The sequence below is a fragment of the Thamnophis elegans genome, chromosome 13 (genome assembly GCF_009769535.1).
Source record: "Thamnophis elegans isolate rThaEle1 chromosome 13, rThaEle1.pri, whole genome shotgun sequence".
Classification (NCBI taxonomy): domain Eukaryota; kingdom Metazoa; phylum Chordata; class Lepidosauria; order Squamata; family Colubridae; genus Thamnophis; species Thamnophis elegans.
In genome coordinates, this window is record NC_045553.1 from 48,087,256 (window position 1) to 48,148,280 (window position 61,025).

General features: G+C 45.6%; 6 protein-coding genes across 7 annotated transcripts in view; 4 read left to right on the top strand and 2 right to left on the bottom strand.

The window, feature by feature from the left end:
• Nucleotides 1-2,715, bottom strand: part of LOC116516664 (interleukin-18-like) — a 5,575-nt gene extending 2,860 nt beyond the window's left edge. Inside the window, exons 1-4 of the mRNA XM_032229302.1 lie at nt 2,657-2,715; nt 2,154-2,226; nt 1,768-1,773; nt 398-547 (exon numbers count right to left, since the gene is read on the bottom strand). Coding sequence (XP_032085193.1) covers nt 398-547; nt 1,768-1,773; nt 2,154-2,217 — 220 coding nt within the window. The 5' untranslated portion in view covers nt 2,218-2,226; nt 2,657-2,715. The remainder of the gene's footprint in view (nt 1-397; nt 548-1,767; nt 1,774-2,153; nt 2,227-2,656) is intronic.
• Nucleotides 2,716-11,091: 8,376 nt separating this feature from the next.
• TEX12 (testis expressed 12) lies at nt 11,092-14,434 on the top strand. The gene is made up of 4 exons (XM_032228987.1): nt 11,092-11,230; nt 11,393-11,501; nt 11,583-11,634; nt 12,238-14,434. Exons 1-4 carry the CDS (start codon nt 11,171-11,173, stop codon nt 12,275-12,277), a joined length of 261 nt encoding a protein of 86 aa, XP_032084878.1. The 5' UTR covers nt 11,092-11,170; the 3' UTR covers nt 12,278-14,434.
• A 1,611-nt stretch (nt 14,435-16,045) lies between these two features.
• LOC116516483 (beta,beta-carotene 9',10'-oxygenase-like) lies at nt 16,046-39,947 on the top strand. Of its 2 annotated transcripts, none has more exons than XM_032228985.1 (12): nt 16,046-16,320; nt 33,460-33,664; nt 34,112-34,323; nt 34,734-34,849; nt 35,275-35,377; nt 35,924-36,055; nt 36,785-36,942; nt 37,326-37,493; nt 37,717-37,854; nt 39,029-39,211; nt 39,330-39,443; nt 39,677-39,947. In XM_032228985.1, the coding sequence occupies exons 1-12, from the start codon at nt 16,239-16,241 to the stop codon at nt 39,803-39,805; spliced, it is 1,740 nt and encodes a 579-aa protein (XP_032084876.1). In that variant the 5' UTR covers nt 16,046-16,238; the 3' UTR covers nt 39,806-39,947. The 2 variants fall into 2 exon arrangements, with proteins under 2 accessions (XP_032084876.1, XP_032084875.1); XM_032228984.1 differs by lacking the exon at nt 16,046-16,320 and adding an exon at nt 30,564-30,790 and having other exon boundaries at nt 33,463-33,664.
• On the top strand, nt 20,884-26,935 carry LOC116516484 (beta,beta-carotene 9',10'-oxygenase-like). Its single transcript, XM_032228986.1, is given in 13 exon segments — nt 20,884-20,980; nt 21,419-21,631; nt 22,027-22,142; nt 22,550-22,652; nt 23,198-23,329; nt 24,059-24,076; nt 24,079-24,147; nt 24,150-24,217; nt 24,588-24,755; nt 24,982-25,119; nt 26,152-26,334; nt 26,452-26,565; nt 26,800-26,935. Coding segments are annotated over 12 exon segments (1,434 nt in total). The 5' UTR covers nt 20,884-20,980; nt 21,419-21,435; the 3' UTR covers nt 26,929-26,935.
• Nucleotides 39,948-40,384: 437 nt separating the features above from the next.
• PTS (6-pyruvoyltetrahydropterin synthase) lies at nt 40,385-49,980 on the top strand. The gene is made up of 7 exons (XM_032228781.1): nt 40,385-40,398; nt 43,014-43,229; nt 44,424-44,503; nt 46,940-46,962; nt 47,430-47,486; nt 48,561-48,631; nt 49,550-49,980. The coding sequence occupies exons 1-7, from the start codon at nt 40,385-40,387 to the stop codon at nt 49,689-49,691; spliced, it is 603 nt and encodes a 200-aa protein (XP_032084672.1). The 3' UTR covers nt 49,692-49,980.
• Nucleotides 49,981-53,484: 3,504 nt separating this feature from the next.
• Nucleotides 53,485-60,285, bottom strand: LOC116516352 (6-pyruvoyl tetrahydrobiopterin synthase-like). Its single transcript, XM_032228782.1, has 6 exons — nt 60,250-60,285; nt 59,759-59,864; nt 59,469-59,491; nt 57,450-57,506; nt 55,217-55,287; nt 53,485-54,474 (listed from the first exon to the last, which is right to left on the bottom strand). Exons 1-6 carry the CDS (start codon nt 60,283-60,285, stop codon nt 54,351-54,353), a joined length of 417 nt encoding a protein of 138 aa, XP_032084673.1. The 3' UTR covers nt 53,485-54,350.
• Nucleotides 60,286-61,025: the final 740 nt, after the last annotated feature.

Sequence of the window (61,025 nt, forward strand, 5' to 3'; positions counted from 1 at the left end):
TTTTTTTTAAAACCCATTTGACTAGAAGGAGAGGGCTTGTTAAGACTTGCCATAAATGATCTGCAAATTACTGGAAGAAGGCAACTCATAAGATTTTTTGGCTCATTTAAATATTTTTCTGACCTTTGAGAACTGCCTTGTCAATATGAGGAAACGGGAACCCTGCCTGTTCTGATAATAAACTCTTATGACACATAACAAACAACTTTCTAATGTAATTAATTATCTGCATCGCTTTTACAAAGCTATTTTCAGTCCTGATTGCAGTGAGTGATCTGCAACCTGCTTCTCCTCAAGTTCTTATCCTGGTGCATGAAATAGGAGGGGAAAAAATGAAAACGGAGCGAGACCCTTTTAATCTGTTCAGACATTCAAAGGTGCAAAACAACTACTGTACCGTTCTGAATTTCCTGGTCTGTTCTGCGTTCAAATACTGCAGGGTAGTCTTCTTCAGGTGACCGTACTATGAGGACATGGTGATTAGGACTTCGGAAGATTTGGGCGGATTCACATTTTCCTGACTTATTCCAGCTATCTGTTTCTAAAACTTAGAAGAAGATGATAAATATGATGTCACAACAGGGAGTACATTATCTCTTCTGGAATGTATTTGCGTACTAATTTTCAAAATATAAAAAATTATACCGTATATATAACAATATCACTTAGACTTAGATACCGCTTCACAGTGCTTTACAGCCATCTCTAAACGTTTTAGAGTTAGCATCTTGCCCCCAATATGTAATGTATATTACAACACACACACACACACACACACCACACACACACACACAGAGAAAGAAAGAGAGAGAGAGCATAATTCATTTATATTCGAAAGAACTATATTTTAAACAGGCAAAAATGCAGAGGAGGAGGAAACCAAATATCCTTTCTGTCTTCGCCCATAATTTGGTGACCTAATATTTTCTTTCATTTCAGTGAGTCTGTAATTTTTTTATAGTGAAGCATTTTTTTTTATAGAGAAATGTCTTTGCAGTTCATGAACTTAACTTAAAAGATGTCCATTCAGTAAAACCATAATAGAAGCAAGCACGTAAAGTAAAAATATTGTTTGGATGTTTGTTGTTTGTTTGTTTATTATATTTATATGCGCCCTTTTCCCCCGAAGGGGACTCAGGGCGGCTCACAACTCAAACCAGGGAAGGGGGATACAGACAAAAGATTAAAAAACGACACATAACAATGCATAATTTAAAACACACAACAGTCATACCATTCGAGAGGGGGGGGGCAACAGCTCTTTAGCCCCAGGCCTGTCGGAACAGCCAGGTTTTAAGGGCTTTGCGGAAGGCCTGGAGGGTGGTGAGGGTTCGAATCTCCACGGGGAGTTCGTTCCAGAGGGTCGGGGCAGCCACAGAGAAGGCTCTCCTCCGGGTAGTCGCCAGTCGGCATTGGCCGGCGGATGGAATTCGGAGGAGGCCTAATCTGTGGGATCTAATCGGTCTAGTGGATGTACAGACTGGCATAGAGTCGGCTTGTCCTTCGTCCGTTTCTAATCATTTATCTTGATTTTTAAGCACCCTGATGCTCAGGTGGATTAGTGAAATGTGATTTAAGAGTTGCGGACTTCAACCCTGCCTGGGGAATTCTGGGAATGGAAGTCCGCAAGTCTTAAAAGTAGCCAAGTTTGCAGATGCCCCTGCTATAAACGCTCCCTTATGAAAGCAATTAGAAAGAAAAGTGGCCCATTTAAAAAAAAAACCCAAAGCCAGCATTTCAGGTTCAGAGATGTGCTTGCACTGCTACCTTGTTCTTCGTTTCATCAGCAGGAAAGAGGGAGGCAAAGAGGGAGAAAGAAAATATGAAATCATTATCTAAATTTAGGCAGAGGGTCATCCTGCCCTCCCATTCTCTGCCCAGACTAAAATGGGATCCCCAGCTGTAGGATTCCTTCTTTCTTTCCTTCCTTCCTCAGTGCCAGCTGCTCAGGCTCTAGAAAAACCCTCCCCTGGAGTTGTGATTGCAGAAGGTGGTGCCCACAGAGCTTCCTCATTCCAGGGCAGCAACAAGCTCAGCGGGGGTGGGTGGGTGGGTGGGGGGGTTATTCGCCACTTCCCCCCTGGCAGGATGGAAGGGCTCTCGCAGGGCAGCCTGGTCGAGCCTCCCCCAGCGAAAAGCCTCCCAAGACTTACCTTCGAAATAGAGATTGCCTTGGTCCAAACCCACCGGCAGCATCTGGATCATCTCGCTGCACATCTCTGCCCTCTGGGGAGGAAGGAGGAGATTTTAATCACTTTGAGTTACTTAATTTGAATTTAATGGGATTCCTTGGCGCAGGAGGGGGGGGGCAGAAGGGCAAGCTTCCCTGCTCAGCCGCGGGGCCAGTTTTGCCACCTCCAGGCTTGGCATCCCGCCTTCCTCCCAGCTTCGGCCGCCTGCCCAGAGGATGCTGGAAAACCGGTTCCCCGGGCAGGGTTGGCAGGGAGCGCCGCTGCCTCCTTCCAGCGGGTCCGACGATGCTTCCCGGGCTCCCCGCGCCCACCCGCCGGAGACCCTCGCCGGGCTGCCTGGGAGGAGCGCCCGGGCTGCTAGGGGGTCGAGAGTGGCCGAGGGCGCCCCGCTGCCTGCCCGGGGATGGGTGGGCGCCGCAGACCCCCGCCCCGCGGCCCCTCCGCCCGCCAGCCCAGGAACCCACCTGCCTGCGCGGCGCCCGGAGCTCGGAGTGGGGCCGGCGAGCAGGGAGGCAGCGGGAAGCACGGGCGCCCCGCCTCTGCCCGGCCCCGAAGGGCGACCCGCCCCAGAGGAGGAGGCGGCGGCGGCGGCCCGCGCCGGACTCTCCCTCCGCCTGGGATGCTCGGCAGGTGCGCAACTTGGGCACTGGCGCCTCCTCGGGGCACACGGGGCTCTGCCGGTGCTCCCTGGGCCGAAGGTCGGGTGGCAAGTCGGGGCAGCGCCCAGAGTCGCTTCTGCGCTCCGGGAAACACTCAGCCCAAAAGAAGCGGGAGCCCCCGGGGGAGGGGATGAGGGGGTCCTTGCTTTTAAGGGGAAAAATAGGCAGCCCCATCGGAAGCAGCGAGAGGGAGACGGGCAGGGAGGGAGAGCGGAGGAGGGGGAGAGAGAAAGGGAGGGAGGGGGAGGCAGAGAGAGAGGGAGGGAGACAGACAGAGGGATGGAGGGGGAGAGGAGAGAGAGAGAGAAATTAGGAGGAGGAGGGAAAGGAAAAGCGAAGCGCACAGCGCAGCCCCTGCGCCAAAAGAACAAAGCAGCTGAGCTGGACCCCCCCTCTGCCCCTTCTCTTGTAGAACCGTGCACCCATTCCCCGAGGTGTGTGTGTGTGTGGGAGGGGGGACACAGCAGAGGGACCCTGGAAACCCAGCCGGAGGGAACCACCCAGGAATGCCTTGCAGGGAACTTCGTGCACAGAAGGGGCTTCCTCCTGCTTGGGCTAGTTCCTCCACCTGGGAGGGGGTTGTGGAACCAAGGGAGGTGCGACCACCAACCCAGGATGGCAGGAGGCGCTGCTGGGCTCCTTCCTTGCAGGGAGGAGGGGGGGGGAAGGGAAGCAGGTTGGGCTGGTACTGGGGCCGTCGAGAGGCTTGATTCTATAGCCCGGGATGGGTGGGGATGTCCAACCTTGGCATCTTTAAGACTTGTGTACCTCGGCTCCCAGAATTTCCCCTGCTTATGTGGACGGTCTTTTTTTTCTTTAAGACAGTATTTGGTTTTCTATTTGTTGGAAGGCTTGGGTATCTCTGAATGCATGGGTGGATTAGAACTGAGCCTGCTTAAAGCCTCCTGCGTACTACGCTTTCTAAATCAGAAAATGTGCAAGTAAATAAAGAATCTCAAAAGAAGTTTGAAATGGCAGAGATCCCCTCCCTGCAAGGGAGAAACATTGTTCCTGCCTTCAAAGGCTTCTGCCTATTCCATTCCTGCAAGCCCCATCTTCTCCAGAAGTTATCTCCAGGGGTGCAAGAATCCCAGCCTATCATCTCTTGAACCCCTGGTTCTGGATTTTATAGTCTATTTTATAGCCTACTAAATCCTTTTCTCCCCTGACTCTCTGGTTGAGTAATATCAGCAGAATCCTACTTTGCTGTTTTTCTTGAAAGAATTGTGACATTTGAACCTATTTTGACTTCTGTATTTTGCTATTTCCCATTCTTCTGACACATTTCTTTCCGGCAGGGTTGTTTTCCTGAACTCTGGGTGATATGGTCACCATCTCTGTCACCAGTGTCTTTGTGAAATAATTTGGAAATCTGTCCTGGGTCTTTCCTTGCCCCCCTCCCCCCCTAAGCATCTAAAAGCCAGTTGAGCTCCTTCCCTTTTCCTTGTGGCAAGGAGATGAATAAGTATGGGTCCCAGGGGCTGGTAACAGCTGCTCACAGCTTTGGCGAAATGGGAGTAGGAGCTCTTGGTAGTGGCTAAGAATAGGTCTTCTTTTGGATGGGGAACTGGGGAGGAAGGAAGAGGTGGGGAAGCAGGGAAGAAACACCTTGGTGCAACTGGATGCCTGCTTGGATGGGTCTCCACCTCCCTTCTTGTTATACAATACAGAAGTGTTGTATCTTATGATTCTTGATGAATGTATTCTGCTCTATTTTTCTTCATGTACACTGAGAGCATTTGCACCAAAGACAAATTCCTTGTGTGTCCAATCACACTTGGCCAATAAAGAACCCAATTATTATTCTATTCAGACCTTGGATCATCATTAGAATTTCAGGCCCGATTTGTAGCATTTTCAGAAAGGCAATGATAAATTTTAGCATAGCATCCATGCCTTCTTTGGAACTTTAGAAAACTGAACTTTTTTCCGTTCAGCCAAAGCCATTTTCTTTTGGTGTCCCAAAAAAAAAACCCCAGCCTTTTCATAAATTAGACCTTAGGGTGGAATTCTGATGTCCTTCCGTTAAGATTGCAAGCATTAAAGGAACAGAGCCAGCTAGGGAAAGGAAGAGATGCCGTTTAGGTTTAGGTTTTGTTTTATTTATATGCCGCCCTATTCCCAGCGGAACTCAAGGGGGGAAAGGGAAACACAAAAACTACAAATACAAGCATTTAAAAATAACCAACAGCCACACAAATCGAGAGGGGAGGGGAACTCATCAACCCCAGGCCTGCCGACACAGCCAGGTTTTAACGGCTTTTCGGAAGGCCTGGAGAGAGGTGAGGGTCCGAATCTCTGCGGGGAGTTTGTTCCAAAGGGCCGGAGCTGCCACAGAGAAGGCCCTCCCCCGGGTAGTGGCCAGATGGCATTGGCTGGTAGACGGAACCCGGAGGAGGCCAACTCTGTGTGATCTAACAGCTCTTTGGGAGGTAATTGGCAGCAGGCAGTCTCTCAAGTACCCAGGTCCAATACCATGAAGGGCTTTATAAGTGACGACTAGCGCCTTGAAGCGTATCCGGAGACCAATCGGTAACCAGTGCAGCTCGCGGAGGATAGGTGTTACGTGGGTGAACCGAGGCGCACCCACGATCGCTCGCGCGGCTGCATTCTGGACGAGCTGAAGTCTCCAAATGCTCTTCAAGGGCTGCCCCATGTAGAGCGCATTGCATGTATTTAAAGGGTGTCTGTTCTTTCTCACACAAAGCACGTCAAGGGCTTCGATGTTTGGTGTGTTGCTTTCTCAAAACCATCACAAAAAGGACCCAATCTTAAACTTTCCAACCCTGGGATTTTAAAAGACTCATTTGGTGTAAGAGCTGTGGCACCAAACACTTAATTGGGTAAACCTGACCAAGATCAGCCTCCATAATTGCACCTGCCCGAGGATTCCCCAGGACCAAGAGCTGCCTGGTGCATGAATTGGTGCTTCCTCACATGAGGGACCTCTCCTGCTTCTAAGACTCCTTAATTCAAAGCAGTGTTTCTCAGCCTTGGGCACTCTAAAGAGGGGTGTGAGGGCCACAGAGGAGGGACTTTGTAATACTGGCTAATTAACTTGGGTTTTCTTGTATTTTAAATTTGCTTTTCCAATTGCACTGCTAATGATTTCCCAGAAACCTTAACCTTCAAGAAAAAAAGTCTCTCTTTCAGGAACCAAGACTGGCAGGAGTGTTTCTGTGGCCTAGAGGTGGAGCTTGGCCTCAATCAGGATGGTTGTGGGTTTGATCCTAGGTAGAGGCAGATGTAGGGTCTCCTGCTTCTGCAGGGGGTTCGACTAGAGGACCTCCAAGGTCCCTTTCAACTCTCTTAAACTGAGAGCATTCAGTACGTTTTCGTTTTTAACTGCTCTCAAGCCTCCGGAAGCAAAGAAAATAGTCAAGCCAGCACTGAGAATGTATTACCCAAAGCCATTTAGGTGGTGTTCCTTTGCAAATGCTTCTTTTGTTGTTAGTCAGAACACAACGCTCTTTTCTATGACTTAACTGTAATTCTTGCCCCTGCAACTGAGCAGATGACTATTGCTAAACCAGTCCAAGTTTTGTTTGACGTTCTTTGTTGTGCTAACTATAAAGTAAGTGTCAACCATTTCTTGGGGTTTTCCCCCCTTTCAAAGGGAGAACCGCAGTTTGTCAGCATATTCTAATATTTTGCTTTTAAATGCTCCTATTGGAAATGATAAAACCGAGGTGGAACCTCGGCTGAGTAAGTCCATGAGTTTCTCTAGCAAACGAGAGTAAATTCATGAGTTGAACTGACTCTCGTCGCCGGAGAATTGAAAGAAATCAACACTCACCAAATTCCTTTTGAATGAATTTCGTCTGGATGCATGGCTGTTCTCCCTCCTTCAGTGCCCCTATAACGAATATTCTTCCTTTTGCATCACTGGCTGCAGTTTCCTAAACCCCAGATAAAAAACCAGAGTGTCAAAATAAATTATTTTGAAGCTTTTGCAATCATAGGGACTTGCAGTCCAAGAAACTCACCAGTTTTGACGGCCTAATCCTACGCTTGAGAACAGCTAAAAACAAAAGTCTTATCTGCAATGTGTTGAATTCGGCCGTGGTTCCTGAAAGAGCGGCTTTTTCTTTGAAGGTTTAGGGGAAATTAGAGTTAGAATGAATGAGCTGGAAGGGACCTTGGAGGTCTTCTAGTCCAGCCCCCTGCTCAAGCAGGATCCTATACTATCTCAGACTAACTGGGCATCCAGTCTCTTCTTAAAAAGCCTCCAGTAATGAAGCCCCTACAACTTCTGGTGGCAAGGAGTTCCACTGGTTAATGGTCCTCACTGTTAGGAAGTTTCTCCTTAATTCCAGGCTGCTCCTCTCTTTGATTAGTTTCCAACCATTGTTTCTTGTCCAGCCCTCTGGTGCTTTGGAGAATAATTTGACACCCCTCTCTCTTTAATTTAATTATCAAAATTTATATGCCCCCCAATCCCGAAGGACTATGGGGCAGCCCCTCAAATACTGGAGTGTTGCTATCCTGTAGCCCCTAATTCTTCTTTTCTTTAGAGAGCCGGACCCCAAACCTGCAGCCGTTCTTCGTGTGTGTGTTTTTTTTAAATTAGCAATACAATTGAAAAAAGCAAATTTAAAACCCATGTTAATTAGCCAATGCCACCGTATTAGGGTTCCCTCCTTCCGAGGTGGGTAAAATGAGGACCCTAATAATTGTTTTGGAGGGGTAATAGGCTGACTCTGTAAACCGCTTAAGAGAGGGCACTGTATAAAAGCACTGCAAAGCGATATATAAGTCAAAAGTGCTATTTCTATGATGAAAAAACCACGTTTTGAGTATTACAAAGTCGGGTGGACTTCAATTCCCAGAATTCTCCAGCCAGCTATGCTAGGCTGTGGAATTCTGGGAGTTGAAGTCCACCCTTCTTAAAAGTGCCCAAGATTTTCGTTAACTTAAAATGGAGGTCTTCAAACTTGCCCACTTTAAGACTTGTGGACTTCAACTCCCAGAATTCTCCAGCCAAGTCCACAAGTCTTAAAAGTAGGCAAGTTTGGGGACCTCTGAGGTAATGGATGGATTTGAACGGCGCGTGAGAGTTTCCCGCCAAAACGCCCCCTCCTCCTCCTCCTCCTCACAGCGCGAGATGCTTTAACCGTCGCCCGGTGTGTGTGGGGCCCGGGGCGCATGCGCACTGGTGCGGTCCACGGGCCTCAGAGGGGCGTCAGCGGCCTCGGCTTGAACCGCGTGAGGCGCGACACGAGGGCGCGCCCGAGAGAGAAGCGGGTCTCCCGTCGACCCTCTTCTACCCGAAACGCGTACTGTCGCGTTCACGCGGCCGAATTTACCCCTCAGGGGGATTCCCGCAGGTCTAAAGACCGCCCCCCCCCTCAACCCTTCTTGGCCCGGACTGAGCTCAGCAGATGCTACTTGGACCCCGGGGGGGGGGCAATTTAGGGGAAGGCCCGGATCGGGAAGCCCCGAAAGTGGGAGGACTGGGGATTCCCATCATCCACAGCGGGGAGATTATGAAGCTAGGATTTATTTTGGGTTGGTGGGTGGGGGGGACCCCCCCCCCCCGTTTAGCCAGGGCTGGCTTGGGAATTATATATGTACAGACCTTACATATATTTTATTATAATAGTGATTTTTTTTTTTTTTTAGTGATTTATTAATATTTGTAGGCCACCCTTTTCCCTGAGGGGACTCAGGGCGGCTCACATAAAATCGGGGAGGGGGAATACAGACGGTAAGATAGAGACATATAATAAAATAATCAACAACATACATTCATCATTCGGGAGGGGCAACTATCCTTGTCCCCAGGCCTGACGGGCTAGCCAGTTCTTAAGGGCTATGCGGAAGGCCTGGACGGTGGTGAGGGTACGAATCTCCACGGGGAGCTCGTTCCAAAGGGTCGGGGCGGCTACTGAGAAGGCCCTCCTCCTTGTAGTTGCCAGCCGACACTGGCTGGCCGATGGAATGCGGAGGAGGCCTAATCTATGTGATCTTATTGGTCGCAGGGATGTAATTGGCAGAAGGCGGTCTCTCAAGTATCCAGATCCACTGCCATGTAGGGCTTTATGGGTGACTAATAGCACCTTGAAGCGCATCCGGAGATCAACAGGTAGCCAGCGCAGCTCGCGGAGGATAGGTGTTATGCGGGTGAACCGAGGTGCACCCACAATCACTCGCGCGGCTGCATTCTGTACTAGCTGAAGTCGCCGGATGCTCTTCAAGGGCAGCCCCATGTAGAGCACGTTGCAGTATTCCAGCCTAGAGGTCACAAGGGCCCGGGTGACTGTTGTGAGAGCCTCCCGATTCAGGTAGGGTCGCAACTGGCGCACCAGGCGAACCTGGGCGAATGCCCCCCTGGTCACAGCCATTAAATGGTGGTCAAACGATAGCTGTGGATCCAGGAGGACTCCTAAGTTGATACATATATAATACATATATTTTATTATAATACATATTTATTATAATACATATATTTTATTATAATACATATATTTATTATAATACATATATTTATTATAATACATATATTTTATTATAATACATATATTTTATTATAATACATATATTTTAATATTATGAGTTATGAAAGTTTATTTATATGCCGCCCTTTTCCCTGTGGGGACTCAGGGCGGCTTACAACTCAAGGGGGGGGGGGGGAAACAGACATTTAACACGTAAGAACAATACATAATTAAAAAACACAACATACCATTCGGGTGGGTTACAGTTTTTAGCCCCAGGCCTGACGGGATAGCCAGATTTTAAGGGCTGTGCGGAAGGTCTGGGGGGTAAAATATAAAATACATATATTTATTTTAATTTTATTAAAATTCAAAAATTATTTGAATTTTTATTTTTTTTTATTTATTTAAAGGTTTCTGACTCCCATAGTGACAGTCTGGGCAGCCAACAGCTAGGAATCAAAAGTATATTTTAAAAAGACGTAACAGGCTCGTTCAGAGGACTTCCTAAAATAAGGGTCTGGTGAACTACATGAAAGGACTGAGCCCTCCTAGGGAAGGTGGGGTTGCTCTGGGTTTATTTGTTTAAATTAAATTTATATGCCTCACATCTCACTATCTAGAGGATTGGTTCCCAACCCTTTTTTTTGGCCATGCCCCACCCAAGCATCTCTAAAATCCTGATGCCCATCTTGTGCCAAGTAATTCTTACTTTACTCAAAAAGTAAAAGGAGAAGACATCAAAGTATAGCCAGCTGAACAAATGGGTTTAAAGATAGTTCTATCCTTGGGCTGTCAGACTTTTAAATACAACCACAATCACTCCATGCACACACTAGTTTTTCTTTCTTTCTTCTTTCTTTCCTTCCTTCCTTCCTTCTTCCTTCCTTCCTTCCTTCCCCTTCTGAACTGTGAGCCGCCCTGAGTCCCCCAGGGAAAAGGGCGGCATACAAATAAAGTGAAACTAAACTTCCTTCCTTCCTTCCTTCCTTCCTTCCTTCCTTCCTTCTTTCTTTCTTTCTTTCTTCTTTCTTTCTTTCTTTCTTTCTTTTGTTTCTGCTATAATTTTGCACCAGTGGGGTTAAAACCAATTTCGTTGTATTTAAGTACAATGACAATAAACTTATATACTTACTTATAAACAATATACTTACTTAAGTGAACTCTACTCACAAGGAAGCCTAAAAGGCCATTAACTTGCTTTAAACAAGGTTCAAATTGCCCCCATTAAAAATCAACCTCCCCCCATCCCCCATGGATCCCATGTTGGGAACCACTGATCTAGAGGCCCACCCTCTGCCATGCACTTGGCTGCCAGTCTTACACAATCTTGCCTTGTGGTTGCTTCTGCAAACCACCATTCCTGGCATTACATTAGGTCTGGGTGGAAGCCCTGCTCTGCATTTCTTGAAGGTGGGTGGGTGGGAGATGCTGCCTAGCTTCCCTTTGCTAGAGGATGGTAAACCTGCAAAGTGGGTCTGTGGTGTGACCCTAAACCTGATGAGAATAAATCACCTCTGGTGGAATTTGACAACAATGCCATTAATGCTGCATTATCTAGAGAACACAGATTCCTGACCACAAATTAGGATTTCTCATTTAGGTTGCATAAAGTAGTGGCAAAATCAAGTTTTAACAGGCTGTCCTTAGATGCAAGATATTGTGTCATTTTTTCTGAGGTGTGTGTTTATGTGTGTTCGACTGCATCAGGAGAGCCTGGTAATCTTAGGATACGCTTCACACTTGGTTTTGTGTACACACACACACACACACACACACACACACACACAAAAACTAAGTGTGAAGCGTCTCCTAAGATTGTTATCAGATATTCCAGAGATTTCCCACAAATAATGGCCTTGTATTTTTCAATTAGGTAACAATGGCAACTACCCTGGAAAAGTCAGATGAATACAAAAATAAGCGTAAAAAGGAAGCAAAGGTGAGGAATTCAAAATAGCATTATCATTGTTTAATTGCAGTAATTTCCTTTTCACTTGTGTTCTGGTATTTACAATCCTGTAAGTCAGGGATACAAAGGTATGGCATGGGGGAAATCCATGGATGTTATCTTTTTTTAACTGTCCCTTTTTTACTTTTATAGAATGAAACTTCCGGAACTGCACAATTGAGTTTTTTTGAAAAAAATGATCCAACTCCTGAAAGCTCCCAGAAATTTCATAAAAGTGATGTTTTGGAAACCATTTTAAAGGGTATTGTTTTGGAAAGAATATACACCATTCTTGCTTACATTTACACCCAAATTTTAATTAAATAAATATTTGTATTAACAGATACAGGCAAAGAAATCAACACTCTATTATCGAAGTATGCACAAATTTTGAGGCAAGTGAATTATTTTACTTTTGACATTTTAAACTTTATTTCTGAACACATATTCAGCTGTTGATGTAACTGATATTTCCAAAATTGTGTTTTAGTCCTTTTTATTTACTAAACAAAAATAAACCAACTGTTTGTACATTGTAGCAAAATGCTTTCAGCTGGAAAAACAGATTTAAAATATATAGCGAGATCCAAAGTTATTTAGTGTCTGTCTTCTGAAGCAACTTGTACTCTTAACTGTGTACATTGCATTGGTAAAAATTGGTTAAGTTGTTTTGCTGCCTTGTCTCTGTCAGCAGTGTGTGTTTGGGGGAATACTGTCTTGTTAACTCTCAGTGTATCTTTCATATCGGGCAATTTGGTAGACCGTGTAGGGAGCTCCAGGAGGTGTAGGGAGCTCCAGATAACAGAGATATGCCATTAGTTCAGTATCTTCTAACTAAAGAACTATATTTATAAGTGAGGAAATATTCTCCCGCAATATCTATTTAATGACTTACCTTCATTGTTTTAAAATGCTTAACAATTGAAAACATTGATACAAATTTTAGTTTTCTATGTAGCAGCTTAAATCACAGGTGTTTTTTCTTTTTATGAATAAAGTGAGAGAGCAGCAATGGATGCTTCATATGTAGAGGATTGAAGGAATCCTGAAAGAAGCTTGCTCTATAGAACATCACTTGAAGTTGAAAAGAGAGAATCTAAGGCACAGTTTTGCAGCAATTGCAGGCCCTCTACAAAATGAAGAGGGTGTATCTGGCAAATGATTTAAGGCATGCATTTACTTGTTCTATTGTATTGGGGGGGGGGGGGTGCTTTTAACTTCAATGACATTATACTTCCTTTTTTATTGATTTGGAAAGTAGTTCACAATTTCAAAACAGCATAACTTAAAAGGAGCCTCAGTAGTTATAATTCAATTATAAATAAGATGCTGGTTTAGAACAGTTATGTAGGACGTTTTCTATGGAAAGGCCTATTAACCTTTCTTTGAATGACAGAATGGAGAAAAATCTGGTGGGCTTCATCTAAAGTATGTCATTTCCAGTGACGAAAATAATGACTTATTGACTTATTTTGACAGATACTACATTACACTCATTGGAATTTCATTTCCATAGGAAAAAGTTATGTCGCTGAGTCACAGTGAAATCTTGGCATATAACCCTTTAATTTTGGCTGGGTTGTATACGTTATATTTTGATAAATATATATAAGACTAAAAACTTGTTTTCACTAAATAGTTTTAGAAAATGATGTTTTTCTTTCCTTTATTTTATTTTGTCCCTTTGGAAAAAGAATTCTATTTTATAATGTTGGTGACTTAAAATGAAAATAAAATAGAAAGGAAGAACATTGTAATAATGTTCTTATTTTGCTTGTGCATTATAGACCTTGTCCCAAAATAAAATCATGCTTTGATGTTAATCTTATGGGATAATTACTATATACATATGTATAGGTATTATGATTAAACTGTTCATTATATTTCCACATCCAACATGGTTCCCTTATTTTTCATTGCTTTTGAACATCTAACTGCTACTTTTCTTTCCATAATCTGTTTCATGTGTTAGTGGGTTAGGGCTGAACATTATTTAAGCCTCAACCTGCAATATCTGATCAGAATAATTTAATAATTCCTCCCATCCTATTGTTAAAGGAAAGTATCCCTAATAGATCAGAAACAGCTTTCAATTTGTCTGGTCAGTTTCATGACCAAGCTTAAATCAGTTTCACATTGAATACTTTTGTTGTCGTGTCTGGTGCATTGGTCAGAAAATGAATATTTTAATTACTGTCCTATTTGTGAATGGTCACTAATCACATTAGTGGCTGAGAGATGACTGTAGTTCACACTTGAAATATCAGGTGAGAAATTCCCTCAGTTTCTTTTGAACAATAATCCAAGTCTCGGCTTTTGTGCACCCAGACATGGATCAAAACAAACAGAAGGTTTAATTAAACACGTCTTGCAAAGTATTGTTTAGATTTGCCTCATCTTTATCCAAACACACACTGTTCATACTTTTGCTTGTAGGGAAATGGTTAAGTTTGAAGAAGTTGGGCTATTTTTAGGATTGTACCAGAATAATTGAAGGCATCATTTCTTTGGACCTGCAGCAAAATAGGAATAATACAAAATCATGGAATATAATTGATGTGTTCCCAGGACATAGATCTTCACCCTAGAGCCTGTGCATAAAGACGACTATGGCTGAAACAGATTTAATTACTAGTATTTAGCAGCTGCAGCAGACAAAGCTGCTGAAGACAGAGCCCGTAGCATGTGATGCTTTTAACTTAGTAAAATGTATGTTGCCTTGAACTTCTGAAGAAAAGGCAGATCTAGCAGCACAACTTTTGCCCTTAGTTTATTAGCGTCTCTGCTGTGGCAATACTGAGGTTTGGCTGTAATAAACATGGAGAGGAACAGTGAATATTTAGGAAACGTTTAGGCAGAATAAAAAGAAATGAAGAATTGTGGGCAAGTAGTTACTTCCTGTGGAGTCTTAGTTTTTCTAAATTGATAGAAAAGTTGTAGGCAAAAGAGAGATGGAAACTGCAACCTTGTAGACCTCAAAGCAACATCTTCCTCCTCCAGGCATTGTTTTTTTACACGCTTGGCTTGCCTGGAGGAATGTGTTACCCACTTCAGAAGCAAACGACTGTAAGAAGGGTTTTGATTTCCCTGGCAGGAAAGACAGAAGTTTACGATAGTAGACAAAAATACACAGCAGGTGGCTGGCATTTTTCAGGAACTCTCGCCCACCAACTGAACTGGTTTCCCTGTGGTTTTGTTCAAAAAGAACATCAAAGTGCCATCTAGGTGACCCTGGACACACCCAGCCTGAATGGTTAATAATTTCCTGTGATATATTCATTCAATAGATCAATGATGAACTATGAAACAAACAGAGACGATGTCTTAATTATGTGAGGTCTTGCAATTTAGGTCTAGTTTATCAGAAGGAATTTTAGAAAAATGGAGTTAAAGTCTGTAATACATACAATTAGAAGTTCTCCGGTATCTGTCTGCCCGTGTTGGAATCAGGTATAAATCAATCGTTGAGCTGAGGGTGGACGTATACCTTCGTTCTGCAAAAAGGCAGAAAAAAAATCTCTGGCACGGAGAATTCACTGAGTTATAGGGCGGCTCACACCTTCCACACTCCAGATTTATTTTCTGGGGGAGGTTGAATGGAGCACTTCCCAAACTCAGCTTCTCACCTCTCACCTTCTATGCCTGAAGGAGAGGTAATCAAACTGTCAAACAGCTGATGGATGCTGTTAGACAGCTTAACGCAGCCATGGGTCCGGAGCTGCTAAAACGAACAGCTCCCACAGACAACGCCAATCAGAAGCCCAAGAAGTCCCTTTTTTCAATGCTGTTGTAATTCCGAACAGTCACTAAATGAACTGTTGTAAGTGGAGGACAACCTGTACTGCCATCCAGAAATGACAGAGGAGGCAACACTTGGCAGGCATTGGGAATTATCACCCACAGTTTGGAGAACGTATCCCTTTTAGGGGTTCAGAGCTGCTCCCTAGGGTGACCCAACAGTTTCCTCACCTTTCTTTCTAAGAGTCAGTTGCATCAGACCGTAGAGGAAGGAGGGGGCAGAACTATTAATGAGGGTTCATCAGGGGTTTGGCTGAAACAGAGAGAGCTCTGAAGTAGTCATAAAACAGGGCTCTTGTTGGGCCAGGACAGGTTGTAGCCCTGTGTACTGACTTAACCTATTTCAATGTGTGAGAGCTTTAGCTATTATTATTATTATCATTATTATTTTTAATGGGAGAAGGGATATTTTATCATGGTAGTGATCCAAAAAGCAGTATTGAACAATGCTGGTTTAATTTTTAATTTGATTGTCAGCCTTGGCAGAGACTTACCATTTGAACTCCTTGTGTATATTTGGATCTCCAAACCAAATATTTCTAAAAATTGTTGCATTTTCTTCTAAAGGCTGAAAGCTTACTCTGTTTTTATGATATTGGCACTTTGTGTGGCAATAGTGGGCAGACAGAATTCCACTCCCAAAAATTTCGGCTTGCCTGGAGGAATGGTTGCCCACTTCAGAAGCAAACAACTGTAAGAAGGGTTTTGATTTCCCTGGGAGGAAAGACAGAAGTTTACGATAGTAGACAAAAATACACAGCAGGTGGCTGGCGTTTTTCAAGAACTCTGCCCACCAACTGAACTGGTTTCCCTGTGGTTTTGTTTAAAAAGGGCATCAAAGTGCCATCTAGGTGACCCTGGACACACCCAGCCTGCATGGTTAATAATTGCCTGTATATTCATTCAATAGATCAATGATGAACTATGAAGCAAACAGAGACGATGTCTTAATCATGTGAGGTCTTGCAATTTAGGTCTGGTACTGTATAATTCTGTTTCTCCTCCCCCGAAAAGTGATTTGTCCAAACTTGGCACGAGAGGTCCTCCTGTTTCTGCCAATTTAATGCCTATCCTTGTTCAGTCCTGAAACGGGGAGGCAGCCTGTTATTGTGAAACCTTGTGCTAAGCCAACAAATACTCCATCGCTGCCCTGCGCCTCTATTTGCCGCTTGCTATTTTCTCCCAGCTCAGCATCGTGAAAATGCTTTTCTCCTCGGTTCTTTCACACCGCTTCCTGCTTCAGAAGGCGATTCTCGCTCCTGTCTCTTTGCTGCAATATATCCCAGTAAGATCATTTTTTTCTTCCCATTTCCTGCTATGGCAGTTTTGAAAAAAAAAAAAAAAAAAGCTTCGAGCCATGTAAGTCACAGAGATCCACAGAGATCTCATTGGGGTTGGCACCAGTTAGGGGGCAGATCCTGATGATTTCAAGCAATAGACGGATTGTGTTTGAATTGTGATGATTCATGCAATCTTTTAGGAACAACGTGCAAATAATCAACATGCCTTCCATTTGACTGGGTTTTTTATTTTCATTTTCCAATTGATCTGACAGTCTTGGAATTATTTTTTTCAGGATCAGCCAAGAAAAAAGGGTGTAAAACCAGGAATGTTGTCTCCACAGCCAGATTGTTATGCAAGAATGAGTAGATTTTGTACAGAGGAAATTGGTCCAAAGTATAAAGCGCTCTGATGAATATTTTATCTGCTTTCCCAGTAGACAAATATGAGCCTATTGGCACTCTGTCCGGATGGAGCCAAGAGTGTCTATAAATTTCTAATTGGAATTGGCCCAGGAAAGTTTGAGAAGGCTCCTAGGTTGTCCCAATATTGAAGGTCCTCAGCAGAGGTGGCATTCAGCAGGTTCTGACCAGTTCTGGAGAACCACTAGCGGAAATTTTGAGTAGTTCGGAGAACTGGTAAATACCATCTCTGCTGGCCCTGCCCGCATCTATTCTCTGCCTCGCGAGTCCCAGCTGATCGGGAGGGAATGGGGATTTTGCAGTATCCTTCCCCATCCATACCCACAGAACCTATAGTAAAAAAATTAGAATCCCACTACTGGTCCCCAGTTATGAAAGTCAGCCAGTAGACTTCAGTTAGAAGATGCACAGAAACTCCATGTGGACAAGATCTTTAGCAGGCAGTCCTCGACTTATGCCCACAATTGACCCCAAAATTCCTGTTGCTAAGCAAGGTTGCTAAGTGAGTTTTGCCCTGTTTTATTACCTTCCTTGCCACAGTTGTTGAGTGAATCATCACAGTTGTTAAGTTAGTAACGTGATTATTAAGTGAATCTGGCTTCCCTTTGACTTGGCTTGTCAGGTCACCAAGGGGATCGCAGGACTCCAGGATACGGCAAACCGTCATAAATAGGAGTCATTTGCCAAGCGCTTGAATTTTGATCACCTGATCCTTGGGATGCTGCATAAGGTGACAAATCCAAGAAGTCCCTTTTTTCTTTTATTGAATTTTTTTTAAAAAAAAAGCTTTACAAATATCTACCTCCCCTCTCCCGCCCTCCCCACCCAAACCCAACCCCCCCCCAACCTTCCCCTCCCCCGACTTCCAGACCAAATTCAGGGTATAATCTTTACAAGTTGTTCTAAAAATAAACTAAAAGAAAGTTAGTATCCTTTTCATTTGAGCTTTAAATCCTCTTTTGGTTAGGCTAACTCTAAACAGATTAGATCGGTCTTCGCTTTTCAGTCATAAACTATCTGGAATTTCTTAGTCCCATATTATTTGATTAATCATCCATCTTCTCCACTCCAGTTTATATTTCTCATTGACTGGTCCTTAAGATATGCTGATATTTTTAAGCCATCTCTGCTAAGTTTGTTACTTTTAATGTCCATTCTTGAATAGTAGGCAAATCTTCCTTCTTCCGTATAGCGCCACCAACAGTCTTGCTGCCGTTATTAAGTACAAAATCAAGTTAGTCTCTATAACAGTATATAGATCTATCTATTTCAAGCTATTTAACTCTCATCAGCTAGCCATACCCTACTGGGATTCAACCTGGACTGTATACATATTAGGCAGTAGTATTAGCCACTAAGCCACAGGCTTCCCTGAAGCTTTTTAAGAGCCATCTGGAAATCCTGTAGTTTGGCTTTCGGCCTGGCTCCTCCCACTGCTTCAGAGCTAAAACCTGTGAGTTCTTGAACCGTTGCATGTTTTGTTGCCAAAAGCTTGTTGCTTTTTTAACTCTTGTTCATATGCCTAGTGACCACACGGGTTTGCCTTGCTCCTTTGCTCTTTCTAGTTCTGAGAGAGGAGTTGGTCCAGCCTTAATGATCCTTGGATATCTTGCTGTCTGTTCTGTCCTTCTTGTTCTCTTCTCTGGTCCTGGAGGGGGGGGGATGTCCAGCTTCAGTAATTATTATGAAAAATCTTGAGCCTTCCATACTGAGTTAAGATGATATCTTTGTCCATGGTAATTAACTGCTAACCCAGCTGGAGCTTCCCATCTGAACTGTAACTGACGGCTTTGAGCTCATCCACTAAAAAGGCATAGTCTTTCCTTGATCTCAACATTTTTGGGTGGTATTTCCTTCAAAACAGTCACCTCCTGACCCCCAATTTGCAACTTAGTTTATAAGACTCTTGCAATATCAAATTCCCTTGTATCTCTCGTGGCAAAAATACACCACAATGTCCCTTGGAAGTTGTTTTTGTCTGGCAAGCAGGAATTAACACGATATATCTTGTCAATTTGCCAGTCGAAATTCCCTCTTGGCCGTCCCAGCAATTGATCAAAAGCTTCTGAGAAGCTCTCCTTCAAATTTTCTTGGTTTTTCTCTTAAGGCCCCTTATCCTTAAGCAAATTCCATCTGTCTGTACTGCAACATTATAAAGTCATTTTCTGCATCATCAACCTTGCGTTGGACCACATCCATTTTCGTTACCAGGTTATATTGGAATCACTAAGATCTTCCAATTTGTCCTCGATTCCTGATACATAGCCAGATAAGCATTTTAAAAGCCTCCTAAAATATCGTCTCTAATATTCTTGATTACGAATCTGGACCGAACTCATAACTTCTTCTGAGAATCCTTAAAAGCAACCGAGATCTTTTCCTGGATTTAATTTTCATCCGCAGCTGCATGATTTTTTAAAGCCTCACTTAATTATTTTTGCAGTATTTCTCGAGTCAAAGGTTTCCCAGCAGGAGTAGGAGGGGGTGGAGAGGGGAGGAATGACTGTAATTTAGATGCTGGAGTCAGGGTGAACTACCAGCGCTTTTTGAGGCGTTCGATTTTTGCTTAGAGGCCATTTCTCATTCAATCTTACCTTGCACCCAGTTACTAATCTAGGCAAGCCGCTTTTTTCCAGAAATTACCAGTTAGTTTACTAATAAATCACTACTGATTTAACGATCTTTAGATTGGTCTTTGAACTCTATCATAGTTGAGCTCCTTGAAATCTGTAACATCACAGCTCAACACGCCTACAAAGCTGTTCGGCGCCATCTTGTCTTGTCTTCTGCCAGATAGTTTATCAGAAGGAATTTTTTAGAAAAAGGGAGTTAAAGTCTGTAATACATACAATTAGAAGTCTCCGGTATCTGTCTGCCCGTGTTGGAATCAGGTATAATCGTTGAGCTGAGGGTGGACGTATACCTTCGTTCTGCAAAAAGGCAGAAAAAATCCCTGGCGCAGAGAATTCACTGAGTTATAGGGCGGCTCACACCTTCCACATCCCAGATTTATGTTCTGGGGGAGGTTGAATGGAGCACTTCCCAAACTCAGTTTTCTCACCTCCTCACCTTCTAATGCCTGAAGGAGAGGTAATCAAACTGTCAAACAGCTGATGGATGCTGTTTAGACAGCTTAACGCAGCCACGGGGCCGGAGCTGCTAAAAACGAACAGCTCCCACAGACAACGCCAATCAGAAGCCCAAGAAGTCCCTTTTTTCAATGCTGTTGTAATTCCGAACAGTCACTAAATGAACTGTTGTCTGTGTAGAAATGAAAAAGAGCTGGGCTATTGGATCGGATCAAATTAACTTTTCAAAAGTCATTGCTAATTTCTTCTCTCTTTTGCCTCCTGTTTCTCTTTGCACCTTTCAGTTCCCTCCTAGACATAATAAATGAATTCTGGTTGAGTTGGTGACACTCATTCTGAAAGGCAGAGACCAGCCTTGGACATCTGTCTTTCTTCTCTGGTGAACCCCCTATTTAAAAAAGAGAATGACCACGAACCCCTTCTTGGACCCACAAGGACAGGAAGGGATTTCTTGTGGCGGGTGGGTTGCAATAGGGCGGTAGACAGAAGCCCTCATGGGGAGATGATGGAACATAATGTACCACTTCCAGTACATGCATGTGTGTTTTCTAATCCATTACCCGGGTACTCAATGCATAATCTCAAATCAGCATTGCAAAGACATGCACTGCCCTGTTTCCTTTCAGCTTTCCTCTTATACTGTGGCATGCTTCAATTAATACGTAAGAAGTGTAATTTTCTGATTTTGAAGCATCATTGCTTTCCCCCCCAATTGTGATAGAGTTGAGCCCAGCCCCATATCTGTTCATCAGGCATGTTCAACCTGCAAAATGAGAATTTTGAAAATATTTCAGGAAAAATCTCAAAAACCTTGATAAGAAGCATCCTTCTTTCCTCAGGCCAATTCTAAACGTGAAGTTGACCTCTGTGCATAATATGAAGCGGAACTTTAGGATTGCAACCAGGATGGTACCCCTTCCTCTCTATTAATTGTTTGGCTTGTCTTTGCAGGGATAAAAAAATTTGGTATCCAAGCCGAAAGCGTCGATTACTTATAGCCAGAAGAAGGGCTTAGAATGCATCTCGCCATTATTCTCCACCGTACAAGAACACCTCAAGCAATCCCAGTAAAACTCCAAGGGAGATTCCCAAATGGTTGAAAGGAAAGCTGCTGAGGAATGGGCCAGGAAAATTCGAATTGGACCAGATAAGTACGCCTATTTCAATTGCTGTCTGCTCCGCTAAGTATTAAAAAGCCAGTAGATAATTTTATTCTGGTCTGCAGCCTTGATCACCTTTCTCCATTCATGTTCTTCAGTAATTCTACCAATCAATTGTGTCTTGGGAAGAAAGAATCCTTGAGTACATATTTTCTTGAATAATGACAACAAAGGATGTGGAGAAAACTGATCTAGTAATAAATTTGGGGGCAGGATGGTCCTTTAAAGACTTTTTTTTTAACAATTCAAAAATAATACCTTTGCAAGAATTACAGTCTTTCAAATGGGAGCCACACTTTGTGTGCACTTGTATACTGAAAGGGACATTTTTGTCATCTAATAAACAGAATGGATGGTTGGAACAGGTAGGGTAAGCTTTGCACATGGCTTCCTCCTCTTTTAATCTGGATTCGTTTTCTCCAAATAAAGGTACGACCACTGGTTTGATGGCATGGGCACTCATGCATAAGTTTGAAATTGAAGATGGGGTGGTGAAATACAGCAGCAAGTTTCTCCGGAGTGATAGTTACCTGACCAACAGCAAGAACAATCGAATCATGCTCTCTGAATTTGGCACCTTGGCTATGCCAGATCCTTGCAAGAACATTTTTGAGCGCTTCATGTCAAAGTTTGAGTTGCCAAGTAAGTATAGTTTCACTTATATTCTGCATCTAAAGTTAGTGCTTTCCATAAAGGAAATGCTGAAAGACACTCCATTTTTTTTTTTTGTAAGAAGTGGGGAGAGGGGGAAAGTGGGGAAACCTCTGGACAAAGTTGAGATGATACTCATTTTGTCTTCCGAGTCTGTCCCTGGCAATTTCACAGAAATTGGCTTCAAGAGAAGGAGTGGCAGAACAGACTAAGTCCACTTGTGACTATGTAGAGGTTGTAGGCTGATTCCTCTTTTGTCTCTGCCCCCAATTCTGCCACTCCTCCTCCTACACTTTCAGTCTTTTCATCCTGGAAACTTGGTGACAATGGAAATGTTTTCTGTACTGAATTTATGACACTACAATGAGGTGAATTTTATACTGCAGAAGAGACAGACAACTGTGTTGTGAATTTTGTGATCATCAAAGGTGACTATTTTGTCAGCACGGAGAGCAGTCAAATGCACAAGGTGGATCTGGACACACTTGAATCAAAGGAGAAGGTAAAGAAACGGAGCAGACTACCTGGAATTGGGTTAGCTTACTACCTAAATCTGGATTGACTGGCAGTTTTCCAGGAGCTCTGGAAATGCTGCAGATTCAATTTGAATCTCCCTCAAATGTTCCAATGTTCTCTCCAGGTTCAGGAGTAGATACGCCTTTGTGGAACAGTGGCTGAGAAACCTAAGTGGGAGAGAGTAGTTGCCCTCATTCTACTGGTCATGGCCATCCCACAAAACAGCTTTTAGGCTCAGAAAGAGGATCATAATGTTTCACAATGAGTTGTTGAGATCAGCTTCCCCTACCCTGGTCCTGTCCAGATGCGATGATGACCATCTCTCAGCTGATGTGGGAATTCTGAGGGCCTCAGTTCTTTAGGTAAGATGACCTGCCATCTTTGTCCTTGCAGGTGAACTGGAAAAAGTATGTTGCAGTGAATGGAGCCACAGCCCACCCACACTATGATCCAGATGGTACAGTCTACAACATGGGCAACTCTTATGGGACGCATGGTAAGCCCAGATTCTCAGAGACAAACAGAAGTATCTGGCTAGCATTTTAATGTCTGGAATTAGATACTAATCTCAGGATATGGTTTTGACTTCATTGGCAAGTACTGTCTCCCTTTCTACCAACCCAGGCCCTTCTTGGCTTTTCACACCAAACTGACAGTCTTCAGACACATCAAAAAACCTCAGTCAATTCAAAGGTTATATAAGTATTTTTCCAATGAGTAGACACGTAGGTTTGATTCAGATTCTACAGCCCTTTTAATTGGATCAGAGGACCTAGAAAATGTGAAGCTGCACCCGAGGTATCATTTGTCTTAATTTTACATGGAGTGAAGATGAAGTGGCTGTGGATTTCTCTTACAATGCATCATCTCGGTGACCAAACCTTTGATGGGTGCTGCCCATACCTCAATTCCAAATTCAATTATTCTTCATAGGAAGCATTGCTTACAGCATACCAGCTCTGCTGAACTCAATCCCCCAATCCATCTGCAGCTGAATAGCCAGAGTCGCACTTCCAAAGAGCTGGGCTTTCTTTCTTACAGGCTCCAACTATAACATCATCCGTGTTCCTCCTCAGAAGTCTCAGCCTAGTGACTCCAGCCTGCAAGGCGCGGAGGTCTTGTGCACCATTCAACCCGAGAACAGAATGAAGCCAGCCTATTATCACAGTTTTGGTGAGAGGACCTTCCTTCTTTTAAGTAGGCCATTGCCATCTTTACTGGAAATGCCAGAAAAAGGCACCTGGAGTTGCAAAAGTGAAATATGGAAAGTGGGCCGATAATTTGGAATGCCACTGATGTGATCTATCACGCTGCCGGAATAAAATCAAGTAGAATGGGAAATGTAATAGGAAAGATTAAATTAATGAAATTCATTGCTCCAAGCCATGAATGATCCACCAGAGCAGTTCATATAAAACAATGTAATATCTTTTGCTAGCTGGTGGCCATAATAAATTGAAATTGAAATCATGCCCTGAGAGATGGTTTAAAAACAATGTCAGTATAACTATGAAGCTGAACAAAAATTGTTGGCTCCTGGCTATACCCCAGTCGCTGGCCTTCCATTGGAAGTTGGAAGGTTTTTTTTTTGCGTAAATGAAGTCTGTCAATTTCTTTTTTTAAAAATTGTTGATTAAAAAAAGCGTGGCAATTCCTAAGTAGGTGATGTAGCAGCACCCTAAGGCATTAACATTTGATTCACAGAATGTTAAATTGGATAATTTGAAATTACTGGCCGTTATGGTGAATAACCTGAAATCGTTTTGGCAACAAAGGATGAAGCCAGCAGGTAGAAAGATAAGGCAACCTTGTTGTTGGAAAAGTCCCCATAATTAGATGGAGGAATCAGGATCAGCTCTTCATGAAATAAGTGTCCCAACCCTTTTCTTCTTCTGTTTCTAGGAATGAGTGAAAACTACCTGATTTTATTGAGCAACCTTCCCTTATAAAGTTGCGGGAGATCATTACAGCCAATTTGTCTGGGAATCCATTCTGGATGCACTGAGTTGGGAGCCTCAGCTAAACTCCCGCTTTCATGTTGTGAACAAGCACACGGGGCAGGTGGGTCACCTGTTTGGCTGGACCTGATGACTTCCTGATACGTCTTCTCAGGAGTCTGCAGGGCCGGGCAGAAAAGACTGTTGCTCTTCTCTTCCTGGGTATCAATGAACAAAGTTTTCCCCAGATTATTTTGGGATGGGAGCTCCCAGATGCCTTGTGCTATTGGCCAGAGTGGCTGAGATTGGTGGGTGAGTTGAGGTCTTGAGATCTTTGGAGAGCATCAGACTTCTAAACCTCTTTGCTTTGCCCATATGTTAAAAATCCTTTCAAGCATCACACTGATATATAAGTGATTTTGTGCCCAGGACCAATTGTTTGGGTGTCCCTGAAAGGCAGGAATTCACCCCCATGTCTTCCACTCCTGTTGTAGATCTTACCCTTGCAGTATCATAGCAAGGCCTTCAGCTTTTTCCACCAAATCAACGCCTTTGAGGACCAGGGGTGCATCGTCCTGGATCTCTGCTGCTTCGATGATGGGAAAATTTTTGACATTTACCGACTGCAGAACCTCCACAAGGCTGGAGAAGCCCTTGACCAGGTACCGTTGCTCTGCCCTCCACATTGTGGTCACCGAAAGGGAGGTTCATCTCGTAGACCAGCTTGCTATGTCCCCGGGGTGTTGCACAGTGGTGCTCCAGTACTAGACAAGGGTGGGATTTCAAGGTGAAGTTCTCTTCCTTCTTGGCCCGCTCATCCTTGTGGCGTGATCCCCGATTGGGGATCTGTTTCTCTGTGAAATGGCTTTTTTTTTTTGGTCTTGGCAGACCTACAACATGCTCTCGAAGCCATTTCCACGGCGTTTTGTTCTTCCCATGATGGTGAGCTCCAAGGCATCTGTGGGGCAGAATGTTAACCCTTTGTCCTACACGTTGGCAGAAGCTGTGAAGGAGGCGGATGGGAAGGTAGGTAATTTGTATCCGTGTAATCTAGAAAGAATGAAAGCATTTGGTTTTCTTGTCATTCTTTGGAAATCTCACCATCCTGCAAATAGCAGCTACACTCGGGGGGGAAATAGTGGGAGTTACATAAATGGGATCATTTTTCCCCCCAAAGACTCACTAAGTTAAACTGTGGAGAACCTGGATTGAAGGTATCGTGAGTTGAAATTTAAACTCATCCAAAGGAGGCTCTTGGGACGTTTAGAGCCTCGTGCCAAGGTAGAGCTCATTTGATACTCATGAGAAGTTAAGAACTGTCAGCCGGAATTTGGAAGTTGATCCCTCCCTCCCTCCCTCCTCATGGTAAATTTGCTTGCCTCCAAGAGACTCCCCTCCCCCCTTTATCAATTGCTCTTCAACCTGAGATTTTAAGGTTGCTCGAGACACAAGGAGGAGGAGGAGGAGGCATTTCCTAATTGAAAGAGAGAGGAAAACACACGTCTCTTTGCAAGTTGTTGTTATTCCCAAGGAGGTGGGGATGGAACTGAAAGCCTCAAGGCCATTCATTTATTGGCTGCTCAAGGTTACAACGACATTGAAAAAAGCAACTTATGACCAGTCCTTGCAATTATGACCATTCCAGCGATCCTCACAGTCACGTGACCAAAATTTGGATGCTTTAGGGCAATTGCAACATCTCGGGGTCATGTGATTGCTATTTGTGATCCTGCCAGCTATTTTCCAACAAGCAGTGTCCGTATGGAAAGCAGGGCTTACTTAACCATGTAATTCACTTAACAACTGTAGTTATTTGCTTAAGAACAGGGACCAGAAAAGGTCGTAATATTGGGTATGACTTAGTTAACGACCGCCTTGCTTAGCGATGGGAATTCTGGTTGTAAGATGATGACTACCTGCACTCTTCAAGTGGAAGGGTCCAAAAACATAAAAGCATTGGGTGCCAGGAAAGCCTCCTGGAGAAGCTCAGAAACCATCTCCAAATAATAGATGGATAAGGATTCTACGATGTAATTGATTCCGCGCTGACTCTTCTAGATCTGGTGCACACCTGAAAGTCTACACAAGGAGGACCTCAAAGAAGCAGGAGGAGTGGAATTCCCTCACATCAACTATGCACATTACTCTGGGAAAAAATATCGTTATTTCTACGGCTGCGGCCTCGGTCATGTCATTGGAGACTCCTTGATCAAGGTTGATACAGAAACCAAGGAGATGAAGGTGAGAAGATAGGGACCAACGATGTTCTTCTGTCATTACGGGTGTGGTGGGGATGGAGTTCCACCTCGAAAGCTCCTGAGAAAAATAACGCTTCTGTGACCTTGCTTTGCCCACTAGATTTGGCGTGAGAAAGGGATGTATCCTTCTGAGCCCATATTTGTGCCAGAACCTGGTTCTTTAGGGGCAGAAGACAAGGGAGTGATCCTCTCAGTGGTGCTCACCCCCAAGCAGGTAATTTAGGCTTCTCGGCAGAGGCCAAGGTCTACCCTTTGAATTTCTCCTGTCTTCTAGTGAACGCTGCAGGGCATCCGGGGTTTTTCAAATGCTGGGACTTTTGGGAGCTCCTCTGTGTCTTTATGGTTTACTTTCCTTCTCTAAGACCCCTAGAGGAGCAGAGGAAACAAGTTGCTTTGCACGGGGAGGCAGCGCTGAGGAACTGTTATCACATACCCCTCTTTATTTCAGAATGAAGGCAGCTTCCTTCTTGTTCTGGATGCGGAGAATTTCACTGAACTGGGCCGCACCGAAATCCCCGTCAAGCTCCCCTATGGCTTCCATGGGAGCTTTGTCCCCAACAAAAATGCCACCTGTTGAGACAACAGAGATTCGGGGATCTCCTCCATGATGTCCAAAACAATGACTTCCTCTAGATGTGCCTTCATTTCCTAGGCTACCCCATCGGGCTCTGCTTTGATTCACAGAGAGCCATTTTTCTCATCTAAGTCAAGGTTTGTAATTCAAAGCAAGATGTTCATTATTATGATGCATATTGATCAGTGGGAAGCGATAATCAATCAGAATAGAGCTGGAAGGGACCTTGGAGGCCTTCTAGCCCAACCCCCTGTGCAATTTCAGAGAAGTGGCTGTCCAGTCTCTTCCTCAAAACCTCCAGTGATGGAAGCACCCACAACTGCTGAAGGCAAGCTGGTTAATTGTCCTCCCTGTTAGGAAGTTTCTCCTTAATTCCAGGTTGCTCCTCTCCTTGATTAGTTTCCATCCGTGCTTTCTTCTCTTGCCTTCCGGTGCTTATTACCCACATACACCAGCTTTTTTTAATTTTAAAAGAGGCTTTGCTAAACATAGTATAGAATACATTCTTAATTTTTCTGTTAATTGGCTTGACGTATGATGGGGATGTAGTCTGGATTCCCAGAAGGGAGAGACAATCCCAGATGGCCAAGAGACGGTAGAGCTTGGAACGTTTGGTGCAGGGTTGAAATGGCTCTTTCCTGACGATTTCCATAATTTATCTGTAGTTATGCAGATTTAGTCTGGCAAGAGTCTGTCTGTTAAGTGAATAACAATAAAAGAAATCTATCCTGAGTAACTCCACGTGCCATTCTTCGTCCTTTTCGCGTCACTATCATGCAAAGTTCAAACCTGACTCAGAGCCCTTCAGGTATACTGTTGAGAAATCGAGTTTCGAGTTTCATTTTATTTATATTCCCAGCGGGACTCAGGGTGGCACACAAACCCAAGGAGGGGAAGGGAAACACAAAAACTACACAAAAAATACAGGGCATGTAAAACAACCAACAGTCACACAATTCGAGAGGGGAAGGGAACTCATCGACTCCAGGCCTGCTGACACAGCCAGGTTTTAACGGCTTTTCGGAAGGCCTGGAGAGAGGTGAGGGTCAAAATCTCTGCGGGGAGTTCGTTCCAAAGGGCCGGAGCTGCCACAGAGAAGGCCCTCCCCCGGGTAGTGGCCAGATGACATTGGCTAGTAGACAGAACCCGGAGGAGGCCTAATCTGTGTGATCTAATGGGTCTTTGGGAGGTAATTGGCAGCATTCGGTCTTGGCAGTCATATCAAAAACATTTTTTTGTACCCAGGGAATCTCAGTCCACTAACCCTTGGCTCAATTCAAGCTGTAGCCGACTCACCCTCGAGGTCCCACCTTCTCAAAGTTCTTTGAACTCATCTCTCTGCAAGTGTGGCCGTTCTTCATTTGGGGAGAATTCCCACCCCCCTTTCTCAATCTCCACTCTTGGGCTGGGCATCTAAGGGGCAGAGAGCCCCCTTCACGTGTCAAGGCTTCCCTGGGTCTGCCCACTACAGATAGGCAGACTTCTGATGTAGGTTACAAAGAACTTGAACTTAATTCCAACCAACGATACCTATTCCTCCCCCCCCCCCCAGATGTCACAAATAAGCACCTTGACTTCATCTTCTCCCTTAGCTGCCCAAGCTTCTGAGATGTGCCAAAACAGCTGCTTATTCTCTTAACCAAGACTGGGCTCAGGATAAGCAAGAGATAGTCCCAGCCTCTTCACAACCCATCCAGAACTACTGATGGCAAAGGCAAGACAGCAAGATGAGAAATTGAAAGGTTGGGAAGTAGTTGGGATCATTGAGGCTTTCCAACAGCATCAAACCCTCTGGTCAGAAATGGCCTTGAAGAATATAAATGAATCACAACAGGACCATGAGGACACCGGGAAGTTCTAAAGATGTTCTGATTGATAATTAAGTTTAATTCCTCTGAACAAGGCCCAATTAAACGCAGTTTGCCCTACAACTCTGTTCCTCCCCCAGCCACTGCGTCCATCCAACGAGGGCTTGGAAGCAAACCCTTCGGTGCGGAAAAAATCTCCTCCAGTGCCAAGAATGTGCTGGCACAGGCCAGGAATTCACTCCTAACTGAGCAGCGCTTCGGAGTTTGAGATATTCAGGGGCGGAGGGCATTTCCTGGGCCAAGGTCTTCGGAGGCCGACTCTGATTTCGTGAGAAGCTTGAGGAGGGGACAAGAGCACTCAAACCTTGCCAAGTTTACGGATTGTGAACTTCAACTCCCAGAATTCCTCAGCTAGCACGGGAATTGAAGCCTATAAGTTGAAGAGACCCCTGATCTATGGGGCATTTGGAAGCTTTCCAATCAGGTGGGGCAGCAGGCTCCAGTTCCGAGGGGGAGCTTCCCAGGGGTCTCCCAAAAACAAGGGAATAATGCAGTTCACCAGCAGATGCCTTTGTGATTCATGAGGCATTTGAGATGTCCAGGCAGGAGACTGAAGGGGGGAGATCACAAGACACCAGAATTCCAGATGCCCACGAAGGAGGTCAGGAATTGTATTTCATAAAGCAGGAGCAGAACCAACTGGTGTTAATTACAGCTGCCACGTTTTCATTTAAATATAAATGATAGGGAGATCTGTTGAACTGCCTAGAGCAGTGTTTCTCAACCGTGGCAACTTGAAGATGTCCGGACTTCAACTCCCAGAATTCCCCAGCCAGCATTTGCACCTGTTGTTAACCATAACCAAGTTTGTTCACTGTCCACTTTATCTTTTATTTTTTCCAGAAATTGGCCACGCAGTACTTTGTTCTGCCAACTCTCCATTCTTGATTTTATCACATATTTTCTGTATTCTTGTTTCGTCTGTTGGGCCTTCAGTAGATTTTTGTTCTTTACTTCGATTAATAGATGTACTTGACTTTCTTTTAAATAATCAGCCAGTGCATGTTTTTCTTCTTCAACTGTTTGCTTCACTTGTAAAGTTGTTGTTGTTGTTGTTGTTGTTATTATTATTATTATTATTATTATTATTATTATTTTTAATGGGAGAAGGGATATTTCATCATGGTAGTGATCCAAAAAGCAGTATTGAACAATGCTGGTTTAATTTTTAATTTGATTGTCAGCCTTGGCAGAGACTTACCATTTGAACTCCTTGTGTATTTGGATCTCCAAACCAAAATATTTCTAAAAATTGTTGCATTTTCTTCTAAAGGCTGAAAGCTTACTCTGTTTTTATGACATTGGCACTTTATGCGGCAATAGTGGGCAGACAGAATTCCACTCCCAAAAATTTCGGCTTGCCTGGAGGAATGTGTTGCCCACTTCAGAAGCAAACGACTGTAAGAAGGGTTTTGATTTCCCTGGGAGGAAAGACAGAAGTTTACGATAGTAGACAAAAATACACAGCAAGTGGCTGGCGTTTTTCAGGAACTTTCACCCACCAACTGAACTGGTTTCCCTGTGGTTTTGTTCAAAAAGGACATCAAAGTGCCATCTAGGTGACCCTGGACACACCCAGCCTGAATGGTTAATAATTGCCTGTGATATAGTCATTAAATAGATCAATGATAAACTATGAAGCAAACAGAGACGATGTCTTAATCATGTGAGGTCTTGCAATTTAGGTCTGGTACTGTATAATTCTGTTTCTCCTCCCCCGACAAGTGATTTGTCCAAACTTGGCACGAGAGGTCCTCCTGTTTCTGCCAATTTAATGCCTATCCTTGTTCAGTCCTGAAACGGGGAGGCAGCCTGTTATTGTGAAACCTTGTGCTAAGCCAACGAATACTCCATCGCTGCCCTGCGCCTCTATTTGCCGCTTGCTATTTTCTCCCAGCTCAGCATCGTGAAAATGCTTTTTCTCCTCGGTTCTTTCACCCGCTTCCTGCTTCAGAAGGCGATTCTCGCTCTTGCGTCTTTGCTGCAATATATCCCAGGTAAGATCATTTTTTCTTCCCATTTCCTGCTAATGGCAGTTTTGAAAAAAAAAAAAAAAGCTTCGAGCCATGTAAGTCCCAGAGAGCCACAGAGATCTCATTGGGGTTGGCACCAGTTAGGGGGCAGATCCTGATGATTACAAGCAATAGACAGATTGTGTTTGAATTGTGATGATTCATGCAATCTTTTAGGAACAACGTGCAAATAATCAACATGCCTTCCGTTTGCCTGGGTTTTTTATTTTCATTTTTCCAATTGATCTGACAGTCTTGGAATTATTTTTTTCAGGATCAGCCAAGAAAGAAGGGTGTAAACCAGGAATGTTGTCCCCACAGCCAGATTGTTATGCAAGAACGATAGATTTTGTACAGAGGAAATTGTCCAAAGTATAAAGCGATCTGATGAATATTTTATCTGCTTTTCCCAGTAGACAAATATGAGCCTATTGGCCAATCTGTCTGGATGGAGCCAAGAGTGTCTATAAATTTCCAATTGGAATTGGCCCAAGAAAGTTTGAGAAGGCTCCTAGGTTGTCCCAATATTGAAGGTCCCCAGCAGAGGTGGCATTCAGCAGGTTCTGACCAGTTCTGGAGAACCGATAGCGGAAATTTTGAGTAGTTCGGAGAACTGGTAAATACCATCTCTGGCTGGCCCTGCCCGCATCTATTCTCTGCCTCGCGAGTCCCAGCTAATCGGGAGGGAATGGGGATTTTGCAGTATCCTTCCCCATGCATACCCACAGAACCTATAGTAAAAAAATTAGAATCCCACTACTGGTCCCCAGTTATGAAAGTCAGCCAAGTAGACTTCAATTAGAAAATGCACAGAAACTCCGTGTGGACAAGATCTTTAGCAGGCAGTCCTCGACTTACGCCCACAATTTGAGCCCAAAATTTTTGTTGCTAAGCAAGATAGTTGCTAAGTGAGTTTTTATTACCTTCCTTGCCACAGTTGTTAAGTGAATCATCACAGTTGTTAAATTGGTAACGTGATTATTAAGTGAATCTGGCTTCCCCTTGACTTGTCTTGTCAGAAGGTCACCAAAGGGGATCACAGGAACCCAGGACACTGCAACCGTCATAAATAGGAGTCATTTGCCAAGTGCTTGAATTTTGATTACCTGATCCTTGCTGCATAAGTGTGACAAATCCAAGAAGTCCCTTTTTTCAATTGTGTTGTAATTCCGAACAGTCACTAAATGAACTGTTGTAAGTGGAAGACAACCTGCACTGCCATCTAGAAATGACAGAGGAGGCAACACTTGGCAGGCATTGGGAATTATCACCCACAGTTTGGAGAACGTATCCCTTTTAGGGGTTCAGAGCTGCTCCCTAGAGTGACCCAACAGTTTCCTCCACCTTTCTTTCTAAGAGTCAGTTGCATCAGACCGTAGAGGAAGGAGGGGGCAGAACTATTAATGAGGGTTCCTCAGAGGTTTGGCTGAAACAGAGAGAGCTCTGAAGTAGTCATAAAACAGGGCTCTTGTTGGGCCAGGACAGGTTGTAGCCCTGTGTACTGACTTAACCTATTTCAATGTGTGAGAGCTTAGCTATATTATTATTATTGTCATTATTATTTTTAATGGGAGAAGGGATATTTTATCATGGTAGTGATCCAAAAAGCAGTATTGAACAATGCTGGTTTAATTTTTAATTTGATTGTCAGCCTTGGCAGAGACTTACCATTTGAACTCCTTGTGTATTTGGATCTCCAAACCAAAATATTTCTAAAAATTGTTGCATTTTCTTCTAAAGGCTGAAAGCTTACTCTGTTTTTATGACATTGGCACTTTATGGGGTAATAATGGGCAGACAGAATTCCACTCCCAAAAATTTCAGCTATTAAATCAATATCTGGACACATCAATTCAGATTCAATTAAGATCTTCCTGTGTAGAAATGAAAAAGAGCTGGGCTATTGGGATCGGATCAAATTAACTTTTCAAAAGTCATTTGCTAATTTCTTCTCTCTTTTCCCTCCTGTTTCTTTTTGCAACTTTCGGTTCCCTCCTAGACATAATAAATGAATTCTGGTTGAGTTGGTGACACTCATTCTGAAAGGCAGAGACCAGCCTTGGACATCTGTCTTTCTTCTCTGGTGAACCCCCTATTTAAAAAAGAGAATGACCACGAACCCCTTCTTGGACCCACAAGGACAGGAAGGGATTTCTTGTGGCGGGTGGGTTGCAATAGGGCGGTAGACAGAAGCCCTCATGGGGAGATGATGGAACATAATGTACCACTTCCAGTACATGCATGTGTGTTTTCTAATCCATTACCGGGTACTCAATGCATAATCTCAAATCAGCATTGCAAAGACATGCACTGCCCTGTTTCCTTTCAGCTTTCCTCTTATACTGTGGCATGCTTCAATTAATACGTAAGAAGTGTAATTTTCTGATTTTGAAGCATCGCTTTCCCCCCCAATTGTGATAGAGTTGAGCCCAGCCCCATATCTGTTCATCAGGGCATGTTCAACCTGCAAAATGAGAATTTTGAAAATATTTCAGGAAAATCTATCTCAAAAACCTTCATAAGAAGCATCCTTCTTTCCTCAGCCAATTCCTAAACGTGAAGTTGACCTCTGTGCATAATATGAAGCGGTAACTTTAGGATTGCAACCAGGATGGTAACCCCTTCCTCTCTATTAATTGTTTGGCTTGTCTTTGCAGGGATAAAAAATCTGGTATCCAAGCCGAAAGTGTCGGTTACTTATAGCCAGAAGAAGGGCTTAGAATGCATCTCGCCATTATTCTCCACCGTACAAGAAACACCTCAAGCAATCCCAGTAAAACTCCAAGGGAAGATTCCCAAATGGTTGAAAGGAAAGCTGCTGAGGAATGGGCCAGGAAAATTCGAATTTGGACCAAATAAGTACGCCTATTTCAATTGCTATGGATGTTGCTGTCTGCTCCGCTAAGTATTAAAAAGCCAGTAGATAATTTTATTCTGGTCTGCAGCCTTGATCACCTTTCTCCATTCATGTTCTTCAGTAATTCTACCAATCAATTGTGTCTTGGGAAGAAAGAATCCTTGAGTACATATTTTCTTGAATAATGACAACAAAGGATGTGGAGAAAACTGATCGTAATAAATTTGGGGCGGGATGGTCTTTAAAAAGACTTTTTTTAACAATTCAAAAATAATACCTTTGCAAGAATTACAGTCTTTCAAATGGGAGCCACACTTTGTGTGCACTTGTATACTGAAAGGGACATTTTTTGTCATCTAATAAACAGAGTGGATGGTTGGAACAGGTAGGGTAAGCTTTGCACATGGCTTTCTCCTCTTTTAATCTGGATTTGTCTTCTCCAAATGAAGGTACAACCACTGGTTTGATGGCATGGCACTCATGCATAAGTTTGAAATTGAAGATGGGGTGGTGAAATACAGCAGCAAGTTTCTACGGAGTGATAGTTACTTGACCAACAGCAAGAACAATCGAATCATGATCTCTGAATTTGGCACCTTGGCTATGCCAGATCCTTGCAAGAATATTTTTGAGCGCTTCATGTCAAAGTTTGACTTGTCAAGTAAGTATCAGTTTTGGATCAGCTTCACTTATATTCTGCATATGAAGTTAGTGCTTTCCATTAGGGAAATGCTGAAAGACACTCCATCGTTATGTTTTTTTGTAAGAAGTGGGGAGAGGGGAGAGTGGGAAAACCTCTGGACAAAGTTGGAGGTGATACTCATTTTGTCTTCCGAGTCTGTCCCTGGCAATTTCACAGAAATTGGCTTTAAGAGAAGGAGTGGCAGAACAGACTAAGTCCACTTGTGACTATGTAGAGGTTGTAGGCTGATTCCTCTTTTGACTCTGCCCCCAATTCTGCCACTCCTTCTCCTACACTTTCAGTCTTTTCATCCTGGAAACTTGGTGACAATGGAAATGTTTTCTGTACTGAATTTATGACACTACAATGAGGTGAATTTTATACTGCAGAACAGACAGACAACTGTCTTGTGAATTTTGCGGTCATCAAAGGTGACTATTTTGTCAGCACGGAGACCAGTCAAATGCACAAGGTGGATCTGGACACACTTGAATCAAAGGAGAAGGTAAAGAAATGGAGCAGACTACCTGGAATTGGGTTAGCTTACTACCTAAATCTGGATTGACAGGCAGTTTTCCAGGAGCTCTGGAAATGCTGCAGATTCAATTTGAATCTCCCTCAAATGTTCCAATGTTCTCTCCAGGTTCAGGAGTAGATACGCCTTTGTGGAACAGTTGCTGAGAAACCTAAGTGGGAGAGAGTAGTTGCCCTCATTCTACTAGTCATGGCCATCCCACAAAACAGCTTTTAGGCTCAGAAAGAGGATCATAATGTTTCACAATGAGTTGTTGAGATCAGCTTCCCCTACCCTGGTCCTGTCCAGATGCGATGATGACCATCTCTCAGCTGATGTGGGAATTCTGAGGGCCTCAGTTCCATCTGGAAGGTGTCAAATTCAGGTAAGATGACCTGCCATCTTTGTCCTTGCAGGTGAACTGGAATAAGTATGTTGCAGTGAATGGAGCCACAGCCCACCCACACTATGATCCAGATGGAACAGTCTACAACATGGGCAGCTCTTATGGGATGCATGGTAAGCCCAGATTCTCAGAGACAAACAGAAGTATCTGACTAGCATTTTAATGTCTGGAATTAGATACTAATCTCAGGATATGGTTTTGACTTCATTGGCGAGTACTGCCTCCCTTTCTACCAACCCAGGCCCTTCTTGGCTTTTCACACCAAACTGATAGTCTTCAGACACATCAAAAAACCTCAGTCAATTCAAAGATTATATAAGTATTTTTCCAATGAGTAGACACATAGGTTTTGATTCAGATTCTACAGCCCTTTTAATTGGATCAGAGGACCTAGAAAATGTGAAGCTGCACCCGAGGTATCATTTGTCTTAATTTTACGTGGAGTGAAGATGAAGTGGCTGTGGATTTCTCTTACAATGCATTGTCTCGGTGACCAAACCTTTGATGGGTGCTGCCCATACCTCAATTCCAAATTCAATTATTCTTCATAGGAAGCATTGCTTACAGCATACCAGCTCTGCTGAACTCAATCCCCCAACCCATCTGCAGCTGAATAGCCAGAATCGCACTTCCAAAGAGCTGGTTTTTCTTTCTTACAGGCTCCAACTATAACATCATCCGTGTTCCTCCTCAGAAGTCTCAGCCTAGTGACTCCAGCCTGCAAGGCGCGGAGGTCTTGTGCACCATTCAACCCGAGGACAGAATGAAGTCAGCCTATTATCACAGTTTTGGTGAGAGGACCTTCCTTCTTTTAAGTAGGCCATCGCCATCTTTACTGGAAATGCCAGAAAAAGGCAGCTGGAGTTGCAAAAGTGAAATATGGAAAGTGGGCCGATAATTTGGAATGCCACTGAAGTGATCTATCACGCTGCCGGAATAAAATCAAGTAGAATAGGAAATGTAATAGGAAAGATTAAATTAATGAAATTCATTGCTCTAAGCCATGAATGATCCACCAGAGCAGTTCATATAAAACAATGTAACATCTTTTGCTAGCTGGTGGCCATAATAAATTGAAATTGAAATCATGCCCTGAGAGATGGTTTAAAAACAATGTCAGTATAACTATGAAGCTGAACAAAAATTGTTGGCTCCTGGTTATACCCCAGTCGCTGGCCTTCCATTGGAAGTTGGAGGGTTTTTTTTTGCGTAAATGAAGTCTGGCAATTCCTTTTTAAAAAAATGGTTGATTAAAAAAAGCGTGGCAATTCCTAAGTAGGTGATGTAGCAGCACCCTAAGGCATTAACATTTGATTCACAGAATGTTAAATTGGATAATTTGAAATTACTGGCCGTTATGGTGAATAACCTGAAATCGTTTTGGCAACAAAGGATGAAGCCAGCAGGTAGAAAGATAAGGCAACCTCGTTGTTGGAAAAGTCCCCGTAATTAGATGGAAGAATCGGAATCAGCTCTTCATGAAAAGAAGTGTCCCAACCCTTTTCTTCTTCTGTTTCTAGGAATGAGTGAAAACTACCTGATTTTTATTGAGCAGCCTTTACTTATAAAGTGGTGGGAGATGATTACAGCCAATTCTGGGAAATTCGTTCTGGATGCACTGAGTTGGGAGCCTCAGCTAAACTCCCGCTTTCATGTTGTGAACAAGCACACGGGGCAGGTGGGTCACCTGTTTGGCTGGACCTGATGACTTCCTGATACGTCTTCTCCGGAGTCTGCAGGGCCGGGCAAAAAAGACTGTTGCTCTTCTCTTCCTGGGTATCAATGAACAAAGTTTTCCCCAGATTATTTTGGGATGGGAGCTCCCAGATGCCTCTGTGCTATTGGCCAGAGTGGCTGAGATTGGTGGGTGAATTGAGGTCCTGAGATCTTTGGAGAGCATCATATTTGGAAAGATCACTTCTAAACCTCTTTGCTTTGCCCATATGTTAAAATCCTTTCAAGCATCACACTGATATATAAGTGATTTTGTGCCCAGGACCAATTGTTTGGGTGTCCCTGAAAGGCAGGAATTCACCCCCATGTCTTCCACTCTTGTTGTAGATCTTACCCTTGCAGTATCATAGCAAGGCCTTCAGCTTTTTCCACCAAATCAACGCCTTTGAGGACCAGGGGTGCATCGTCCTGGATCTCTGCTGCTTCGATGATGCGAAAATTTTTGACATTTACCAACTGCAGAACCTCCACAAGGCTGGAGAAGCCCTTGACCAGGTACCGTTGCTCTGCCCTCCACATTGTGGTCACCGAAAGGGAGGTTCATCTCGTAGACCAGCTTGCTATGTCCCCGGGGTGTTGCACAGTGGTGCTCCAGTCCTAGACAAGGGTGGGATTTCAAGGTGAAGTTCTCTTCCTTCTTGGCCCGCTCATCCTTGTGGCGTGATCCCCGATTGTGGATCTGTTTCTCTGTGAAATGGCTTTTTTTTGGTCTTGGCAGACCTACAACATGCTCTCGAAGCCATTTCCACGGCGTTTTGTTCTTCCCATCACGGTGAGCTCCAAGGCATCTGTGGGGCAGAATGTTAACCCTTTGTCCTACACGTTGGCAGAAGCTGTGAAGGAGGCGGATGGGAAGGTAGGTAATTTGTATCCGTGTAATCTAGAAAGAATGAAAGCATTTGGTTTTTCTTGTCATTCTTTGGAAATCTCACCATCCTGCAAATAGCAGCTACACTCGGGGGGGAAATAATGGGAGTTACATAAATGGGATCATTTTTTCCCCAAAGACTCACTAAGTTAAACTGTGGAGAACTTGGATTGAAGGTATCGTGAGTTGAAATTTAAACTCATCCAAAGGAGGCTCTTGGGACGTTTAAGAGCCTCAATCCAAGGTAGAGCTCATTTGATACTCATGAGAAAGTTAAGAACTGTCAGCCGGAATTTGGAAGTCGATCCCTCCCTCCCTCCCTCCTCATGGTAAATTTGCTTGCCTCCAAGAGACTTCCCTCCCCCCCTTTATCAATTGCTCTTCAACCTGAGATTTTAAGGTTGCTCGGAGAGGTGGTGGTGGGCTAGGTATCTTCATGCAAAAGCAAGACAGCCATCCGGTGTGCTTAGATTGCAGAACTGAGCAGGGGGTTGGATCAAGGGCTTTGCCATCGCCCAGGTTTTGTGCCAGCCCTGCAAGGAACACCCAGAGCTGCGAGGAGGAGGAGGAGGAGGCACTTCCTAATTGAAAGAGAGAGAAAAACACAAGTTGTTTTTGCAAGCTCTCTTTGCAAGTTGTTATTATTCCCAAGGAGGTGGGGATGGAACTGAAAGCCTCAAGGCCATTCATTTATTGGCTGCTCAAGGTTACAACGACATGACCAGTCCTTGCAATTATGACCATTCCAGCAATCCTCACAGTCACGTGACCAAAATTTGGATGCTTTAGGGCAATTGCAACATCTCGGGGTCATGTGATTGATATTTGTGACCCTCTCAACTAGTTTCCAACAAGCAGTGTCCGTATGGAAAGCAGGGCTTACTTAACCATGTGATTCACTTAACAACTGTAGTTATTTGCTTAAGAACAGGGACCAGAAAAGGTCGTAATATTGGGTATGACTTAGTTAACGACCGCCTTGCTTAGCGATGGGAATTCTGGTTGTAAGATGATGACTACCTGCACTCTTCAAGTGGAAGGGTCCAAAAACATAAAAGCATTGGGTGCCAGGAAAGCCTCCTGGAGAAGCTCAGAAACCATCTCCAAATAATAGATGGATAAGGATTCTACGATGTAATTGATTCCGCGCTGACTCTTCTAGATCTGGTGCACACCTGAAAGTCTACACAAGGAGGACCTCAAAGAAGCAGGAGGAGTGGAATTCCCTCACATCAACTATGCACATTACTCTGGGAAAAAATATCGTTATTTCTACGGCTGCGGCCTCGGTCATGTCATTGGAGACTCCTTGATCAAGGTTGATACAGAAACCAAGGAGATGAAGGTGAGAAGATAGGGACCAACGATGTTCTTCTGTCATTACGGGTGTGGTGGGGATGGAGTTCCACCTCGAAAGCTCCTGAGAAAAATAACGCTTCTGTGACCTTTGCTTTGCCCACTAGATTTGGCGTGAGAAAGGGATGTATCCTTCTGAGCCCATATTTGTGCCAGAACCTGGTTCTTTAGGGGCAGAAGACAAGGGAGTGATCCTCTCAGTGGTGCTCACCCCCAAGCAGGTAATTTAGGCTTCTCGGCAGAGGCCAAGGTCTACCCTTTGAATTTCTCCTGTCTTCTAGTGAACGCTGCAGGGCATCCGGGGTTTTCAAATGCTGGGACTTTTGGGAGCTCCTCTGTGTCTTTATGGTTTACTTTCCTTCTCTAAGACCCCTAGAGGAGCAGAGGAAACAAGTTGCTTTGCACGGGGAGGCAGCGCTGAGGAACTGTTATCACATACCCCTCTTTATTTCAGAATGAAGGCAGCTTCCTTCTTGTTCTGGATGCGGAGAATTTCACTGAACTGGGCCGCACCGAAATCCCCGTCAAGCTCCCCTATGGCTTCCATGGGAGCTTTGTCCCCAACAAAAATGCCACCTGTTGAGACAACAGAGATTCGGGGATCTCCTCCATGATGTCCAAAACAAATGACTTCCTCTAGATGTGCCTTAATTTCCTAGGCTACCCCATCGGGCTCTGCTTTGATTCACAGAGAGCCATTTTTCTCATCTAAGTCAAGGTTTGTAATTCAAAGCAAGATGTTCATTATTATGATGCATATTGATCAGTGGGAAGCGATAATCAATCAGAATAGAGCTGGAAGGGACCTTGGAGGCCTTCTAGCCCAACCCCCTGTGCAATTTCAGAGAAGTGGCTGTCCAGTCTCTTCCTCAAAACCTCCAGTGATGGAAGCACCCACAACTGCTGAAGGCAAGCTGGTTAATTGTCCTCCCTGTTAGGAAGTTTCTCCTTAATTCCAGGTTGCTCCTCTCCTTGATTAGTTTCCATCCGTGCTTTCTTCTCTTGCCTTCCGGTGCTTATTACCCACATACACCAGCTTTTTTTAATTTTAAAAGAGGCTTTGCTAAACATAGTATAGAATACATTCTTAATTTTTCTGTTAATTGGCTTGACGTATGATGGGGATGTAGTCTGGATTCCCAGAAGGGAGAGACAATCCCAGATGGCCAAGAGACGGTAGAGCTTGGAACGTTTGGTGCAGGGTTGAAATGGCTCTTTCCTGACGATTTCCATAATTTATCTGTAGTTATGCAGATTTAGTCTGGCAAGAGTCTGTCTGTTAAGTGAATAACAATAAAAGAAATCTATCCTGAGTAACTCCACGTGCCATTCTTCGTCCTTTTCGCGTCACTATCATGCAAAGTTCAAACCTGACTCAGAGCCCTTCAGGTATACTGTTGAGAAGTCTTGGCAGTCATATCAAAAACATTTTTTTGTACCCAGGGAATCTCAGTCCACTAACCCTTGACTCAATTCAAGCTGTAGCCGACTCACCCTCGAGGTCCCACCTTCTCAAAGTTCTTTGAACTCATCTCTCTGCAAGTGTGGCCGTTCTTCATTTGGGGAGAATTCCCACCCCCCCTTTCTCAATCTCCACTCTTGGGCTGGGCATCTAAGGGGCAGAGAGCCCCCTTCACGTGTCAAGGCTTCCCTGGGTCTGCCCACTACAGATAGGCAGACTTCTGATGTAGGTTACAAAGAACTTGAACTTAATCCCAACCAACGATCCCTATTCCTCCCCCCCCCCAGATGTCACAAATAAGCACCTTGACTTCATCTTCTCCCTTAGCTGCCCAAGCTTCTGCGATGTACCAAAACAGCTGCTTATTTTCTTAACCAAGACTGGGCTCAGGATAAGCAATAGATAGTCCCAGCCTCTTTCACAACCCATCCAGAACTACTGATGGCAAAGGCAAGACAGCAAGATGAGAAATTGAAAGGTTGGGAAGTAGTTGCCAACCAGCACATAGGAAGCCCAAAAGGGGATCATTGAGGCTTTCCAACAGCATCAAACCCTCTGGTCAGAAATGGCCTTGAAGAATATAAATGAATCACAACAGGACCATGAGGACACCGGGAAGTTCTAAAGATGTTCTGATTGATAATTAAGTTTAATTCCTCGGAACAAGGCCCAATTAAACGCAGTTTGCCCTACAACTCTGTTCCTCCCCCAGCCACTGCGTCCATCCAATGAGGGCTTGGAAGGAAACCCTTCAGTGCGGAAAAAAATCTCCTCCAGTGCCAAGATTGTGCTGGCACAGGCCAGGAATTCACTCTTAAACTGAGCAGACCTTCAGAGTTTGATACACTCAGGAGCGGAGGGCATTTCCTGGGCCAAGGTCTGCCGACTCTGATTTCGTGAGAAGCTTGAGGAAGGGACAAAGAGCACTCAAACCTTGCCAAGTTTACGAATTGTGAACTTCAACTCCCAGAATTCCTCAGCCAGCATGGGAATTGAAGCCTACAAGTTGAAGAGACCCCTCATCTATGGGGCATTTTGGAAGCTTTCCAATCAGGTGGGGCAGCCGGCTCCAGTTCCGAGGGGGGGAGCTTCTCAGGGGTCTCCCAAAAAGAAGGGTATAATGCAGTTCACCAGCAGATGCCTTTGTGATTCATGAGGCATTTGAGATGTCCAGGCAGGAGACCGAAGGGGGGAGATGACAAGACACCAGAATTCCAGACGCCACGAAGGAGGTCAGGAATTGTATTTCATAAAGCAGGAGCAGAACCAACTGGTGTTAATTACAGCTGCCACGTTTTCATTTAAATATAAGCGAAGACTTCCTGATAGGGAGATCTGTTGAACTGCCTAGAGCAGTGTTTCTCAACCTTGGCAACTTGAAGGTGTCCGGACTTCAACTCCCAGAATTCCCCAGCCAGCGAATGCTGGCTGGGGAATTCTGGGAGTTGAAGTCCGGACATCTTCAAGTTGCCAAGGTTGAGAAACACTGGCCTAGAGTAATATTTCTCCCTGTAGACAAGCTGAAGATAGGTTGCCTGGATCCTGGAATTCTGGGCGGCTCCCAATCGAAAGTTAACACAGCACACAAAACTCTTATTAAAAACGATTTGATAACCCGCTAACTACATTAAAATAACAGGTCAAATGTGCCAGGGCAATCTCATGCAGTGCCGCGTTTGCGTTTAAACTAATGGTAGAGGAGGGAATTCCCGAAGAAGCAAAGAGGAGCCCTTCCGGGGGAGGAAGATGCCAAGGGGGGAAAGGGAAAGGTCAAAAGCAGTGGTGGGATTCTCATCTTTTTTTATTACCGGTTCTGTGGGCGTGGCTTGGTGGGCGTGGCAGGGGAAGGATGCTGCAAAATCCCCATTTCCTCCCAAACAGCTGGGACTCAGGAGCCAGAGGTGGCATTTGCCGGTTCTCCCAACTACTCAAAATTTCCGCTACTGGTCAGAACCTGCTGAATATATACCACCTCTGCCTATAAACTGATTATGCTCTTGTCAGTTTCAGGCACCCCTTGTTAACTTTGGGTGAGTCTTTGCAGTTGGAAGCTCAGTTAGATGCAGTACTCCAAAGCCCAGACAAGATTTGACTTTAAGGCCAGGGGGGCAAAAAAAAAGAGGGCATGTCCTCCTTTGGCCGGACACCTGGTCACTCTAGCCAGCTCAGTCCGGCCCCTTTGGGCAACTGGCCTCTTGCCCAGGGCTGGAGAGGGCCTGCGGGTGGCATCGAAGCTCGCTGCAACTCCCCAGGGACGGAGCAGCCATGCCAGCTGCAGGGGCAACTTTCGCACCGGCTTCCCCCCCATCCCAGCCCCGGTCCCCTGCAGGCTCGTGCCAGCGCCCAGGCACTCCCCCGCCACGTGCTCGGGCCCCGCCTCCTTTCCCCCCCCAAACCCGGGCAGAGGGGCGGGGCCGGAGCTCCTTCCCCGCGCACGCGCACGAGAGAGAGAGAGAGAGAGAGAGGGGGCAGCCGTTGCCATGGCGCCGCCGCGGGCCCGGGTCTCGCGCTGCGCGGCTTTCAGCGCTTCCCACCGGCTGCACAGGTGACGGCGGGGGTGGGGAGGGGGCGTTTTGGTGGGAGGGGGTGGGTGGGTGGGCGAGAGAGGAGGACGAAAGGGCTCCTGAGCGCTTGCAGAGCGCCGGAGGGGAAAGGGCGCTCCCGGGGCTGCCTTTGTGGGTGGGTGGGTGGGCGCAGGGGGCTAAGCGGGCTGCATGGAGCTTCCCCTCCCCTCCCCAAGACGTGGCTGTTCGTATGCATGCTTTTAAAGAATGGGGAGCCCCCCCCGTCCTTCCCCCAGGCGGCTCAGCCTCTGAAACCCCTTAAAGGCAGCCCTGCCCACTAGGCGCCCCGACCCCATGCTTGCCCCCCCTTTCTCCCCCTCCCCCAACCCCAGGCTGTCCCAGCCCCCATGCTCGGAGGAAGACGGTGCTGCCCCTGTCCAGGTTTCTTTATGCAATCTGAAGGGACCTTGGAGGTCATCTAGTCTGTCCTCCCCGCCAGGGCAGGATCCCTCTGAGCATTCCAGGTCAAATGGCTGGGCCACCTGGGCTTCGAACCCCCTCCCCTCTGCCCCTCTCCCCTCCCCACCAGCAGTCTCCCCCCCACCCTTTCCCCCCCAAAGAGGCAGGGTGGCCCCCTCCTTCGTAGGTCTCCAGGTTGGGAAATCCTTATCTGTCGGTGGGATCTCCCAGGACAAAGCTTCCTCATGCAGGGATCTGGTCCTCCCTTCGGACCCTCTGGAAAGCCAGCCCAGCTGCCTCTTCGCCCCTCTGGCTTGTTTTGGACCCCTCTGTTGGGCCTCTGGGTTGCGGGGGGGGGGGGGTCCCAGCTGACGAAGCCCATCTGGTCCGATGAAGCTCAGTCGTTCCGGCGGATGAAGTCCGGCCAGGGACTCTGTGTCCACCTTTCAAGGCGATTCACACAATTAATAGCAATAGCAATTAGACTTATGTACCGCTTCATAGGGCTTTCAGCCCTCTCTAAGCGGTTTACAGAGTCAGCATGTCGCCCCCAACAACAATCCGGGTCCTCATTTCACCCACCTCGGAAGGATGGAAGGCTGAGTCAACCCTGAGCCGGTGAGATTTGAACCGCCGAACTGCAGAACTGCAGTCAGCTGAAGTAGCCTGTAGTGCTGCATTTAACCACTGCGCCACCTCGGCTCACAATTGCACCAGACGGGACCACTAGCACTGCCTTTATTGTTAAGACCACAATCCTTCCGTCTTCTCTGCAGCCCGTCGTTGAGCGATGAAGAAAACCGGAAACTTTTTGGGAAATGTAACAACCCCAACGGCCACGGCCACAACTACAAAGGTGAGAAGTGGGGATGGCCTCCATCTCTGAAACCAAGAGAAACTGGGAAAAGCGGGGGGGGGGGAGGGAATCTGATGCCCCATCATCCACAGAGCGATGAGCCTTTGAGATTGAAGCTCACGTGGGTCCCTCATCCTATGAAAACCGCAATGTGACTTCACATGTATACTGTTTTTCTCTAATTTTTCCTCTTTAAAAATAGGAGAAGCCAAATACATTAACATAGAGTGGAAATACACCGAGGGGAGGAGGAGTAGGAAAGAAGAAAGATGGGTAGAGAGGGATGGGAGAGAGGGTGGGGGGGAAGGCGAAAGGGAAGGGGGGGAGCGGATCTGGAGAGAGGAGTGGTAGAGGGCGAGGGGAAGTAGGGTAGAGGGGGATGATGGAGGGAAGATAGAAAGTTGGAGGGTGGTGGAAGAAAGAGGTGTACGGAGAACGGAAGAGGTATATTGGGCTTTTATTTTCTGGGGCATTGTCGACAAGAGGAATTGATGCAATTACTGTTTAATACTGTATGGGGTATACATGTGAGTGTATGAAAATGAAAATAAAATATACTAAAACAATTGATTTAAAAACAAAACAAAACAGAAAACCGCACTCCTGGGACAAATGTGATACGTGCATAAGTGTGCAGTTATTCCTTTTGCACACCCGCTGAAACCCACTAGATTTATACATTGCTTCCAAAACACCATCAGTAATGAACAGCATATGGCAACGTCCAGCCATTAGCAATTGATTGCAAGTAGAAGTGTTACCTGAACAATTTTGTTGCATTGGCTAGCTAAATGTCTATGCAGATTCTGATTCATCCAGGCCCTGGTTGTCCCAACGATGCTTTTTTAAAGAGGCAACTGGACTTTCTGGTTTTTCTTTGAAGACGTTTCTCTTCTCATCCAAGAAGCTTCTTCAGCTCTGACTGGATGGTGGGGAATGGAAGGATTTATATTCCCTGCATTCAGCTGGTCATTTCCATCCTTTTAGAGGGTCGTTGAGGCCACTTGGAGGTTTGTCAGCATCGTCGGGGTCACCTGAGTGGTGCAAATGGTTCCTGTGGTTCCAATTTTTCCCCTGGAAATCCATTCATTCTCCATTCAAAGAGTGCCCATCTCAAACTGTATAGCTAGAAGTCTGGAGAGATTCTCAGTTATCCAGGTCATTGTTGTTCCAAAGATGCTTTTTCAAGAGGCAACTGGACTTTCTGGTTTTTCTTTGAAGACATTTCCCTTCTCATCCAAGAAGCTTCTTCAGCTCTGACCAGATGATGGGGAATGGAAGGATTTATATTCCCTGCAGACAGCTGGTCCTTTGCATCCTTTTAGAGGATGCAAGGTTTAGGTCACCTGGAGGTTTATCTGTATCCTCAGGGTCCTTCCTTCTTTCCTTCCTTCCCTTTCTTACTTTCTTCCATCCTTTCTCCTTCCCTTTCTCACTTCCTTCATTCCTTCCCCACCATCCAGTCAAAGCTGAAGAAACTTCTTGGATGAGAAGTGAAACGTCTTCAAAGAAAAACTAGTTGCCTCTTGGGAAAAAAATCACCTTTGGGTCGTTGGCTAGCTAGTCCTAGTTGAATAACCACTGGTTGAGTGACCATTCTAAATGACCTTAGTGGTAAAAAGGAGATATTCTGGGGAAAGAAAAGTCTCCTGATGGTGGGCTCCCATCATCACCCCAAAAGCTTGGAAGACTAAACCTTTGGTCCCAGTTACCAACTTAGACTGGATACTGTAAAGAGGAAATTTACAACTGGTTCTTGTCATTGTAGACATCCGCATGGGAACATGCTCATAATTTGGACATTTGGTAACTGACTCATATTTATGACCATGGCAGTGTTCTGAAGTCATGTGTGTGTGGGTTTCTCATGAGGAATAAGACACGCAGGCAAGATGTCTCGGGATGAGAGCTCAGAACAGAGTCCGAAACCCCCTTTTATTATTACACTCATTAGCATACAATGTTATCACTTAGGCGGCCAGAGTTGCCTATGTCCGGTTACTTTTATGAGTCATTTATCCTGTTTTCCACATCCCATGCGCTTTCACTGTTTCGTGTGCTCTATGGGACATCCTGTGGGAGCATTTCTCTGCAATTATTCCCACAATGTGATCACCTTCAATGGAGAAGCCAGATTCATTTTACAGCTGTGCCACTAACTTAACAACTGCGATGATTCACTTAACAACTCTGGCAAGAAGAGGCGTAAAACGAGGCAAAACCCACCTTGACTTGCTTAGCAACAGAAATTTTGGGCTCAGCTGTGGTCGTAAGTCGAGGACTACCTGTATAATGGAAAGCTGGAAGCTTTCTTAAACTCCCGACGGGAGTTATTCGTGTGGTTTGTTGTTAATATATTTGTCTGCTGATTATCTTCATGTGAAATCAAAACCACAACCTGATAATTTCCTTCTTCTTCTTTTTCATTTCTTCCAGTGGAAGTGACTGTGCAAGGAGAGGTACGTGAAATGTTTTCAGATTTTAAACATTTGTGTTTTCTTTCTATTCTCCTCCCCCACTAAGTTCATTAAAGATTGTATTATACAAGTGAGATGTATACCACATTTACAGAATAAAGAAATAGCATTTTAATTTTTTAAAATTAAAGTGCAGAAAAAGAAACAAACAGAAAAACAAAACTGCCCCCTTTCACCTCCAGCAAGTATAATTAATAATAACAACACTAGCTTTTCAAATATATTATTATTTTATTATTATTTATTAAATTTATAGGCTGCCCAATCCCGGAGGACACCAAATATAGCCAAACATCTCTTTATTCCATATCTTACTCCAGTTTCTATAAACCCAGCTCTGGAACCTTGTCTTTCTCTGTTAAACAGCAAAAGGGGTTATAACATAAAAATTACAAGTTTTATTTATTACACCCATTCTGAATCTTTCCTTTTTGTATTTTCCTTTCTAGATCAATCCTCTTACAGGGATGGTGATCAACCTGACGGATCTCAAAGCCTACATGGAGGTAAGGAAGCTCTTTTGATCCCAGAGGTTGCCAGCAGAGATGAGCCACATGGGTGGACTTCCTGGGTCTTGACCAGGCAGTCGGGGATCCACTGTGGGAATCAAGGCACACCAGGAAGTGCAGAGTGCAGCTTGACAACTTCAGCTTCTTCATGTGTGTGGGTGGAGGATAAGAAGGGGAAGTCATAACCCTTCAAGGGGAAGTTGTGTCTGACCCATCGTGGCCCCATGGACAACGTTCCTCCAGGCCTTCCTGTCCTTTACCATCCTCTGGAGTCCATTTAAGCTCATGCCGGCTGCTTCGGTGACTCCATCCAGCCACCTCATTCTCTGCCCTCCCCTTCTTATTTTGCCCTCCATCGTTCCCAGCATGAGGCTCTTCTCCAGGGAGTCCTCCTTCCTTCTCCTTAGGTGGCCAAAGTATCCTCTTCAAGATCTGGCCTTCTAAAGAGCCATTAGGGTTGATCTCCTCTAGGACTGACTGGTTGGATGGCCTTGCAGCCCAAGGGACTCAATGCAGGAGTCTTCTCCAGCACCAGAGTTCAAAGGCCTCCATTCTTTGGCGCTCAGCCTTCCTTATGGTCCAACCTTCACAGCCATCCATTGCAACTGGGGAAACCATAGTTGTGACTAGACACACTTTTGTTGGCAGGGTGATGCCTCTGTTTTTTAGTATTCTATCTAGATTTACCATAGCTTTCCTCCCCAGGAGCAAGCATCTCTTAATTTCTTGGCTGCAGTCCCCATCTGCGGTGATCTTGGAGCCCAGGAAAATATCTCCATTTCTTCCCTATCTATTTGCCAGGAATTGAAACGGTCAGATGCCATAGATAGACTGTTTCCTTATCTCCTAAGATTGCACTGGTGGGTGGAGAGGGGGGAATTTTTTTACCCAAGTAGAAAACACTCAAGGGAAGGCTACAGGTTGATTTCACTTCTCTGCAAAAATGCCAGAGGAGCTCTTGACTCATGCCATCAAATATTTATTTGCCGCGTGAGGTTGGTCTCCCAACGAGTCTGATTAACTTTGGAGTGTCTTTCAAGGAGCTGAACGCCTCACATCTCTGCCTTCTAGGAAGCCATAATGGAACCACTCGATCACAAGAATCTGGATAAAGACGTCCCCTATTTTGCAGAAGTGGTCAGGTAGGTGATTCTATTCCTGGCCTGTTTTCTAATTCTGAACTTGGGGTAAAAGGTAAAGGTTCCCCTCACACATATGTGCTAGTCGTTCCCGAGTCTAGAGGGCGGTGCTCATCTCTGTTTCAAAGCCAAAGAGCCAGCGCTGTCCAAAGACATCGCCGTGGTCATGTGGCTGGCATGACTAAAGGCTCATGCATCGCTGTTAACCTTCCCACCAAAGTGGTTCCTCTTTTTCTACTTGCATTTTTTACGTGCTTTCGAACTGCTAGGTTGGCAGAAGCTGCGACAAGTCATGGGAGCTTACTCTGTTTCGCAGCACTAGGGATTTGAACCACTGAACTGCCGACCTTTCTGATTGAAAAGCTCAGCGTTTTAGTCACTGAGCTACTGCATGCCCAGAACTTGGGGTAGTGAGAGTGCTTTTGAGGGTTTTTCTCCCTCTTACAGGAGTCTGAATTGCCTAAATTCAGACATTTAATTCAGGAGGAAAAGAAAACTTGTAAAGGATTGCTCTGATTTTTTCCCCCCCTGGAAAGACCGTCTGCTGGGTAAGGGGGTTTCCCCTGCCAGTGGCAAGGAGGTCTAGAAACTTGGGTTTTCAACAGCAACGTTCTGCACTGTTGGGGAAATCAAGACTGATTGTGTTTCGCTGGTCCAGGCAATCCCAACCTGGTGGGCTTTAAGGTGTTTGGGAGCTGGGATTTAGAATTCCAGGCCAACACAAACCAGCAAGGAAGGAAGGAAGGAATCCTTCCTTGCTGGTTTGTGTTGGTCTGGAATTGCAGGAATCTGCGGAAGGAAGCACCGTAGCTGCAGAAGGAGGTTTTGTTCCCTCCTCTGGTGTCGCCACTGTGCAAGTGATTAAAAATATCACTAGCAAGGCAGCGTAATTCTCAAGGGTTTTTTTTCCCCTCCCTCCAGTACGACTGAAAACGTGGCTGTGTTCATCTGGGACAATCTCCAGAAGCACCTTCCTACCGGAGCCCTTCATAAAGTCAAAGTATACGAAACGGAGAAGAACGTGGTGGTTTACAAGGGGGAGGGGGGGCTTTCCAAGAAGTGAAGACGCTTGTGGCTGCCTTTGGGCTGTTATTGTCGCCTAACAGCTCTTAACTCAGCCAGTCTGTTGACCGTCCGTCCGTCCACCCATCCAACGCATTGTTAGACTTGTGAGTGTCAATGTTGATCTCTTTGTTAAAGAATCATAGAATAGAATAGCAGAGTTGGAAGGGACCTTGGAGATCTTCTAGTCCAAGATGTAGACCCTACATCTGGCGGGCTGGCGACCCCTCGGGGGAGGGCCTTCTCTGTAGCTGCTCCGGCTCTATGGAACGATCTACCCGTAGAGATCCGGACCCTTCCCACTCTCTCGGCCTTCCGAAAAGCCACTAAAACCTGGCTCTTCCGGCATGCCTGGGGCTGTTGAACAAGGTCCAGCCCCACTTAAGACGGATTGTATGGGTGTGTTGTTTTAAAATTGTACTTTTTTTAATTGTATCTTTCTACTTTTAATTTTTACCTTGTTCTTGTAAGCCGCCCAGAGTCCTACGGGATTCGGCGGCATATGAATCTTATTAAATTTCAATTTCAAAATTTCAACTTCAATTACATCTGCCTCTACCTAGGATCAAACCATCCTGATTGAGGCCCTATACCATTTCAGACAAACGGTTTTTCCAACTCATGTGAGGGACTTGATATATGAAGCAGGTGTTTTATGCAGCTGGGTGATGCCTCTTGCTGTGCAAGTGTTCACTTCGACCCGAGTCAAGAAATATAGCAATTCTTCCTTCGTTCCTGTTCCTGTTTCCTCCAAACCCATCACTCCATTAGCCAATATGGCTGGGAGGATTATCTGTATTGTTACATGCATTGCTCGATCATGAAACATTCTGTTTTGAGTGTTGGGATCATTAATAGCAATAGCACTTAGACTTATATACTGCTTTATAGTGCTTTACAGCCCTCTCTAAGCGGTTTACAGAGTCAGCTTTTTGCCCCCAATAATCTGGCTCCTCATTTAACCCACCTGGGAAGGATTGAAGGCTGCGTCAACCTTGAACCTGGTGGGGTTTGAACTGCCAAACTGCAGGCAGCCGGCTGTCAGCAGAAGCAGCTTGCAGTACTGCACTCTAACCACTGCACCACCGCCACTCTTAGGAGTCCTGGCCCCAATTGCTCCTGCGATCCCTGGGTCCATTTGGCCTTTTACTTTGAGAAGAGCCGAGGTGGCGCAGTGGTTAGGGTGCAGTACTGCAGGCCACTTCAGCTGACTGCTATCTGCAATTTGGCGGTTCAAATCTCACCGGCTCAAGGTTGACTCAGCCTTCCATCCTTCCGAGGTGGGTGAAATGAGGACCCAGACTGTGGGGGTGATATGCTGACTCTGTAAACCGCTTAGAGAGGGCTGAAAGCCCTATGAAGAGGTATATAAGTCTAACTGCTATTGCTATGGCTACTTTCAGCATTGTCTCTAGTTCCTCCTTCAGGCCCTGGTGCTGCCCCAGCTTCTCACCCTCCTCCTTCTTTAAGTTGCTGTCAATCACCACCACTACATCTATCCCCACCGCTGTCTTCTGGTTCTTGTCTACCAATCAACACCTGGTTGATTGGCCAGTATCATTATCCTGGATATCTGGATCAGGGAGTCCTACTGGACCCGAATCCTCTTATTCTCCGCAATATTCTGTGGGGTTCGAGACTTAAGAGACTCTGAGCTCATATGTCGTGCAGGTACCCATGTCCTCACAAAAGCATCACGGAGGACCAGCTCTCTTCCATTACACTGGGCAGTTATGGGGGTTCTCTGCCTGTCACAAGCCAGGGCAAAGGGTGAGTGATGGAGGAGTAACACCTCCTTAAAGAACCTTGGTCCAGCTGGCCCGTCTGGAAGCACCTCGGAAGGGCCCCTTCCCAGGGTTACGGGAGGAGACGGTCAACGGTTTTGAAGGCGGAAGAGGGCTCTACGCCCCAACGGCAGATCAAGCACCAGAAACCATCGTCTAGGAGAAGGGAAACTCTGATTACAAACCTCCACTGCCTTGTGGCTCTGTCCACTCCTGGAAAAGGCTTCAGGAGTCAATCTCCAGGCAAGATCCGGAACCGGAGTCCCGGAAGCAGTTCGTGACTATGTACAAACACGTCCTGGTAACTCCTGTGACGCAGCTGGAACCAACCGTATCGGCTCTGCCTTTCCATTGGACTAATTCAGCCACGTGGAGAGGAGGGATTTGCTGCTTGGATAACAGTCTATCCTCCATATTCATCTACCCAGGCCTCGTGCTCTGGAGAGGACCCTCCCAAGTTTGACATCTTTCCAGAGCACGAGAACATCGTCTTTTGAGGCTGACGGATGCCAATGCATGTATGGGGGATTCTTAGAGTGGTCAAGGCGGCAGCATTTCAATTGGTCCAGAATGCAGCCGCGCGAGCGATATTGGGTGTACCAAGATACACCCATGTTACACCTATCCTCCGCGAGCTGCACTGGCTCCCTATTGGTCTCCGAATGTGCTTCAAGGTGCTGGTTATTACCTTTAAAGCCCTACATGGCCTAGGACCCGGATATCTGCGAGACCGCCTCCTGCCACATACCTCCCAGCGCCCAATAAGATCGCACAGGGTGGTCCTTCTCCGGGTGCCATCGACTGCACAATGTCGTCTGGCGGCTCCTCGGAGGAGAGCCTTCTCTGTAGCTGCCCCGGCCCTCTGGAATGACCTCCCCCCTGAAATCCGGACCCTCCCCACTCTCTCGGCCTTCCGAAAGTCTGTTAAGACCTGGCTGTTCCGGCAGGCCTGGGTCTGCTGATCTTGACTGACCTTCAGCCCCACTAAGATCGAGTGCATGTTGTGTCCTGTTTTAATTCGTTCTGTCTTATATTTTAAATTTTTAATATCTTCTTTTTTTAAACTGTCTTTTATGTAAGCCTCCCGGAGTCCTCCGGGATTGGGCGGCATACAAATCTATTAAAGTTGACAAAAATTGAGAAGCCCACTCCTGCGCTGTTCACGGATGGCTTCGGAGCGGCCTTTCAATAAAGGCCTTGTCCTTCTGCCAAAGCCGCTTTGGTTGGGGCTGGCAGAGTAATTTCCCTCGCCAAGAGGATCTGGAATGAAAAGATGAGTCACATTGCAAACCGAGAGACGATGGGAACATTGTTTTTTTATGGGCGGATAAGCAACCGGGAGCCAATTTGCTTTGTAAAATCGTTTTATTGTGTATGCTTTGCATGGTGGCGTGGGGGGGGGGGGGGGGGCGGGGTAGAAAGGGACCCTTCACTGCGTTCCATTTAGGCTGAGATGGAACAAAATCTCATTGGCATGGTAGAAAGAAGGAGCTGGTCAGCCCCCTAGCGTTGGACAACGGTTATCCACATGAAAGGAAGGCAGGACATGCTCTGTGAGCGTGTGTGTGTGTGTGTGAGAGTGTGAGCATGGCTCTCTGTGCGTAATAAGGCAGAGCGGTGTGGCTAAACAATGCATTATGGGAGTGAATCTGCAGAAACGCTGGGGAGGTGGTCTTTTGGCCTTAAGCCCAGTAGGGTTCTTCCCCACCACCATCACCCCCCAGTCCAAAGAAAAGAGGGGTAACATGATAGCAGTATTCCAATATTTGAGGGCCAAAAAAAAAGAGGAGGTCGACTTATTTTCCAAAGTGCCGGAAATCAGGACAAAGGATAGGAATTAATCCAGGAGAGAAGCAATCTGGGATTTAAGGAGAGCTTCCTAAAAGTGAGGACAATCAACCAGTGGAGGAGAACTTGCCTTCAGAAGATGTCGGTGCTCCCTCACTGGAGGTTTTTAAGAAGAGACTGGACAGCCACTTGTCTCAAATGACATCGGGTCTCCTGCTTGAGTAAGGGGTTGGACTAGAAGTCCTCCAAGGCCCCTTCCAGCTCTATTCTGATTGACTGATCGATTGACTGCCCAGCTCCTTTGGAATTCATAAGTTCCATTGCCCTTAACACGATTTGTGTTCAGTTTTGTTTATCCGATTGCCCCCTCAGCAAAAAACTCTGGCCCATCAAGCTTATCATGCTAATAATCCTGACGTCGTAAGATTCTCCAATTAAATGTACGGGACGGGTGTCTTAAGGAGGATTCGTGGCAGAACCTTACAAAGATGAGGGATGTTTCTCCTGACCTCGCCCCATGCTTTGCAGCCTTCTAGGCCCCAATGCTCTGCACCTAGCCATCGAGCATGAAACATACATGTACAGATGCGCCTTAGCAAAAGTGACTATTGAAGTTCCTTGAAGCGGTTAGGTTGAACTTGACGGGGTCGTCTTGGGGCTGCCAGACTGTCAGACAGAAAAGATGTCATCAGTGATTATAATAGACACATAGAGATAAAGCACATTTACACCCCATTCAAAAGAGACAGTGAAAAAGCTGAGAAAGAAACAGACAAGATCACATCCTCTCCGGCAACCAACGGCTAGATAAGCGGGAATTAACTCCAGACAAATGGAAATATACCATATGCAAAGAACTACCGAGGAGAAAAGCGAACACCTACCAAAACTGGCAGGGTAAGTTACTGCATATAAACAGAGCAAACCCCACACTCCCTTGCACTGATGATGCTACCTAGTCAGGTAATTAAACATCTGCAAGAACACAAACCAGACAGCATCAAGAACTCCCAAAGAATGCTTATAAATAGTCCTGTATATTCTCACCTGTGCTCCCCGTCTTTCATTCGCGAAAGGGAGCGGGGGGGTTAGTTGCCCTTAAAAACAACAAAGTTTTTGTCCGATTCATAGATCTTCACTTTGTAGAGGCACCCCGAGGGAAGGATTTTTTCCAGGCTGTTCCAGATGTACAGGGCCAGATTCTCTGTCGAGCTGAAGAAGGGCAGAAGGACGGTGGAGAAAAGGGGGCTCAGAAGCTGTTCCAGAGAAGCGGTTTTAACGCTCAGTTGCTCTATGTCCCTCCTGTTGCTTTTGGCTTTTCCCTCCCAAGGACCAGCCCATAGATTTCCACTGCTCTCCTCTCTTTGCTACTCTTTGGCCACGGGCATCAGGTCCGTTATTGGTGGCACCCCGTGGGTGTGTAAGTGGCTTGCAGCTGCTTGTTGTGGCCTGTTGCCTGCCGGCCCCTCCAGCAGCCAAATCGGAGGAGGCGGCGTAGGAGTTAGGCCCAGCATCTAAAAATGGGGTGAGGGGTGGGGGGGGGGGGAGAGGGAATGGATCTGGCAGAGAGAGGCAGAGGCAGAGCCTGGGACGTCCATCAGCCCTCAGATGGAGAGTCAACATGATGAGGAAGAGGAGGAACAGCTGGTTCCAATGCCTCACATGTGCCTTTGCAGAAAGGAGAGGAGAGCAGGGGAAATCTATGGGCTGGTCCTTGGGAGGGAAAAGCCACTTCTGCTAGGGAAGCTCTGGGGATAAACGGCAGCGGGTGGAGATGAATACGTGGAGACCACTATTCATCTTCTGGCCGGACGGACTTGTTAGCCGGCGTTGAAACTTTTTGCCGCGGCTGCTGGGACTCCTAGTAAAGGAATCTTTTGAGTTAACTTTAGAGGATTTGTGGTGTTTGGGGAGCTGGGTCAGAACACTGCTCCATTCTTTTCTTGGCTATTACCTTGTAACATTGGCAAAATAATCCACGTCGTTGTCCAGGTCCTTGTGGTCAAGAGGCTCGATGATGGCCATCTGAGGACAAAAGCATAAAAAAGGTGTTTTGTTTCCCCCCAAGATGGACATTTTCTACGTTCAGGGGCATTAGGTGTTAAAAATAATATATGTGGGATAAAAATAAAGAAATTAGGGCCCGGGATACTAATACAGATAGTCCCCGACTTACGACCACAATGGAGGCCAAAAAAAAATCCTGTTTTGAAGTGAGACGTTTGTTAAGTGAGTTTCCCTCCCCCCCCCCATTTTACAACCTTCCTTGTCACAATTGTCAAGTGAATCCCTGCAGTTAATAAATTAGTAACCCGGTCGTTAAGTGAATCAGGCTTCCCCATGGACTTGGCTTGTCGGAAAAATGAACCCATGGCGTTGCAGAGACACAGCAACGGTCGTAACTACGAAACAGCAGCCACGCATCTGAGTTTTGTTGACGTGGTCGTTGGGGGTCGTAACCGTTGAAAAACGGCCGCAAATCACTTTTTCCCGGTGCCGTCACTTTGAACGGTCAAAAGTGTTGTAATTCGAGGACTAGCCGTAGATGGGGAAAGGAGAAAAACGGAAGCCTGGCTGTCGGATTCAATGTTTTGCTCGTCGATTTCCCGAAGAACCCCCAATTATTTTTAAAAGCTGTTTTTTTCCCCAGGAAGTGAAAGGGATACACGTCCTGCGCCCAGGTCTCTCCTCCTTTCCCCCCCCCCTTTGCAAACTCTTTTGGCAGAAGCATGCAAAGAAGAGTCCATTCTGGTGTAGAAGCATTTTAGCATAGTGGTTAAAGCACCAGGCTAGAAAGTGGGAGATCCCAAGTTCAAATCCTGCCCCAGCACAGAAATCCAGCTGGTGTCAAGCCTGCAGCTGGTTCCTTTTAGGACAGTGTTTCTCAACCTTGGCAACTTGAAGATGTCTGGACTTCAAGTCCCAGAATTCCCCAGCCAGCGAATGCATTCGCTGGCTGGGGAATTCTGGGACTTGAAGTCCAGACATCTTCAAGTTGCCAAAGTTGAGAAACACTGTTTTAGGATCTTTGGCCTGCCACACTAATATTCTTTTTTAACTATGTTGTTTCATTAGCGGGGAATTGGGAGGGGGGAAAGTAAGGAGTAGAACGTATTGTCAAAATAAAATTCCTTTCTAGAAAGCCAAGGTCATCCTTTGTCTCTGCACCTGACCGGAACTGGATGGGTGGAAATGCCAGTGTGGCAGTGAGAGATTGGACCATGTGATGGACTTGTGGGTGGGTGGGTGGGGAAGATCTTGAACTTTCAGCTGGGTGGGAAAACCCAGGAAATTTTCAGATTCGGGTTTCCACAGATGTGCCAACATGTCTCTCTCAATAAATTGGAACTTTGAGGAATCCTATGCCTTGGACTCTGATTTAATTTTGGATGATTTTTGGAATGCTGACAGTTGGCTTGACTTCGGGCCAGTCCCTCCCCCTCCCCCTCCCCTCCTTCCCTCCCACCCCTCTCTCCCCAACCCACCTCACAAGGTGGTTGTTGTGGGAAAAACAGGAGGAGAAAGATGCGTCGGATATGTTCGCCGAGTTATTTGTGAAAATAATGAATGCGGGACACAAATGAAAGTACCTGTTCTGAGCCAGGCTTCCTTAAAAAGCATGAAGTGGAGTCTTGGTCCCGGCAAAATCCCTTTTATTTACACGACAGTGAATTCCTTTCATTCACAGTCCGCAAGGCTTAGCAAACACTCTTTCAGAGGAGTATTTATCCACACAAACCTTATCTCATTTGGAGAGCTGCCAGATAGCTAGTTTCCAAACACAGGGCCAGGCAACACTTGGCACAGAGTCTCTTATAGTCACAAACAGAACTTTCCACTCTTGAAACGACCGAAGGAACAAATTGTTTCCTGCAAAAGCCCCCTCCCCATTCGCTCCCCTTTTGTTTCCTATGGGGAGGGGCCAATCACCTCCAAGGTGTGGCTTTACTCCCAAGTTGCCCCTGATTTCTTAGTTCTCCTTGTCTTCTGGCAGCTCTGCGCATGCTGGGAACAGGCTCCAGCTGTTCCTCTGCCTCACTGCTGTCTAACTCCCTCTCTTCCTCCAACGCAGAGCCCTCGTCTGAGTGTCCCTCAGCCCCCAGGACTGGCCCATGCTCCTCCCCAACCTCCTCACTGTCCGACGCTGGTGCCAGCTCCGCTGACCACTGGCAGGCCACAACACCCACCTCCATGTATTCATGCAGCTTGCAAATGTTCATCAGCATGCCACTGATGGGGTCAATCTGCAATGGGGAAAAAAACATTGTTTTATTTTTTTTATTTTATTTTTTTAAATCAATTTCATATATACATTCACAATTATATGATCTCATAACTGTTATTAATAATATGTATTTATAACAATTTTTTCCCCACAGTTGACAATATACTTGAAGATTGCTTTTTTAACATCCCATAGATCCATCTTATCTTACAACGGTCCTACTTCGTCTTCCTTCCCTCTTTCCTTCCCTCGTTTCTTCTCTCCTGCTCTCCTTCCTTCCCTCCCTCCTTCCCCTTCCCTCCTTCTCTCCTTCCCTCCTTCCTTCCCTCCTTTCTTTTCTCCTTCTCTCCTTCCTTTCCCCCTTCCTTTCCTCCTTCCTTCCCCCCTTCCTTCCCTCCTTTCTTCTCTCCTTCTCTCCTTCCTTCCCTCCTTCCTTCCCTCCCTGCTTCCCTCCCTCCTTCCTACCCCCCTTTCTTCTCTTTCTTCTCTCCTTCCTTCCTTCCTCCTCTCCTTCCCCTTCTCTCCTTCCCCTTCCTCCCCTTTACCCTTCCCCTCTTCTTCCCATTCCTCCCCTCTTTCCTACTCTTACATTTCCTCCCATTCTTCCTCTGCCTTTCCCTTTCTCCTATTCCTCTCCTTTCTCCTCTCCTTCCTATCTTTCCTTCTACTCCTCTTTCCATCCACTCTATCCAGGAAAAACGTTCTTTTAATAGACGGGGAAAGATCTACGGGGAAACCAAAATGTACAACCGCCCACGCTAAAACGAACTGGAAGGGCAGCGTCTCTCAGAGACCGTGAGCCGCCCCACGGGGACTGCGCCCCGGCCACGCAGCTGGCTGTGTGCCTTCTCCCTTGCTCTTTCGTTTTAGTAAAGAGGGAAAGAGGGAGGGAAAGAAAGAGAGAAGGAGAATTGAAAGGAAGGAAGGAGGGAGGAAAAGAGGGAGATTAAGAGAAAAGGAAGGAGGAGGGAAGGAGGAAAGGTATGTGAGAAGGAGGGGGGGACCGAGGGAGGGAAAGGAGGGGGAAGGAAAGGAGGAAAGGAGAAAAGAAAGGAGGGAAGGCAAGTAAGGGGGGGAGGGAAGAAAAGGGTATGGAAAAGAAGAAATGAGGGAAGAGAAGAGGGAGGGAAGGAATAAGATACCTAACCTTTGATGTTTATAATGATTTGATAGTATGGGAATATCTCGAAATGTAGTTGTATTGTTTTTTACAAGGTATGGATGTTGTATTTTCTTTTTACCAATAAAATCTTTTTTTAAAATTTTTTTAAAAAAATAAATGTACAACCACCCACGCTAAAACGAACTGGAAGGGCAGAGTCTCTCAGAGACCGTGAGCCACCCCACGGGACTGCCCCTTGCCCATGCAGCTGGCTGTGTGCCTTCTCCCTTGCTCTTTCGTTTTTATTCCCACTTCCCTTGTTATTTTTCCATCAGCCAGCACGGGTGGAGCATTTAAAGTCCTCACTTATGTGGTGGTGGGGGAACCCCTTCATTTCTCCCACTTTGGCTGGCTTCCCCCCCCCCCAATGGAAAAAGTAGAGGAACCCCGTGGTCCTTCAGGCCTCCTTCCTCTGCTGTGATGATGATGATGATGCCACCCCAGGGAGCATCCCCAAAAAAGAGGGCTTGGCAGAACCGCCGTAGGCTGGTGCCACCTACACCGGGCGTGAGTTCTTGGTGGTGGTGGGGAGTAATGCAAATTTCCTCGGTGCCTGGCATGGTTGGGGAAAGGCATCTGACGGCTAAAAGGCCGCGGCTGGGAAATCGAATTAAACGGTGGAAGTTCTAATCGGAGACAGCTGAAGGTTGCAGAATAACAAGAGTTGGAAGGGACCTTGGAGGTCTTCCAGTCCAACCCTCTGGTCAGCCAGGAAGCCCCAGCCCAAAAGGGCCGATCCAATGAGAGATGCCCAGCTGCTGCCCGCCACTTAAGCCTCGCGCTCCCAAAGGATGGAGAAACCTAAAAACCGCTACTCACCTTTCCACGTATAGTGACCGTCACTGTGTGCCAGAGAAGGAAGAGAAAAGAAAATACGTCTCAGTCTTTGGCTGCAACCCTCCTTCTCCACCTCAAGGGGGAAGCAGAACGTCGAAGAAGCAGGCGGCGGCAAGAGATTAGCCGAGGAATTGCCGCTTTCCCAAGCCTTACTTGTCTGCCTCCCCCACCCACCCACCTCCCACCTCCCCACCAGGGAAACGGGTTCAGGGATGCATGCCCTCAAAAGGCCGAGCTCTCCTCTGCCCCGGGTCCTCAACCAGGCCCAGCACCTTGATAGTTGTGTCCGTGGGTGTGGTTGCATTTCCCAAAGATGTCCATGTTTTCATCTTTGCTCAGATGTTTGCTGAAAGACAGTGGAGAGGAGGAGAAATATTGCTTGCAACAGAATCCCTTCTGCCACCAGGCTTGAAATTTTGGAACTGGGGGCAACCTAGAACTACGCTGCCCTACGGTCTGACTTTAAGTGTAGTACGCAAAATTGTCTGCTACAGCATCCTACCTGTCAACGGCCACTTCAGCTTCAGCCACAACAATACTCGGGCACACAATCGATACAAACTCAACCTGGAATGCTCTACCTGACTCCGTTGGGACATCCTCAAACCCCCGAAACTTTTAACCTCAAAAGTGTCCACCGTGGACCTCGCCCCATTCCTAAGAGGTCCGTAAAGGGGGCGTGCATAAGCGCACCAGCGTGCCTTCCGTCCCTGTCCTACTGTCCCCATTGATTTGTACTCATTTCGTGTGTATATACGCATACCTGCTTATTACTTACATGCTTATATGTTATATTCATACTTGTTTTCTCATACATGCTTGACAAACCAAACCAAAATAAAATAAAGAAATAGGAAGAATAAAGTGAGGAAGAGAGGTCAAACCAAGTTTCAGTAGAAGAGAGAAGCCAAGAAGTGCACGGAGATTCTCCGTCCTCCAGGTTGTCCCAAAAGCGGCTTTTTTTTCCAAGTAGCAACTGGACTTTCTGTTTATTTTTCTTTTGAAGACGTTTCTTCTCATCCAAGAAGCTTCTCCAGCTCTGACTGGATGGAGGGGAATGGAAGGATTTAGACTTCTTGCAGACAGCTGGTCACTTGCATTTAAAAATATATATATATATCTTTCCATTCTCCACCATCCTCTTGGAGCTGAAGAAGCTTCTTGGATGAGAAAGGAAACGTCTTCAAACAAAAGAAGGAACTCCAGTTGCTTCTTGAGAAGAGCTCCTTTGGGACAACCGTGACCTGGAGGACTGAGAAGCCTCCATAGACATTTAGAAAGAGGGAAGGTGTTTTTGCAGCGAGAGATCGAATCCTATCAGCTGACCCCACAGCCAATCCAGGAGACCTTTAAGGACTGAAGACCGTCAGTTCTGAAATGTCATTGATGGGCAGGTGGACAGAAGAAGTGGAATTTCAGATTCACCCGCTGTTTTTCCCCCCAGGATTACCTGGCCAGTTGAAGCCCACACATCTTAAAATTGCTCAGCTGGAGAAACACTGACCTAGTTAGCTACTTGCAGATGTCAGGGGGTCTCCA

What these genes read in the sequence shown, in the direction of transcription:
- TEX12 (XM_032228987.1), top strand. Translation starts at nt 11,171, where the DNA reads ATGGCAACTACCCTGGAAAAGTCAGATGAATACAAAAATAAGCGTAAA. An exon ending in AGCGTAAAAAGGAAGCAAAG is followed by an intron (nt 11,231 to 11,392) that starts GTGAGGAATTCA and finishes TTACTTTTATAG; the next exon opens with AATGAAACTTCCGGAACTGC. An exon ending in TTTGGAAACCATTTTAAAGG is followed by an intron (nt 11,502 to 11,582) that starts GTATTGTTTTGG and finishes TTGTATTAACAG; the next exon opens with ATACAGGCAAAGAAATCAAC.
- LOC116516483 (XM_032228985.1), top strand. Translation starts at nt 16,239, where the DNA reads ATGCTTTTCTCCTCGGTTCTTTCACACCGCTTCCTGCTTCAGAAGGCG. An exon ending in CTCTTTGCTGCAATATATCC is followed by an intron (nt 16,321 to 33,459) that starts CAGTAAGATCAT and finishes GGCTTGTCTTTG; the next exon opens with CAGGGATAAAAAATCTGGTA. An exon ending in CAGCTCTTATGGGATGCATG is followed by an intron (nt 35,378 to 35,923) that starts GTAAGCCCAGAT and finishes TCTTTCTTACAG; the next exon opens with GCTCCAACTATAACATCATC.
- PTS (XM_032228781.1), top strand. An exon ending in GCTTCCCACCGGCTGCACAG is followed by an intron (nt 43,230 to 44,423) that starts GTGACGGCGGGG and finishes TCTTCTCTGCAG; the next exon opens with CCCGTCGTTGAGCGATGAAG. An exon ending in TATTTTGCAGAAGTGGTCAG is followed by an intron (nt 48,632 to 49,549) that starts GTAGGTGATTCT and finishes CCCTCCCTCCAG; the next exon opens with TACGACTGAAAACGTGGCTG.
- LOC116516352 (XM_032228782.1), bottom strand. Translation starts at nt 60,285, where the DNA reads ATGAATATAACATATAAGCATGTAAGTAATAAGCAG. An exon ending in CGGTCACTATACGTGGAAAG is followed by an intron (nt 57,507 to 59,468) that starts GTGAGTAGCGGT and finishes TCCCCATTGCAG; the next exon opens with ATTGACCCCATCAGTGGCAT. An exon ending in AGCTGCATGAATACATGGAG is followed by an intron (nt 55,288 to 57,449) that starts GTGGGTGTTGTG and finishes TTTTGTCCTCAG; the next exon opens with ATGGCCATCATCGAGCCTCT.